This window comes from Alnus glutinosa, chromosome 14, assembly GCF_958979055.1.
Source record: "Alnus glutinosa chromosome 14, dhAlnGlut1.1, whole genome shotgun sequence".
NCBI classification, from domain to species: domain Eukaryota; kingdom Viridiplantae; phylum Streptophyta; class Magnoliopsida; order Fagales; family Betulaceae; genus Alnus; species Alnus glutinosa.
The window spans coordinates 7,497,122-7,568,552 of record NC_084899.1 but is presented as its reverse complement, the minus strand read 5'-3'; the positions used below and the strand labels follow the sequence as shown (position 1 = coordinate 7,568,552).

General features: G+C 36.9%; 6 protein-coding genes and 1 long non-coding RNA gene across 8 annotated transcripts; all 7 read right to left on the bottom strand.

Moving 5' to 3' along the window:
* Nucleotides 1–9,213: 9,213 nt before the first annotated feature.
* LOC133858019 (umecyanin-like) lies at nt 9,214–10,310 on the bottom strand. The gene is made up of 2 exons (XM_062293430.1): nt 9,825–10,310; nt 9,214–9,697 (listed from the first exon to the last, which is right to left on the bottom strand). Exons 1-2 carry the CDS (start codon nt 10,006–10,008, stop codon nt 9,351–9,353), a joined length of 531 nt encoding a protein of 176 aa, XP_062149414.1. The 5' UTR covers nt 10,009–10,310; the 3' UTR covers nt 9,214–9,350.
* A 10,190-nt stretch (nt 10,311–20,500) lies between these two features.
* Nucleotides 20,501–21,199, bottom strand: LOC133856688 (uncharacterized). The gene has a single exon (XM_062291744.1). It carries the CDS (start codon nt 21,197–21,199, stop codon nt 20,501–20,503), a length of 699 nt encoding a protein of 232 aa, XP_062147728.1.
* LOC133856686 (uncharacterized) lies at nt 20,989–23,415 on the bottom strand. The gene is made up of 4 exons (XM_062291743.1): nt 23,364–23,415; nt 22,953–23,064; nt 21,458–22,865; nt 20,989–21,365 (listed from the first exon to the last, which is right to left on the bottom strand). Exons 1-4 carry the CDS (start codon nt 23,413–23,415, stop codon nt 21,213–21,215), a joined length of 1,725 nt encoding a protein of 574 aa, XP_062147727.1. The 3' UTR covers nt 20,989–21,212.
* A 2,952-nt stretch (nt 23,416–26,367) lies between these two features.
* Nucleotides 26,368–28,414, bottom strand: LOC133856645 (umecyanin-like). Its single transcript, XM_062291705.1, has 2 exons — nt 28,136–28,414; nt 26,368–26,845 (listed from the first exon to the last, which is right to left on the bottom strand). Exons 1-2 carry the CDS (start codon nt 28,317–28,319, stop codon nt 26,502–26,504), a joined length of 528 nt encoding a protein of 175 aa, XP_062147689.1. The 5' UTR covers nt 28,320–28,414; the 3' UTR covers nt 26,368–26,501.
* A 6,210-nt stretch (nt 28,415–34,624) lies between these two features.
* LOC133856874 (uncharacterized) lies at nt 34,625–35,748 on the bottom strand. Its single transcript, XR_009898246.1, has 2 exons — nt 35,619–35,748; nt 34,625–34,775 (listed from the first exon to the last, which is right to left on the bottom strand). It is a non-coding gene; the product is annotated as an uncharacterized LOC133856874 (long non-coding RNA).
* Nucleotides 35,749–48,952: 13,204 nt separating this feature from the next.
* LOC133856519 (uncharacterized) lies at nt 48,953–51,115 on the bottom strand. 2 transcript variants are annotated; one of them, XM_062291570.1, is made up of 3 exons: nt 50,258–51,115; nt 49,765–50,018; nt 48,953–49,521 (listed from the first exon to the last, which is right to left on the bottom strand). In XM_062291570.1, the coding sequence occupies exons 2-3, from the start codon at nt 49,987–49,989 to the stop codon at nt 49,129–49,131; spliced, it is 618 nt and encodes a 205-aa protein (XP_062147554.1). In that variant the 5' UTR covers nt 49,990–50,018; nt 50,258–51,115; the 3' UTR covers nt 48,953–49,128. The 2 variants fall into 2 exon arrangements, with proteins under 2 accessions (XP_062147554.1, XP_062147553.1); XM_062291569.1 differs by lacking the exon at nt 50,258–51,115 and having other exon boundaries at nt 49,765–50,127.
* Nucleotides 51,116–51,562: 447 nt separating this feature from the next.
* Nucleotides 51,563–55,553, bottom strand: LOC133857187 (glucan endo-1,3-beta-glucosidase 14-like). The gene is made up of 3 exons (XM_062292343.1): nt 55,124–55,553; nt 52,964–54,003; nt 51,563–51,865 (listed from the first exon to the last, which is right to left on the bottom strand). The coding sequence occupies exons 1-3, from the start codon at nt 55,185–55,187 to the stop codon at nt 51,782–51,784; spliced, it is 1,188 nt and encodes a 395-aa protein (XP_062148327.1). The 5' UTR covers nt 55,188–55,553; the 3' UTR covers nt 51,563–51,781.
* Between the last annotated feature and the right edge of the window lie 15,878 nt (nt 55,554–71,431).

Sequence of the window (71,431 nt, the reverse complement as noted above, 5' to 3'; positions counted from 1 at the left end):
GTGACCAAGTAAAACTCATCAATGAAAATTTAAAAAATCCTACCCTTTTTAAGAAAAACTCTGTCATGTCTAAAAAGGAAAAGGATGTCTCACATAAACATGTTTGGGTTAAGAAAAGTGACAATCTTTGCTTAGTTGCTCATACTGCTTTAAAAGTTCTAGATACTTGCTTATGGTATTTGGATAGTGCTTGCTCCAAACATATGACAGGTGACAGGGCACTCCACAAAGATATTCAAATGGCCAGAGGAGGAAGAATTACTTTCGGAGATGGGAGCCAGGCCAAAGTGATTGGAAATGAGCAGATTGACATTCCAGGGATAGAAGTATCTCAAAAAGCCCTATATGTAGAGGGTCTCAAGGCAAATCTTCTCAGTATCAGCCAATTATGTGATGATGACCTGGTTGTCCAATTCTCTAAAAAGGAATGCAACATCTTTAACAACAATGGAATATGGCTAATGGGAGCTGAGAGGACTAGTGACAACTGTTATGGCATTCCAAATCTCTCTTCAGATTCTCAAATCATCTACAATAAAGCTACCGTTGATGAAAGTGAGCTATGGCATCAACGGTTGGGTCATTTAAACTTCACCAACATGTTCAAAATTGCAAGCAAGGAAGTTGTCAAAGATCTCCCTAAATTGAAAGATACTGGGAAAGGAGTTTGTGGTCCATGCCAACTGGGAAAACAGACTCGTATTGCTCATAAAAAGACATCAGGTATCCATACTTCCTGTAATTTAGAATTATTGCATATGGATCTCATGGGTCCCACTCGAACCTCTAGTCTCGATGGGAAGAAATATATTCTGGTTATTGTGGATGACTATTCTCAGTACACTTGGGTTCTTCTTCGGGAAAAATCTGATGCCTTTGAAGCCGCTCAGTAGTTGTTCAAAAAAATTCAGATAGAGCAAGAGTGTCCTATCATGAGGATTCGCAGTGATCATGACAGAGAATTTAAGAATGCTCGGTTTAAAGAATACTGTCACTCATATGGCATTCAGCAAGAGTTTTCTTCTCCTATTACTCCTCAACAAAATGGGGTTGTGGAGAGGAAAAACAGAGTTTTACAGGAAATGGCTCAAGTAATGATTCACTCTCAAAATCTTGCTCAACATTTTTGGGGAGAAGCTATCAACACTGCATGTCATATCATCAACAGAGTCTACCTGAGGCTAGAGACTAGCAGGACTCCATACGAGATTTGGTGAGGTAAGAAACCCAATGTTAAATATTTTCAGACTTTTGGTAGTATATGCTATATTCTACGTGACAGGAAAAATATGGGAAAGTTTGATCCCAAAAGTGATGAAGGCATATTCTTGGGATACTCCACCAACACCCGTGCCTACAAAGTCTATAACACCAGAACAGAAACAGTGATGGAGTCCATAAATGTGGTCATTGATGATGAGATTAGGGCACATAGCAAGGGGGAGAATTCTCAGTCCACCCTAGAAACTCTACCTTCTCACACAGGTAATGTAAGTGAGACTTCCTCTTCAGCAGTAGAGCCTGTATCTATCCCTCCTATCTCTCATACAGCAGCAGATGTTCTTCCTAACACAACTAATGTTCTACCTACTGAGGATACTAATCCTACATCAAACCAAGATTTAGAGCCAATAAATCCTCTAATTGAACCCGCCTCTTGGGTCAAACTCAATCATCTTTCCAGGCAGCTTCTTGGGAATCTCAATGAAGGTAGACAGTTGAGAAATAGAATAATCAACCTATCTAATGAGGTTGCTAATCAGGTAACTTACAATTGCTATCTGGCTCAATTTGAAACCAAGAAAGTGGAGGAAGCCTTACAAGATGACAGCTGAGTCACTGCTATGCATGATGAGTTGCATCAGTTCTCTCATAATAATGTTTGGACTCTAGTTTCCATACCATCTAATCAAAAATCATCGGCACAAAGTGGATTTTCAAGAACAAGTCAGACAAACATGGTACAGTGGCTTGAAATAAAGCATGACTTGTTGCTCCAGGGTAAACTCAGATTGAAGGGGTAGATTTTGACGAAACTTTTGCTCCAATTGCCCGCCTTGAATCTATCAGAATTCTGCTCTCTATATCTTGTCATCTAGGCTTTAAGATTTATCAGATGGATGTCAAGAGTGCCTTTTTGAATGGCATTTTTCAGGAAGAAGTTTATGTAGAGCAACCTAAAGTATTTCTGGATCCTCACTATCCTCAACATGTCTACAAACTGAAGAAAGCACTGTATGGTCTCAAACAAGCTCCATGAGCGTGGTATGAAAGATTAACCACTTATCTTCTAGATAAAGGGTTCACAAAAGGACAGGCAGATCGAACTCTCTTCATCAGAAATTAAGGAAATCACAAACTCATTGCATAAATCTATGTAGATGATATCATCTTCGGAGCAACCTTATATTCTCAAGCTCATGAGTTTGCTGAAGAAATGAAACAAGAATTTGAGATGAGCATGATAGGTGAGTTGACCTATTTTCTGGGAATGCAAGTCAAACAAACTTCTGAAGGAATATTTATTTCTCAAGCAAAATATGCAAAAGATCTAGTGAAACGATTCGATCTGGATGGGAAAAGCTATGCTCGTACTCCCTTGAGCACAAATGTCAAAATGAGTGCTGATCTAACAAGCAAGCAAGTAGATCCTACTCTTTACAGAAGTATGATTGGTAGTCTTCTCTATCTTAAGGCCAGCCAAACAGATATTGCCTTCAGTGTCGGAGTTTGTGCTTGATTCCAAGCTAATCCTAAGGAATCTCATCTTACTACTGTCAAGCGCATCATCAGGTACGTAAATGCCACCGTTAATTATGGTATCTGTTTTTCTAAAGAAAAAAATCTTGTGCTTGCAGGATACTCTGATGCAAATTGGGCCGGAAATGCTAATGATAGGAAAAGCACCTCTGATGGTTGTTTTTATGTTGGTACAAATCTGATAGCTTGGATAAGTCAGAAACAAGCCTCAATTTCTCTTTCCACTGCAAAAGCTGAGTATATTGTTGCTGGAAGTTGTTGTACCCAGTTATTGTGGATGAAGAAATTACTCAGTGATTATGGCTTCACTCAAGACACTATGGTCATTCACTGTGACAATACCAGTGCCATAAATATTTTAAAAAATCCAGTTCAGCATTCTCGGACCAAGCACATCAACATCCGGCATCATTTCATCTGTGACCTTGTCGAATCTAGGGAAGTAGCTCTTATGTTTATTCCCACGGAAAACCAATTGGCTGATATCCTCACAAAACCACTTGATGGAAGCAGGTTTGAATCTCTTAGAAAAGCCATTGGTATTTGTGACATGTCCTAGACATGTTTTTGATTCATGCTCGGATTAGATTTTTTTTTATCTTAGTCTTTTCCGAGGGATGCATGATTTTTTTAAATAATAATAATAAAAAAAAATTAAGGAAATTTGGTGCAAGGGTTCTGCTACAACATCCTTCAGCTATCTCATGTATCTTTATCTATGTTGCCAGTTCACTATGCTTCAATAAAATATACATTCATATGGTTAAGTCCCTAATCTAATATGAGGTGAATTTTTCCTGCTCAATCTTTACTAGATAGTTGCTTTTCTCATGCGATGAGAAATGTGCACTTTCCAAAGCTCCCCTAAGGTATTTTTTTTCTCTCCTCTGACTTTTAGCTTTTGGATTGTTTTAAATGAGAGAGATATTTTTTTTGCCAAGAAGGTCAAATTGACCAACTCGCTAGTTGAACCTAGAACCCATAAATTTTGGCATTCCTTCTAGGTTGCAGCACCAAGTGATAAAAGGCATTCAACTGAATAAAAATGGATAAATACAAAGATCCACTGCTTATGCTAAATTTGTTCTTGATTTTGTTCCTAAAGAAACAATCAGTGATCACATCATTACGGAAATAGACGGTCACTAAAGGACAATGTACAAGAAACTGTGCTGCAGCTTAGGGGGAGTGTATCAGATGAGGGTGGCTAGGCCCTAGCATTATAAGGTTTGACTTTTGACTGATCTAACATTGATTTTCTCTCTTGTTTAGAAAATTCGGGTGTTTTAAGTCATATCAGTTAACTTCTTATCTTTTTGAGAAAGCTTTCACACACACACACGCATTGCATGAGTTCAGTTGACTGTTGAAACAGTTCTGTCTGCAGAAAATTTTTGCTCATAGATTTTTTAAACTCTTTTCTATATGCATGCATATTTTTTACCAGCTCTCTAACTGTGTTCACGGGTTTAGATCCTTGTGTGCACTGATTCTCGTTGACAACCTAACCTTGTTCTTTTCTCTTGTTTTTTTGGTTATGGTTTCATTCAATACTCTGTTTACCCTTTGTCATTGTGTGACAAAAATGGGGAGTATTTTTTGGTTGTTGTTGGTGTTTAGACCGAGAATGTGTTTCCAAACCGATCAAGTGTTTTTATCCCAGAATGGCCGAAAGGGGAGTTTGTTAGTATTTTTATTGGCTACATTCTGGATAAAACAAAAACATTTTATGTAATGGTTGCGTTTTAACAGGACAGTTGGTTTTCAAATCAGAATCTTCATATATTCAGACATTTACGGTTCACAAGCTTCTAGAAGATATCCATGAAGAGTCCATTCCAAAAACCAAGACAAACCAGCTGGTTCCTATGCAACCGTCCAGACGAGCCTTTGAAGGCATCCGGATGCCCCGCAGTGTCTTACAGATAAACATTGAAGACGTCTGGACGTCAAAGTAACACCGTCCGAACGATAGGTCAATTAGTATTCAACAAGGAGTTATATTTCAGAAGTCGACACTGTTTGGGAAGTCTCTACAATCCATTCGGACGACTTGGCAACATATCCGGACGATGTCCAGTATTTGAAAGACCGTCCGGACGACTAGGAAACACGTTCGGACGATATCCAGTAATTCAGAATATTCTAGAATTCCATTCGAACGTGGAAAGGATTTTTGCGAAGATCGTTCGGACGCTCAGTCAAGCTGTCCGGACGCAAACCTGATAAAGATAGAATTACGCTATTTCTGAAAGGATATCGTAGAAAACCGTCCGAACGTGGCTAACTTCCGTCCGAACGCTCAATAGCCAGAGTCCAAATCTTAGCAGTTTTTGAGGTCTCTTGAAGCCTATAAATAGTGGGCTCTAGGATAGTGTTTTTCACAGAATTCGATAATAAATTCCATAGTGCTTTGAGATGGTGTTTAGGGAGAATCGAAGATCTGCTAGCTCTTAAGCCGTTGCCAGTGTGTGCTCAAGTGTTCGTGTGAAGTCTATCTTAGGGGTTGGCCGTGAGGTAAAGGAATCCATCAAAAACCCTTTCAGGTGGAAGATCTGATTGGAAAGTGTTCGTATTAGGTTACACGTCAGAGTTAGAGGTATTACTATTGCATAAGGGTATGTGAGTACGAGTGTCTTGTAACTAGCTTTGTTTTTGGATAGTGGATTTCCTGAGTTTGGCTGCCCCGAAGTGGTTTTTCTCTTCACAGAGTTTCCACTTCGTAACAAATATTTTGTCTTATTTAAATTCCGCATTTAAGATATTTGTTTGCACACAAACACACACACTTGATTTAAATTAGAAGTCAATAAATATTTTCAACTTGATTCTTGGCTTTCTTGGGTAGGTTTCAATTTGATTTTGGGTTCAAGGGAGTTCGATTCCACAAGTTCACATCAGATTTCATTCTTGAGTTTTTTTTAATTCACGCCATATACATCCTTTGTCCATCAAAGAGTTCATTGAAGATGTCTATAAGGAAGGGACTACAAGAAGATTGCCGAGCTTGGAAGCAAGCAAATTGCTTGTTGTCATGTAGAGTCTAGGAAGCAAGCAAATTGCTTGTTGTCATGTAGAGTCTAGGATTTACAAAGGGGGTTTTGTAAGTATTTATTGTGTCTATAATATAGATCTTCTTGGCTAGTTATTTCCCTTGTTTGACTGTCTCGAAGTGGTTTTTCCCTTTGAATTGTCCAAAGGGTTTTCCATTTCATCAACAAATTTGTGTGTTGTGATTGTGTGATTGAAATTTAGCTTTATTTCTTATGATTCTCTTATTAGATTTTTAATTAGAAATTGTTTGGGATTGTTTTATTAATTTGGGGTTATAACCCATTGGGTTCTATCAACAACTTACAAAGATTTACGTGAGTTGTATCAAGATAGAGATTTCTTACAAGAATCCACTTGCTCATGACTTATTGAGAAATGCTATAGGTACTTACACTTTTACAAAGAAAGGCTTAGAAACTGACGTAGCATCTTACATAAAGACAAAAATGCCCTTCACCAGCCCCAACAAAAATCTACAGCCCCAAGAGAAATGCCTCCAGATCCAAATCCTCTTGCTTGTCATTGAAAAAATATCTAGATCTCGTCGAATGTTCATTCCTCCAGCCACATCACCTCGGTGACCAGACCCCAACCACCGACAAGCTCCCCGACACTATCGGAAACGGGCGAGATCTCTCGGATCTCCCTTTGTCCAGAAACCCACACACACCGGTGTGGGTTTGGTGGAAGCCATAAAACTCCTAACCCCGACCACGGGCTATCCGCCCACCCCAGAGCCCCAACGGTGTCGAAAACTCCCTTGGTCGGGGTTAAGGGTTTACGCCTTGCTTTAGTCGCCTTGTGCATCCTTTGAGAGATCCAGCCGGAAACCCACACTGGTGTGCATGGGTTTGGTTGGTCCAGCCGAAAACCCACACACACCTGCGTGGGTTTGGTAGGTCGGGGTGCACAGGTTTCTAGCGGTGTCTGGAGCTTTCTGGTGGTCAAGATCAGAGTCGTGCTCGGTCAGCATACTGGGTTTCCAGCGTGCTAGGTACAACAAGAGATGAGAAGGGCATTTTTGTCTCTATGTACTAAAATTTGTTTTAATTATTTGACCATTAAATAGACTTGGAACCTCATGTAAGGCTCCACGTTTGTTTGTAAGCATCCTTTTGTAAAAGTATAGGTACCTCTAGCATTTTTCTAACTTATCTAAGCTTGTTGAGGGCTATTCTTGGACCCAAAGAGGACGGTCCACATTCTATTCAAAATCGAGAGAGGAGCCAATGAAAAGGGGGCCTACCAAGACTATTTTCGATAAATAAAATCGTTGAGAGGTTGCTACTATACAGGCATAAGGACATTGAACAACTGTAATCTCACAAAAACATTTTGACAAAGATCTAGGGGGTTGGTACCTCCTCAGATTTGGGGTCCGAATCTTGGGTCTTACAAGCCCGATATGTCTTCCTTTGTCGGCCTTCACCCCCAATGCACCTCTCTGTCACCTCCCTCCGTGCCCTCCCATGTCCCTTATGTGCCCGCAAGTCCCCCAATGTGCCTACACGTGGCCCTCACACAACTGAGCATGCCCCCACATTCCAACCTGTTGTTGACCAATGCTTTTGTTTCTTGGCCTTTTGTCTGAAGTGCTGGTTATGACTTTTCTATTTTTTTAGATCCATATTTGTGTTTTCCCTTCAACAACTTCCTTTCAGTGGTTGTTATTATTTCCTTGTGCGGGTTCGGGAAGGATTGAGGTACATTCCAAGGTTCGTGCCCCTTCATATGCCTCATAGTTGTGCTGTCCCTGATACACCATGTCAAACCACCTTAACTAGCGGCCAATTTTCTTGGTGTTCGTGTAAGAATTTATAGGGTTGTATAATTCATTTGACACATTTCCTTTTAACTTTGTGTACCCGCTCTGATCTTATTGAATTGAGACTTTTATGATGGGTTGTCCAACCCATTTTCTATATATTTTTTTTTTTGGAAAATTACAGTTTAGCCCCTCCAAATTACCACCAGTTTTGTGTAACCCCACAAACTGCCAACACTCCGACTCCGGCCCCCCAAACTACCAAAAACCTTTGAAAAAGTCTCATTTGGTGAAATATCCCCATATTACCTCTGTCACGTGTATTTTTTCAATTAAAAAATATTTTTTTAAAAAAAAAAAATAAAGAAGTAAAATAATAAAAAAAAGTAAACTAAAAAAAATTGATTTTTTTTTTTTTGAAAAAAAAAAAAAGGAAAGGAAAATGGGGTGGCCACGCACCACCCCCCGACCCCCTGGGGGTGGCTTTCGGGGTGACCTGAAAGCCACCCTTAGGGCTCGGGGATGGCGCGCGGCTACCCTTGGGGCCAAGGGTGGCCGTGTGGCTACCCCCAATGACTTAGGGGGTGGCTTTCGGGCCACTCCAAAATTCGGGGGGTGGCACGCGGCCACCCCTGCGGGCGGGGTGGCTACACGGCTACCTCCAGTGGCCTAGGGGTAAGGTGGCAGCCACCCCCAAAACACCATATTTTCTATTTTTTTAAAAAAATAAAATTAAATAAAATTTTAGTTTTGTTAGTTTTTCATTTTTTAATTCTTTTTTTAGTTTTTTTTTTAATTATTTTTTAATTGAAAAATGACACGTGGGAAGAATAATATGGGGATATTTCGTCAAATGGGACATTTTTCAAACGTTTTCGTAGTTTGGGGGCAAGAGTGGGAGTGTTGGTAGTTTGTGGGACTAAACGCAAAACGAGTGGTAATTTGATGGGTTAAAATGATATTTTCTTTTCTTTTCTTTTCGGTTTTTTTGGTGTAATCGTCATTTTCCTCTCTCTTCATGTTGTTAATTATTAAAATAAATAAAGTATTCTACAAATATTTTTAGACTTACAGCAGTACTTGCAAGTAAATCTGGATATGCATGCTTTTGGGTCTGCATTATTTTTTGGTACCGGAGGCCACGTTCTACCCAACCGAAGGACTTAATATCATGCCATTAATGGAGGGCCCATTGAACGGATATTTTCTTCATAATTGGATAAGTTTCTTTAAATCACTTGAAGCTAAGCCACAGACGCGCGCTGCTTGACAAGGATGACTCATGGGTCTACACTCTTGTAACAAGTGGTTGTCTTTTTTCTTCTCACAGCAATAGAGTTTCGCAATGATAAAGGAGAACAGAGACCTAGTTGTGGTCCTGGGGATAAGGTTATCTTTTCTGATCGAGTCAGGATGCATGATCCAAAAGCAAAACTATTCATTTTTATTACCGACAGATCAAAATTAAATCTTCAAGATAATAATATATTAAGCCCTCAACCTCATCAATCCCATTATGTAATTTTCAAAGAATAAAGTGGAAACCTCATCTTCTAGATTTGTTAAACGACACCGACAGATCTATCCCAAAAAACATAAAAATAAAAGAGACAATCAAACACGAGTCGGCTTGCTCATGTAAAATATTTAATTTATTCATACACAAATAATATCAGCAAATATTGCGAATTGTGCATACATGAAATAACAAAACCCCACATATATAATTAAGCTCCGTGTATACATGAGATAGACTAGAAATTAAACGAAACTAAAATAGACAAAAGATAGTCGAGGCAATGGTCATGAGAATAAAAGAGAAAGTAGCAGCAAGAGATGAGGCTGATGAGGGCGCACTTGGAGGAGGCGGCGGGGGACTAGGTACTCCGGGTGGAGTTGGAGTGCCGGACGAAGCAGCCGTGACATTAATAACGGCTAACTTTTGTCCACCGGCGCAGTGCTGTCCGATGGTACAGATGAAGTAGTGGTTTCCGCTGGTGAGGGTGATATTGGCTGGTCCAGTGCTTGTAATGCTGAGAGGATTGCTTTTCTCGCACGCACCAAAAGCGGTTTCGTTAACTGTCGCAACGTCATGTACATTAGGGGCGAAGTTGAAGACTGCAAAAACAGCAAAATCATCACCAAATATATTAAATTTTGAACTGCTCAGCTTGTTTTCCATGCATAATTAATTCAACAAATAGAGAGACCATAGAAAATGCTGGAATTTAGGTTTCTAGCTCACCCAGAATATCACCGGCAGAAAAGTTCTTGCCGGTAGCCCAGTCGGAGTAAAAGTTAGCGCTGCTAGGAATAGTCCAACCAGTGGCATCTCCTACCACATATTCAGCAGCTTGTGTTCCAGGTAGCACTGTTGCTGCTGCAATCAGAGCTACAACAAGAAGTGTCACGTTCATTGTTGAAGCCATCTGTGTGTGTTCTCTCACCAAGCAGTGATCAGGTCGCCCCTGTACTCTCTTTTGTGTCTTGGCTTTCTGGGTCTGAGAGATGGTGAGGCTTGGAAGGCCTTCTGCTAATCTTGGGGATATATATATAAAGGGAGTCCTAACATATGGTTCAAGAAGTTGATCAAGTAGTAAAGTCACTGCTTGAACGGGTCAAAAGAAGTCGGTGGAGAAAAGGGACTAGAAAGTACGAAAAATAGGAAACATTAAAGAAAAAGAAGAAAACTCTCTCTTTCTCAATAGCGACTTCCATGACTCATGAGCCTCTCCGCCATCACTTACCCTGTGTGGTCTCTCCACCCTAGCTAGTATCCCATTCTTCTCCTTGTCCCTTTGTTTCTCTTGGCCCCTTCTTCGTTTGTCCATTTTCTAACGCGACTTTTCTGTCACGAAAATTTATATTCACAGCATCTTTTTTAACTATTTTTCTTAAATATAAAAAAATAAAACTACTTTTTAGTTTCTTATAAAAAAATAAAAAAAAAAAAAAAAAAAAAACCACACAATAACTACAATTTATCTTTTTCTATATCAATTAAATATTATTATTTTACTTTTTATTTATAATTTTTATTTCTTTAATATTTTATCAATACCTTTCAAGTCTCACTCTCCCACTCCTGGCCCACTCATGGCCCACTCTTTGTGTGTCTCAAGTCTGAAACATGGAAACCCACTGTTGTAATTGCGACGCTAAGCCACTTGCGATGGAAACCTAAGAAGAGCCACAGCCACCAAAAGAGCCTCCCAGAATCCACCGCCTGTACGAGTCCATGACCTTTTCTATGCCGTTTAAAGGGGAAATTTTTGAGGCATTGGACAATTTTGGGGCTACAAAGGCCCCTGGGCCGGATGCTTCTTCATTTTCCGTCCATTTCGAACGTTCGTCGATCATTTGCCAATCCTACGACCCTTTCTTGCACCACTTCTCGAGTGACAGCAGGCGATGCACTGCTCGATTCAACGTCGGATCCACCATATCCACCGAGTCGAGCAGTACAGAAAGGGCCAACATTGGGATGACGCTGTGCGGAAATGCATGAAAGTAGAGAGATCTAGTTTTTTTTTTTTTTTTTTTTTTTTTATGATTATAATAAGTTATGTGAGTGCATTGGTAAGCACCGTAGCATTTCTAAATAATAGAAAAATATAAAAAAGGTGCGGTGAGTAACTTTCTTGAAATTTCTTTTAAAATTTAGGGAACATAACACCTATATGGAGACTGCAATGAATGCTCTAAGTTCATAATATAGAAGGTTGAAACACTACTCAACCTAAAAACTTAATTTTATGAGTTTGGGTAAAATTAATATCTTATATTAATGAGATATGATACATTTACAACTTTTATACAATTTTAACAATTTTTTTAAAACCAATTATCAGAACGTTTAAGAAAAAGAAATTTAATAGTTAGTTTGAAGAAAAAAAAATTATTAGAGTTATATAAAAGTTATAAACATATAATCCCTCAATTTAATAATGAGAATAGATCATTGAATGATTTGAAAAAAAAAAAAATGTATTTCAAAAGACTTTCAGAAAACGACATACATGTCACATGAGTCAATGGTCTATTAATTATACGTTATATTGACCACGAGTTCTAACCACCATGGTTGGTTTTATTTATTTATTTAAAAAAAAAAAAAAAAAAAAAAAAAGTCCCTAGTCGGCTAGTCTCACGCGTGGAAAATGCTCCTCACTATCTCTCTTTTCCTATCCTACCCTTCTCTCCCTTGTTTTTTTTCTCTTCATAAATCATAATATAAAAGAAAAAGATAAAAACCTAATAGCATCTTCAACGGACTTTCAACTTTAAAAATTTTACTAAATTTTGGTGAAAATTATCAGAACATTTCATGCAACAAATTCTTTAAAGTTTTTCTAAAGTGGTAAATGACGAAAATTTTCTTTTTATTTAACCTCTCAAATCCTTTTTCTATTTATTTTTTTAATTATTTTCTTTCAGTTACTCACAAAATCCTTACAAGAAGAATCGATTCCTTTCAATATTTTATATTTAAATAGTTAAAATAGCTACTCCAACACTCATAAAAAATGATATTTAATTAAAATAAAGAAATGTTTAAAAAGTTTGACTAGGAAGCTTTTAAAAATGATAGTTAAATACAAAAAAAAAAGTGAATTATTTCATTAAAATTTAGTAAAAATTTTAAAAGTCCATTAAATATGCATTAGTGACTTGTGTGATGTGTCAGCCTCCTCAAGAGTACCAAGGTGGCAACTGGCAAGAAGGGAATCGGTACCATGGTCTTTTTATTTTTTTATTTTTTTATTTATTTTTTTCTCTTTTAGCGATACTTCCTTTGAATAACACGTGTAGGTTCCCAACCTTTTTTTCTTTCTTTCTTTATATGTTGCCATGTTGGAAAGTTGATGTTTTTCACCCCATGATTTACAGTTTTTGTCTGATTGCTACATGTGACGGGCAGGTTTTTTATTTTATTTTGTTTTTTTGTTTTTTGGGAACACTATGCATCCATGTTTTAACGTTTCTAAAGACCCAGTTGGCTTAAATTTTTTGGTTAAATTTGAAAACTGGATCTGGTGGTTTAATAATTTTGTTTTTACTTGTTTAGGTTTCTATTTGTATGGTAGATAGTAATTTATTGGTATTTTTGTCTAACTTTCATTTATAAATCGACGAAAGTCTACTTGAATGTCTTTAAAAAACAAACACGTATCCCTATGTCTCAGTAAAAAAAATAAAAAATCTATAAAACTAAAAATACTAAAACTGTTAAAAGCATTAAAAGAAAATTGAAAGAAATAAAATGGGTGGATCGAGTCACTCCTTTAGGCAAAATAGAGGTGGTTCGGCCATCCCCACAAGGCCTAAAAAAAATAAAAAATAAATAAAAAAATTATTAAATCACAAGAGACAAAAAAGATACTTAACCCTAAATTTCTTAAAACACTCACGCCCATGGCTTTGGACATGATTTAATTTGGCTGGTCTCTTCGGGATCGATACTGTCATTTTTTTATTTTTTTATTTTTTTTATTTTTTGTGACAACAATTATTATGTGAGTATTGAAAGCAATATCAGATCACCACTACAAGAAACTTGGTCTTTAGCAACGACAATTTGTCGTTGCTAATTAATAGTGTACATGTTGTCGCTAATCACTTTTAGCGACGACACATCGTTGCCAATAAGTCCTTACAAAAAGATGGACCTTGTTGCTCATCCGCGACGACTTTGCGTTGTCGCTGATAACGCCTTATCAGCATTGACAAAAGTCATCGCTAATAAGCTTGGTGCCGTCGCTCCTCCCTTCAAAACGAAAATGGAACACAAAATGGGTGTCATTGCTGATAGTGTGCTCTTATCAGCAACGACTTGAATGTCGTTGCGAATAGTGGCTTAATAGCAACAACCTTTAGTCATTGCTGATAGTAGATTATCAGCCACGACATTTATGTCGTTGCTGATAGTGGGTTATCAACAACGACACTTATGTGGTTGCTGTTAGTGGGGATTATTAGCCACGAAATTTATGTTGTTGCTGATAAATAGTGGGTTATCAGCACTATTTATCAGCAACGACATAAAAGTCGTTGCAGATCGCTTATCAGGAACAACTTTCAAAAGTCACTAAAAAAAATTTACCCATTAGCGTCGACTCTTAGTGGACGCTAAAAGTCCAAAAGTTGACGTTAATGAGTATTAGCATCAACTTTTGGACGCTAATAAGTCGACGCTAAAAGCCCGATGCTAATGCTCATCAGCATCGACTCAAGGGTCAACGCTAATGCTATATGCGGTCAACACTAAAACTTATACCACATACACTATAAGTCGCCGGTGATACACAAAAAATAAAATATAAAAAAAATTTATTAATAGGTCATTAGCGTCGACATAGTCGATGCTAATGCCTTTTAAAAAAAAAAATAGTTTATTAGCGTCGACAATGTCGACGCTAATACCCTTAAAATTAAAAAAAATAAAAATAAAAATAAAAATAAAATAAAAAAATTAAATTAATACGCCATTAGTATACTTCCTATGCTCAAGCACAGGAATTGATCCTTCTATGAAAAGGGAACAAAGGCTAATGACAACTTCTAATTAAGCAGCTAGCCATGATATCGACCCCTTAATGCCCCAGTAATCAAAAACATCAATTAATGGAAAATTCTGTGGTACAACCATCATATGTAGTCAATATCTTACATCGATCTGTCGGGTAACAGGGGTTAAATTTTTAATTTATACACATGATTTACAAATGCTTGCTAACTTGGCATGCTAAACTCTTGGCTTCTAGGTTCCCAGCACACAGTTACTTTAAGTGAGAATGGAGTGGAGAAAATAATGATTAAGCATTGCATATCGAGGCTTCCAATTGTGATGGTTCAATTATGAAGCAGGTATTGGTGAAGTACTTCCCACCTTGTTAATAAACATAAATTGAATTAATACAAGGACAAAAAAACACAACACCATATAGTGGTAGATATGTTACACAAGAAATGATAACATTATTATATTGACTTGAGGCATAGGAGAGCCATTATCAGTATTAAGTAGCATCCCAAACTCAGGTTCAACTTGAAATAAATTTACCCGATTGTCCTCATGGAAGAAGCCTGACTTCGTACTATATGGATAACCACATCTTCGAGGTTATAAGTGAAAGTACTAAGCACTAAACAAAACTATATATGTTAACATAAAATTTTAACAAATAAAAACCACTCTCAATTAACTCTCCTCAAATGAGCAACGTCTATTATGTTGATAGCTTTAACTACAAGTTAAAAGCTTGAAGTAACTACGCTACTCAGTATCTTCTTTCATTTACCCATTTTGGCTTGACGAACAGTAATTGCCCAAGTACTAATGTCTCTTACATTTCACTATATGGTTGTAAACACTAATTCTAATTCAAGAGCTGGTGGGACCTAAAGAAATATACACACAAGCTTCCCTAGTTCATAGAAACTAATTAACGCATTGATTTAGAGTTACCTAAATGTGAAATCTGTCATTTACATCAAACTTTGACTCCAACCATTTTACAAATATATCATAAAATCAAAGGCACCAGCAGTTACAACATAGATAGGCAAAATAGAATTTCACTTACAACCATTGAGAAGAAAAAAATGTGCAATTATATAGAAGATAGTCCATCAAATCTTTGAGTACATAACAAAATAAAAAGAGACATTGACAGGACCCAAAATAATTACCCGGTGAATGGAAATGTCATTGTCACTCTTAAGTTCTTCAATTACTCTGTCCAAGGTACATTCAAAGCCAAACGCACCCATTGGGTGTAACTTTTTATCAAAACAAACAACGTCCTCATCACTATAAAACATACCAGATCAGAAGCTAGATTAGAGATAAACACAATATTTAAATGATCTAAAGTAAATAAATGAATATATAGAACTCCAAAATCGTAAAATGCAGAACCTTACGAAACTGAACAAAATAGTTGGACACTTGATGTCGAGGAAGAACTCCAAAAATATTAAGTGAGTTTATTTGTTAGAACCCAATTTTCGCTTAGATGATTAATAAGAAATACCATATCCAAAACTATATAAAGCATCAATCATATCCACTTTAGGTGATTGCGTTCTTGCAAATGCCCAGTACCTTGAAATTAGTGGCCAACATCAAGAGCCAACAACCTAAAGATTCCAACATATTGAAGAAAAGTAACAGCATGATAAGCAGCAACCAGACAGATTGGTCAAATATGTTACAAAGAAAACACAAGGGAATTTGATGGCCTAAAACAAACTGAGAGGCAGAAGCATTGAAGAATGGCTCCAGAGCTGCAGGAAAAACATTGAGACTAGTTAAGAACTAAAAACTATCATAAACTTGATTGTCTCTCAACTTTACCAAACACATTGAGATATCATTGATCAAAGAGGCATGCACACAACATATACATCAAATAAATTTAACAGATTTAAAAGAAAGTACAAATTTTACTAACAAATTAAAAATAAAAGGCAATGCAAAAATTGTCAATAGTTATATCTACTTGCAATTCCTTTTCCTAAACTTATGCAGGAATATGTTTCATGATACCACACAAATATAATGATAGATCACACACCAATGAATATCAACAAAATCAACTCACCATCACCATCATCTAGCCCAAGCAGGAGGTTTACAAGCACAACAAGGTTTTAATTTCTGGGTTGAGTGGGATAGTCCCCAACTCTAGGACATCAAAGTCAGTAATATGAAAATGGGACAACATCCTTTCAAGTTGGACATATGATGTCGGCAACTGACACTAAAAAATGTAGACAGACACATGTATGCTACATTCAGAGATATGTCCAAGGAATTTCATACAGACCAACAGACAGAAAATATCAATGAGATTATCATAAGAAACATTTGCAAGCCATAATGCAAGCCATAAAAAACATGTCCAAGGAATGTCATTAGTGCAAGCCATAATGCATGTACCTGGAGTAGAGAAGTTAGTACATGAAGAAATTGAAACATACAACACGTTTTGATAGACCAATAGCCCAAGAAACAAGACAGTACACTCCAACTAGGAGATATACAACAGAAACAAAGCTGCAAAGATATAAAAGATTTTCAAATTGTTGCAAGCGGTGAAATTTTTCAAACACCACAATAATTGTTGAGAAATTTTAGTGTTGTCAAAGAAGCATTCTATGGATATGAGAAATAATTATAGACTTTAATTATGACAAGCGCAAATTAACAGTTTAATCATAGAGATAATATATGTTTGCAATGAGAGAAGAAAAAAAACAACTATCTGCTCTCAACTAACAGTTTATATTCTCATGCCTAGTGTCTTAATTTATAATTTAATTGGAACTCAATAGAATCATTGATGTTCTCTAAAATGTTAGGTAACTATAATTATATACTTCATATAATTAAAACATATAACAAAAATTATATATATTCATAAACAATTAATTTAAAAAAGAGCAATTTAAATATAAAAGCTTAATTAAAGTAAAAGTTTGATTACATACCTCTCACTTCTCAGGTTCTATTAAAAAAAAAAAAAAAAAAAACTGAGCAATTAATTTGAATTGTTTAAGGCATTGAAGTAATTAAGAAGAAATTATGTAAGAAAAAATTCAAAATCACAAATTGTTGAATTGTTGAAAGGCTTCTTATTTATCTAAAGAAAGATAATTTGACAAATTGTAAATACCCAAATAGCATTAAGTTTTAGTGTTTCACACATCAAGGTTTTAACTTTTAAATATATACCTCAATTTGACAAATCGAAGTATGTGTCAAGAGTTAGAAAAAAGCAAAAAGAAAAATTCATGCATGTGCACTTCGCTCTTAACTCAAACGTTTTCGGCCACTACAACCAGCCGCACCAGCGTTTATAACTTTAGTTTTTTTTTTTTTTTTTTTTTTTTTTTTTTTTTTTTTTTTTTTAGGGGTTTATAACTTGAGTTAAAACACAACGTTTGTCTCTTATTAAAACGCAAAGATTCTACTTAAGTTAGACGCATCGTTTTGGTAGGAGACTTGAGTTGTCTTCTTCCTTCGTCCTCTAGCCCTAAACTTCTGAACACATGTTTCCCCAAAACCTCTGAAATTTCTACAATTCGCCACAATTTTGACTTAAATCTTCGAATGGGCATTCAAAGAAAGCTTACCAATTCATCATTATCAACGAACACTGAAATTTGAACCCCAATAGGAAAAGAAAGCAAGATTTGAGGGAGAAAGAGAGAGAGAGAGAGAGAGAGAGGATTACCTCAAGTAGTTGCCCAATCAAAAAGACCCGTTATACTCGAACTCAAAACACACTCTTCTTCCCTCCCAACGCAACACAGTAGCCGAACTAGAGAGATCGGGCTCTCAAACATTTTCGTCCAACAACATCGTGAAAAGGTGAGTTTTTATTATTGGCCATTATCCTCCTAAACTTCACTCCTATTTTCGTTCATGAAGGAGACGGGTTTTTATTCTTGGCCATTTGTGCAGTTACGGCGCCGGGGTGAAATGGAGCCTATGTCCGACAGTGAGTCGACAGAGTCCAGATCAAACGGTCCAGTATGCAAATGTGGAAAGACATCATCATCTTGGACGTCGTTCACCCTAAGTAATTTTGGTAGGAGGTTTTTTTCATGTGTAGATTACAATGTAAGAGATTTTCCCCAAAGTTTTTCCTTTTCGTTTTCCCCAAAGTTTTTCCTTTTGATTTTCCCCAAAGTTTTTCCTTTTAATTTTCTCCAAATTTTTTCCTTTAGGGTTCTATCTCTGACTTACCGTGAAATGGGTTGATTTGATTTTATTTCCGATTATTCAGAAACCAGAGGTGAGATGTGATTATTTTAAATGGCGTGATCTTGAAATCTGTGTCTACGGTCAGAGAGTTGTGTCGAGATTGAGAGATTGGCACGAGAATCTGAAGGCACTGAAGGCCGAACATGAACTGAGTCGAATAAATAGGTTGGATGAAGTTGGAAAATACAAGAATGAAGTTGAGAAATGCAGAGCTGAAGTTGAGAAATGCAGGGCTGAAGTTGAGAAATACAAGTTCAAACTACAGAGACAAAAGGATAAGTTTCGGTCAGTAGAGAGGAAGTACCAAATTGCATTGATCTGTTCATGGGTGATGTTGATGTGGTTGCTGGTATATCCTTCGTACAGCAGAGAGTTTCTTCCATTAAGAATGATGTTGCAGTCAAACAATTGATCAATTGTAGGATGATCAATTGATCAATTTTGTTGTTGATCAGATGCTAATGTTGTAGTTGTAGTATTTTGTAATGTTATTGTTAATATTGATGTTGTTGACATTGTATGGTGCTTGGTATGGTAATTCATTATGCACAATTCAATTATGAGCAATGGTTGCAAGTGGGCAGCAAATGGGCATAAGCAAATATGGTACCAAATTTTGTAGCATCTTTGGCCACAACTTTGGTACCAAATTTGACCACAATCCTCATATGCTTGAGCATTAACATTATGCACTTCTCTTTTCCTTTTGTACCAAATTTTGGTACCAAATCTGCAAAAGGGCAGTAAATAAGTACCAAACTTTGTTGCAAATTTGGTACCAAATTTACAAAATAGACAGTAAATCCACCACAATGATACCATAACCTGCACAAATCCACTTGATATCATAACCTGCCTAATCAATTTACAACAATGGTTGCAAGTGGGCAACATAACCAAATTTGGTACCAAGTTATGCAGTAAATACTTGGTACCAAATTTTGTTCCAAATTTTACCACAATCCTGCACAACCAAATACTTCCATACCATAATCTGCATAACCAATTACTTTAACATAAATCATCACACTTTAACTTCATTATTGATAATAAACCATGTTCATCACACTTTAACATAACATAACTAGCAAACTTGTTCATCAAACTTTAACATAACATAACATAACTATCATCACACTTTAACATATGTCAACATAATAATAAACCATGTTCAAACTCTCCACATCTTTTTCTTCCCTTTGTCATTCTTCTTTGCAACTCCTTGTACTTCTGGTTGAGGAATGACAGTGGATGCAGCAACCAAATTGTGCATGTCGAAATCAGGGGGAGCAACTCTAAAAGTGATACCAGCTGCACTTCTGGGAGGACCCCATGAGCATGCTGGTCCACCCCCTGGAACTTTCGATGGTCCAGCAGGGTTTCCAGTGAGATCGACAAGGAGTTTTCCTTTGCTCTTGTGCATTCCTGTTTGTAAAACAGAAGTTCTCAACCTGCCAGATATTCTTGTCCTGGTGGCCAACCGAGATTGCTCTTTTGCCCCCTACCTTGTGCAGTAGCAATGCCTTCACCCTGACTGCTTGCACCTCTTCCTCTTGTGCTCCTTTGACCTCGACCTTGTGCAGTAGTTGTACTGCTTTCACCCTTTCCTGTTGTCGTATTTTACCCTCTACCTTGTGCAGTTGCAATGCCTTCACCCTGACCTTGTCCTTCCCCTTCATTGCTTGCACCCCTTCCTCTTGTGCTCCTTTGACCTCGACTTTGTGTAGATGCATTGCTTGCACCCCTTCCCTGACCTTGTCCAGACGCACTGCTTGAACCATCTTCTCTTCTCCTCTTTTGCCCCCTACTTCCTGTTGGGTGAGTAGGATTACCAACACATGGGGCGCTGGATGTGGCACTGGATGGGGCACTTGGCATTGATGCAGTAGATTGGGCCACAGATGGGGCACTGGATGAACCATCCAACTACAAACAAAATCAAATAAACTAGTTAGTAAACAACATTGAATAACATACAAGTTTGCAATCATAAATATAACACAGGAAACACTTACCCTGTCAAGATTGTAGTCAAGATCTGCTGCATGTTTTCTATAGAAATTCCGCCTACGTTCTTGTCTTTCATCATGTCGCATCCTCGCAGTGCATGTTCTAGTATTGTGACCATATTTTTTGCACATCCTACATTAGTTCTTCGTACCACCCTTTCTAACTGTGTAGGGATTTAAGGTCTCATCAGCCCCTCTGTTCCTCAGTTTTTTAGGTCTTCCCGAAGATGCCCTTGCCTTAGGTGGTTCAATGATGGGTTGATTTGTCCTAGTCCACTGCTCCTCACTGGGTACAGGGTAGATAATGGGTGTGTATGCCTTTAGGTACATCTCCTTGCCAAAGTATGGGCTCAGATAATCCTCAGGGTTGCCTCCACTGTGCCATATTGATGAGATGGCATGAGCACATGGGATACCAGAAACATCCCACTTTCTGCACCCATATGTCTTGGCAGGTAAATTCACAGCATACCTTCTACCCCTGCACTCGACCTCAAATAAACCATCACCAGCAAATGTTGGTGTACAATGTCCGGCCTCATCTTCTTCTATCTCCAACTTCTCCTTAATTTTTGGCCCAACATTGCCTTCCATCGCAGCTATAATTTCCCTTTTCCGCTGGTACCTTCTCATCAAACTTGTCCTAATGCCTTCCAACATTACCAGTATGGTCTTATCTCTGAACTTGGTGATCCAAGAATTGAAGCACTCGGCCAAATTGTTGTGTAAGAGGTCACACTTTGCATATGTGTTGAACCATCCCCTACACCAAGTTGCAGGGTCAACCTTCGAAAGGTACTCATAGGCTGGCAAATTAAGGCCCTTAAGCTCTTCCATTACAGCATAGAACTCATTCTGTGTGTAAGATGCAGCAGCTCTCCACAGCAAGTCCTTTAGTAACACCCCCTCGGTGACCGTCGTTCCGAAAATTGGCGTACAAGTGCCGCACACATATCCGATGCTCAGCGTTAGGGCACACCTCCATAAGACTTGGTACAAGACCCTACACACATGAAAAGCAAGTCAAACACATAGAAAAATACCACATAATCTGGAATGAAATGTCCAACATAAAAAGCATAAGTGGAAAGATACCTTTTGTCTATCTGAAATAAAAGTCCATCTACGTACACCACTGGGGCCAAGATCAGCCAATAGTGCCTCAAGAAACCATGACCAACTATCCTTGGTCTCTGCCTCTACAACTGCCATGGATATTGGATACATGTTATTATTGGCATCCCTTCCAATAGCTGCCATTAACTGCCCCTTGTAAACCCCCTTCAAGAAACACGCATCAAGGCCTATCACAGGCCTACACCAATCCTTGAAGCCATTTTTCATTGCTGCCAAGGATATGTACATCCTTTGGAATCTACATGGCATTTCAGGCATAGGTCTCTCAACCATCAAAATAACACAACTCCCCACATTTGTGCTTCTGATTGTCGTGCAACAGTCCCATAGACGATGGTACTGCTCACCCAACTTCCCATAAATCACCTCTTGTGCCCTCTTCCTAGCCCTATATAGGGTACTAGGATGGATTTCAACATTCCATTTCTTCTTCACCTTCTTCTTCAGGACTTCTATAGGCATGTTCGGTTGATCTCTAAAACTGTCCAAGCACCACTCAGCAATCCACTTGGAAGTAATCAAATGATTCTTGTATTTCCGAGCACATGTATGTTTGGGCCTAAGTGAAATCAACATGAATGTGGCCTCACCCTTCAACTGTCTTCCATAAACCCTATATTTACAATTCTTCTCTCTACACACTGCAATTACTTTTGATTTAGAATTCTTTTGGTAAACTAAGTCCTTCCCCTTCAATATATTGGCCTGTTTAATAGCTTTTCTGAAATCATACACACTATCAAAAGTATTACCTTTATGCAGAGTCGGCTTCTCAAAATCAGATTTTGAAAATGGCACCCTCTTGGTGACACACGGCCTTTTTGAAGAATCCGGCTCATCATCTCCACTAGTATTATCGGGAGTGATCAATATACCACTCCGAGACACATCGGAAACAGGCTCATCCTCACCCTCAACCACACCCTTACCCTTACCCACACCTTGTGCAAACTCATCTTCAGCTGCAGCTAAAGCTACTGCTACTTCTGCTTCCAAATCTTCTTCTACTACGTGTGATGGTTCTCCTACAAACTCTTGATCTACTCCTATATCTTCTCCTTCGACAGAAGCTCCTGCCTCTCCATACCCCGTATCAGCATTTACTTCTAAGGCGTCCAAGTCATCACTTAGAATCTCATTCCAAAATGGATCTCTCCTATATACAGTATTTCTCTCATATTCTTCTTCATATTCCTCATCAACACTTTCCTCTCCTCTAGGTAAATCTACAGGTACATCATACAAAATAAACCCAACCACATATAACTCTGCTACTCCATGACCATTGTGGTGCCCCACTATTTCAATGACATCATGGTCAGAAGACAGAAGCCGTAGCCCTTCATCTAGACTCTTGTTAGGTATTCTGTAATAAATTAGATCACCGGGACTATACCCATATCACTTAACTACAGTCTCCACCTCAAAAAAAGACAGCTCATCTTTGTCATACAGGTCAGGGTAATTTGTTACATCCCCACCAACATAGGCTACCCCATTTTCCCTATTAAACCGACCTCCGTGGTGCACCTCAAACATAAGACATTCATTAAACATTATGTGTCCTACAAATTGACCAAAAAAAAACTAAAAATGAACAAGTTTGAAAATTCAATGAGCAGACAAAAAGAAACGAATAAGACACTACAATATTGCAGTCACTAGATAAAGTCATTGGGACCACTTCATCACAGACAAAAACAAACCAGCACATTGTACAGTCATCAAAAAGACCCACGGGACCACAAGAGTATACAAAATTCAAAGCAGCACATTGCACAGTCTTACCGACCCAGCACCAATCACAACACACCCCAAACAAGATACTCACAACATGAGGGACCATAAAACGTAAAAAATATACCTTTTTCACTAACATAAAAACACAACCAGATGTTGACAGTAGCGCTAAACATGGTACCCAAACAAAATCAACTAGATGTGAAAACCCCCTCAACTACAAACATGATGTTATTATTAACATACAAAAATCACATAACTGAACCGGATTTCACTAACCCATTAACAAAATAGTAAACTTTGACAGATTACAGTTACATAAATAAACTAAAATATAAGTTAGGGTTTAGGGTTACCTTTCTCAACCCTTTGTGTATTTCACTTCTGTATACAGCCGAAAGCCGAATCGATTTAGAACGAAATGCACCAGATTAGGGTTCTGAGTCGCAAGAAGGAAGTGGGTGAGTTGTGTTCGAGGGAGTAGTTGCTTCAAGTTGTGAAATTTTTTCGGCCGATTATTCTTAAGTTTAAAAAATCCGAACGTTTAGATGAGGAGCAAAAGTGGTAGTTCGAGGCTAAAATATCACGTGAAACGCACGTGTTTTGGCCTCCGTCATCGATTTAGAACGGAGGGTGAAGGAATACCCTACATTGAACGGTTTTGATAACTTCATACACTCGATTGAACGTTTTGCTACATTGGTACCCTTAAGTGAAAAAGCGGTATAGTTGGGTACCCTTTTGTGAAGTTATCCCTAATTATTATCTTTGAGAAGTTCCCAAATCGAAAAAGGCACTACTTGTAGAAAGCGAGAAATATGAGAAGTAGAAAGACATAAAACCCTCATACATATTGCCCCAAAGATATCAATTAAGAAAAACAAAAAGAGATGAGAAATGTTTTATAAGATGAGGGTACGTATGTGGAGAAGATAGTTTTGGCCTAAAAAGTTTAAGAAGAAAGCGTTTGATACCATTGTTATGATGGGGCACAACCATTGAAGGAGGTTCTGCCAAACATTTAAATTTCTGACTTGGCGTTTCAGCAACAAGTGATTTAAATTTTTATTTGAAATGTAACTATTTCTCTCATGCATTTATTACTACTATACCTTTAGTTAATTGTTCTAGCAAGTCTTATAAATCTTTGTGCCTTTAAGAGAGGAAGTTGACAAACCTAACCCTAGTGGACTTGGGATGCTACAGAGTTGCATTGGATGATTGGTCCTCAAATTTTGAAGAAGCTTCTACCATTGTGGTGAAAAGCTAAACCCAATCTCTAAGTTTGTTTTTAAGCATAATTTTTACTCTGTATACTGTATTTTAATATGCTTAGCTACTTTTTATAATTTCATGATGTTAAAGTAATAACTTTGGGAGTGCTATAGATAACCTGAGATCCGATGTGAACAGTCAGTCGAAGGAGCAAAGCATAGAGCCTAAATTTAATATTTATTATACTAGTAAAGAGAGTATACCTATGCATAAAAGTTATCGATTTAAAAATTTGATTTTTTGTTAATAAAGAAACCATATAAAAACACATCAAACTACATTTTAATGCACTTTTCTCGGATCATTAGCAAATAATTAAGATTTGCAAGATATGGGTTAGAATACTTATTTCTTTTATCGATACTTGTCACGTATGCTTGTGTTTAACGCTTTATAACTTGATGAATGATTATTGTTGGATCTTCTAGGATTGTAATCAATTGTCTTAAAGGTTTGCGATTAGGTTGAAGGGCAGGGTTTTGGTTTTGTACATATTAGAGAGTGTCGAACGTTTGACCATTGAACAATCAACATTGGCAGAAACTTGTAATTAGGGTTTTTAAATGTTAGATTCGAGTTTACATAACTTCAGTAGGATTCCATGTGTAAGCTTAAGGTTTCCAGTATTGTATACGCCTAATATTAGAATGTGATTTGTTGTGTAGTGAAGTTAGGATGTCTGAGATTGAGAATGATTGACGAAGGTAAGTAAATGCTAACAGAACGGATAAATGTTTTACCATACGATATGTTTATTTAAAATTGCACTTTTATTAAGTAATTATGTTACGAACCTAATGTTTTTAACAAATGTTTATTAGTGGTCACTATACACGGACATTATTAGTAGCATGGACCACTCAGGGTCAGACCTAGTCAACCTACTAGTAATGTATGATATGAGTGCTTCATTGGGGCACCGATGTTAAACTATACATCTCTCGCGACAGCACCAACCTTATCGAGAACGGGTTAAATGCTCGAACAGACCATATAGAGGAAAGTTATGACTATGTATAAGATTTCCATTATCATGATTTCATTTTAATGCGAATTGTCTTTGGGATATGCATACACTGTTTCAAAATAAACTAATTTTTCGTAGGGGCATAATAACAAAAGCAACTTGGTAATTTTGTAAAACCCTTATCATCTTCAATTACCAAAGTTCAAGAGATATATTTTGTCAATTGAGCCTCATTGCATATCAAGTTTTGTGATAATTTAATTACTAAGTCGTTGATTTACCCAATTATTTTTCCACTTGTAAAAAATCTTGGTTCTTTGCATATTAGTAGGTATGTTAGATTGTTGAGTTAAGTATTTACTAGGATGAAGATGCGGGGTAAATGGTCTATATCGTCAAGTTTACATAGATTAGTTAGAAGTTGTTAAATAATGTAGTATTAATTTCTCTTTGGAAGCTCTAAGTTTGTATCGATGATATTTAATGACATTTCGGAAGATATTTTAGTTTGTCTCAGATCATTATTTTCCGCTTTACTGATCCACGATTAAGGGTTCATTTGGTTAAAAAATAATAACAATAATTTTTTTAGTTAAAAAATGTTCAAAATTGGATTTTAGAGAAAGCTTGAAAATGAAACTTTTAGAAGACTTTCGTTTTTTTATTTTTTTTATAGGTTAAAATTCTATTTTCCAATGCAATGCCAAATGCATTCTAAAGGGCTTTAGTTGCTGATCGACGCTCTAAATTAAGGCAAAAGGTTTTTTTTTTTTTTTTTCCTCTAGATCGAAGTCAAACAGTTTCGATCAAACACGAGTCAATCGTCTTGCATGTATTAAGAAGTTATTTAATTACATATCGAAAAGATTCATTCATACACAAATAATATCATCAAATGGAAATTGTGTATATATGAAGTGACAAAACCCACATAAGCTCACTTAAAAAAAAAAAAAAAAAACAAACAAACAAACAAACAAAACTATGAGATAGACAAGAAAAAAAAAAGAAAAAAAGAAACTAAAATAGATAAAAGATAGGTAAGGCAATGGTCATGAGAATAAGAAGGAAAGTAGAAGCTTGAGATGAGGCAGATGAAGCACTCGGTGGAGGCGGAGGTGCTGATGTAACTCCGGTTGGAGGTGGTAGAGTGCCGGAGGAAGCCTTGACAGTAATGGCTAACTTTTGTCCCTTGGAGCAGTGCTGTGGGAAGGTACAGATGAAGTAGTAGCTTACGTTGGAATTGAGGGTGAAATTGGCTGGTCCAGTGGTTATACGGGTGATAGTAGTGTTTGTGTTGCAGGCATTAAAAGCGACTTGGCTAACTGTCGCAAGATCATGTACTCCAGTGGTGAAGTTGAAGACTGCAAAAATAGCAAAATTATCACCAAATATATTAAATTTCCTATTGATTTTGGAATAGCAAAAGCATCAAAGACTATATTTAGAAGACTCCAAAGTAAAGTTAAAACCAATAAAATTTTGGACTGTTCAGCTTGTTTTCCATGCATATATTATACATAATTGGGAAAAATCATATATATATATATATATAGTGATGCAAGGGGATCCGAGTCAGAAGATGCTGAGTTGTCAGATTGCACATTGATGGCGTTGGATTACCTGGAGCAGGCAGATTAGCGCAAGATTGGCAATAAATCGTGATCTAGCCTAATTGGGGCAATTTCCGAGTGCGCTGCAATATTTTTGGCATAACTTTGGCTACGAGTATCCGATTCGCGCATATGACTCAATTCGGAAAGCTATTTTCGGCCCGCACGTCGTGGCCACCCAGCTATGCTCGGTGCGCCTCGTTTCGAGCCCAAAATCCACTGTTTTCCCTTTAAAAACCCTAATTTTAGATTTTTTTTTTCCTTTTATGGTAACTTTTCGTTTATTGTTTAGGAGGTGATTCTGAGTCTGATTTGGTTCAGATTTTTGGCAACCAACTTATTTTGTTCTATATTTTGTTTTATTAAGGTTTGTAGGGTTTTGCTATTTTTGGCAATTTTCAACTATATTAGATCGGCTTGTGGGCGTTTTGAAACAAATGATTGAATATTGATATTTTTCTCAGAGTTTGTCTCTGTATTTTGAGGATAATTATTCTATTTTCTTCCTTGCAAACTGTCCATTGAATAGTCTGTATCTAATGGTGCCATATGTCACATGTATCTCAATTGACACGCTAGCATCTATATCATTACCTAATATCACTGCCATATCATTAAACGACAAGTCATCCATAGAAAAAACAAAACAAAACAAAAAACAAAATACCCAACTCCAAAAACAAAAAACAATCTCCTTCGTCATCCTAATGTTCTAGATTTGTAGTACTATTAGAGGAAATCTGTTATCTTTGATGTTGACATTGATTTTGGGTGCTGGCATGGACCTTGACGTGTGAAATGAAATACACGTGACAGATGAAAAACCGTTAACTTTGACAGTAAAGCCATAGAGGGATCAATTTAAAATTTGGACAAAATTTAAAGACCTTATTCTTGAAATTGAAAACTCAAGAACTAAATCCAAATCGTATGGAAACTTTAGGGCTAAATATAATTTTTCCGTACATAATTCAGCAAATAGAGAGGCCATAGAAAAATGATGGAATATAGGTTTCTGTATGTGTAGAGGAGCTAGCTCACCCAGAATATCACCAACTGAAAAGTTATGCTTGGCAGCCCAGGAGGTGTAAAAGGTGGCGCCGCCGGAAGGATTCCAACCAGTGGTATCTCCTACAACATATTGGGCAGCTTGTGTTCTAGGTAGCACAGTTGCTGCTGCAATCAGAGCTACAACAAGAAGTGTCAGGTTCATTGTTGCAGCCATCTGTCTGTTTTCTCACCAAGTCAGGTCGCCCCTATACACTCTTTTGTGTCTTGGCTTTCTGGGTCTGAGAGACGGTGAGGCTTGGAAGGCCTTCTGTTCCTCTTGGATATATATAATAAAGTACGAAAGTCAATGCTTGAACCGGTATTCATCCAAGAAATAAAAAATAAAAAATAAAAATGCTTGAACCAGTAGTACCATCAGAGTCATCAAAAGAAGCCAATGGAGAGAAGGGATCAGCAAATTCGAAACATTGAAAAATTAAAAAATCCCTATCAATCTCTCCATGTATCCTTGTCCGTGCATGCGACACTCCATACCACACATTATCATTAGTTTTTATGCTACTTGTTAGTGCGATTGATATTTTGAGAAGTCTTTTAATAAACTCATAATATAACATGTTGAGACACGACCCAACCCAAAAGCTTAATCCTATAGGTTTAGGCTCAACTATGATATATTAATCACTCACATTTTGGCCCAACCGTCCTCTTTCCCCGATTAAGTTAATGTGAGTTGCAACTTAATTAAAGAAACTAGACCTGTAAAATCACCAATTATTTTAAAAGTTAAACTAGTAAGTAATAATGAATTTAATCATTTAATTAATTCTTGAACACTCCCCCTCACTTGTGAAGTTTTGGTTAGCCGTTGCTATACCAAACGTTGGGACATACCTCGTTTTTTAGTAGGGTTTGCTCGAAACCTAACAATTGAAGATGTTGAAGACAACGCTTCTCTAATAATTTTCTTAAGGAGCAATGATCGGGATCGAGTCCTTAATTAGGCTAAGCGCATGGAATATCAGTGGTTGTCACTTTGGGAATGTTTAGCATGTAGAATGGTCATTCCATTGAAAAATGAAATAGCTATTACTAAAAATGAAAGAAGTTAGAATGTAATAGCTATTCATATTCATTAATTTGTTTTAACAATGGAATAGAATTCTGAATATGCATTCCACTCTTTGGTTTGATGCAATACGATGGGGAATACAATCATATTGTAATCAAAATTCTTAAAACGCCCTTAGAATATAATTATCATTTACATTTTTCAAGAAAGTTCTGGACGTGAGAAAATGAAGGATCGAGCAAAGATACGTCTGTATATGTAAAGCATGTTTTGTTTTAAGTATGTTGCTTACTATTATAATCTGCTAGAAAATGTATTGTATGGTAACAGTATGTAAATATAGCTGGTTTAATATTTGAGGATGATAGTAGAAAAGGCCAGTAACATGTTCAATTTCATTATTTCAGGTAAAGCAGAAAATTAAAAGTCTCTCTCATTTTGATTCCAGGAAATGTATTTTACATTGGAGTTTACCTCAAACGCTTTTATTGTTTTCAGAAATTGAGCATCTATGTTAAGGAAGTTATTTAAGTCAATTTTGTATTTGTTGTTTTCAGTAAATTAAAACAAAAGAGAAAGAAATTTTATAAGAACACAAGGCCTCATGTCACATGCACTGACAGTTTGATTAGAAGTTTTTATTTACGTACTGAGCTGTGGACTTATAGCTTCATCTATAAAATTATTATAGATATAGCCGCATTCGATGCATGCAGATGTGCCCGAGTGGAACGTGCGACATGACTGGATGGCCAGGCTTGTAATTTGTGTATATAATTGTTGGAGATGCCAAACTTATATGTCCGCCTTTATATGATATATTCTTTTGGCCTTCCCGTACTCGTAGACTTGGGACCCGATTATTTAACGCTACATGTTATGTTAAATTAACTTTCTTTCCTTTCTGTCATGTCTTTCTTAACTTTAATTTTATTAATGCCTTTCTTGAATGATCTCGACTTAAATCCTGAATTAAGTAAAAAAAAAAAAAAATCCTGAATTGAGATTTCGTATGTTTGGCAAAAGGGCACATTAACAGAAATGGAAAAATGTATTAATGTCTTTGATTTGAAATAAGAGATCAGTTTCACTTGAGCAAGGAAATAGATATGCATGCTCTCCCCTTAAAAAAAAATATCAAAAAAAAAATAATGAAATATAATAGAGAAAAAGAAAAAGCCATATATTTAAGCATATATTATTGCTTTTAACTTGAGAAGTAATGGATACAAATAATAATTGGCATCACATGAATCGGTTTAGATGAAATCACAAGAGTTTGGTCAAATCAGGCATATCTAAACAACTCCCATTAGGCCATTAGTCAGAAGAATGAAAATGATATAATATACACGTGAAGCCCATGAATATCACATCAATTCAATAGCGTGTCCCAGCATGCTATGGATCATCCTACCTCCACTAGTAGTCCCACCCACATGTTATTCTTCTTTTTCTCTTTATGAAGAAGCATGAACCTGCAAACTTCTTTTCTGAGTTTTTTTAATCTTTTCATCTGTGACTCTTGAACATTTCTAGCAGCTAGTCTTGAATCATTCTCTGAAAACAAAGCTTTGATGACTTTGTTCGATCTTTAATATATATGGTTGCTTTAATATATTGCTTGGCCTTCCTAACATTCTTTTGCAACTAGCAGTCCTTTTGGCCCTAATATGCACGTTGTCTTACCAAAAAAATTCAAAAATATCCTATCTTCAACCCTACCTTCAGGATGTAAATAAATAAAGTAGAACAGATTTTGATGCAGAAACTGAGGCGAAACCAGGACCATATCTAAGTCTTTCAGTTTGACTTTTCAACAATATACTGGTTGGGAAGAAGAGATAGCCTCTTGCAAGTTTGCATAAAATACTTAATAATATTGCCAGGGTTACTGTCAGTAAGAATTGAATATGATCGAGAAGTTTGCTTTGAAGAAAATTTTCTTTTATTTTTTTTGGGAAAGTAAAGAAACTTTATTTTAGATTGTAGTGGGACCCGGCCCTCAAGGTTCCCGACATGGGAAGCTACATGAATTCACAAGATAAATTAAAGAATGATATTAGTCCCAGAACTGTGCCTTAATTACCTAATAAGGCGTTGCTGATCAGTTACACCTGTACCAAGTAGCTAAATACAAAATTCAAAATGAAGATGGGAGGCTTTTGTATGTTCTGGAAAAGGCAGATGAAGTAGGTCCAAGTTCAACAGGTTGCTGGCTTGGGCAAGAAATTTCTTTTCTTTTTCTTGTCCTATTCAATTGTGGAGAAGGTGAAAGGGAAAGGGAAGATTATGAAATACAAATAAAGACCGGATAACCCAAACAAGAACCCCCAGAATAGCAAGGAATTAATCAGTGCGAATAAACCTAAAACTATTGAAAATTGGTCAAATAAATGACCAGGCATGTTGGGCGAACTGGAAGCAACAAATGGCGGTTTGCAGAGGCAATGAGGTTGTTTGGCAAAGACAGGTACAGAACAGAGTAGTAGGGTTGTTAATTTTAAAATTAATAAAAAATGATGATGTGATATAAAGTAAAAAGAAATTTGTATAGAAAAGTGAAAAAATTTTGTATTTTAGTAAATTATTTATTTGAATAGTAATAAAAAAATTATTGATGTGATATAAAAAGTGAAAAAAAAATGAAAATGTTTTAACGTGGATTGTTGGAAAAAATGAAAAAGTGAGAAAAAGTGTAGTGAATAGTGTCGAGCACTATCGTGTACCGTTTCGGTGCTTAGCAAACAAGACCAATGTTGCAGAAGCAGAACAACCTACACAACGACTGTAGCAACACTGCAAAAATTCATATATTTCTGATCGGTTTAAAACCGTCCAGAACAAGTGAAAAACCATCAGGAATCAATTCTTTACGGTTTATTCAGGACGGTTTCAAACCGTCCGAATTATAGTATCAGGAAAATTAATTCTTGACTGTTTGGACAAAACCTTTCTAAATTAATTCTGGCCGGTTTTGCCCAAACTGTCCATAATCATTAATTTTTTTTATTTTTTTTTAATCCTTTTTTTTTAATCCATGCGTGAGTTTGAATATGAAATTATTATTATTATTATTATTATTTGCCCTGCAGTCATAGCTTCTAGGTTCTCCCGGAAATCCACCGAAAATCACTGGGTTCATCTCCCTCGATCATTTGCAAATCTAAATATTTCCACTTGATCTTGCTGGCACCTCCAAGAGACAAATAAAACCTGGCACCGAAAATCACTGAAAATCACTGGGTTCATCTCCCGAGTCTTTAAAAAAATTCTTCACAAATCAAACCCAAAAATTTTCACAACCCCTTTTTTCAGCCGTGAATCATCACAATCTAAACCCAAAACAAACACAAAATGTAAATCAAACCTAAGAATTTCACTTACCCAAAAAAAAAGGGGATTTCTTGTTTTGGTACCGATAAAACGCCGGAATCCAAGCTTCCTGGCTTCACCAGTGCCGGGCTGTGACCCACTGGCCCAGGCACTGTCCAAAGCCCCAAACGTTGACGGAGCCATAGTTGCTGGTGGCCCGTCCGGTGGTTTGGAAGAGAGTGGTGACGAGGAGGCCGGAGGGGGGGATCTGGTGGAGCTCAAACCAGGAGAGGCAACGCAGGAGGACATGGTAGCTGAAGACGTGGTCGAGGGAGCTGTAGGAGAGGCCATGCGTGAGGAGGTCAGAGGAGGAGAGGTAAGGGTTGGGGACGACGAGGAGCGTGAGGGAGGTGCGGTGATGAGGGAAAGAAGAAGAAAAAAAAGCAGAAGAGAAAAGGAGAGAAAGAAGAGGAAATGAAGAAAAGGGGGGAGGCGTCACATGAATTCTGCAGGCACAATAATGACCCATTGACAGGTACGATAACTATTCCGCCATGTGAATTCGTGAAATTTGTTGACGGATCTAATTTGTCTGAAAATTTACCTTTCCAAACAGTTTAGTCCAATCCGTTTGAAAATTTACATTTTCAGACGGTTTGTCACAAACCGTCAACATGCGAATTTCATGACGATTTTAAAAGAAATTATCGTGATTTCTTTTTTTACTAACCTTTTTAGAAAACCGTCTGTAAATTTTTTAATTCTTGACGTTTTTCAGAAAAGCGTCATTCAAAATTTAACTCTAGACAATTTTTAAAACCGTCTAGAATTACTCCTTTTGTAGTGCAAGCAAAAGGACGCTCCACGGTAAGGAAAATAGAACTAATGATGGTTGGATCTGAGTCGCCGAATAGAAGCTTCACCACGATGTCCAATATTAAGGGTATTACTTGGCAAAGAAAGTTTGGTGGAGACCAAAACGCCAATTGCAACTAGTTCTGGGGCCCTCTAGAGGCAAAAATAAGGTATCAACTTTTGAGATCCAATGAGGAAATACAGGGGAAGCCATTGATTTGACGCTTGGATCAAAAAGAGTTAGTTAAAGTGGCAGCACTTGCTACATGAGCGCGCTAGGGTGGTGCATGTGATACACGCGCTGGAGCGGGCAATGTCGGCATGAGATGCAGACGCCAATGGTGCTAGAAGAGAGGCATGTGGGCAATGCGTTTTCTGTCGAGACATAAGTCAACAAAACGCATTTACCTCTTCCTCACTAAAGGCACCAATATGAACAAAAATAGAACTAGAATCAGGTGCGGAAATGGTCGCCTCTATCGTAGAAGTATGATTGGTAAAAAGCTTGGTTACACCTCACGAACAACCTCCTCTACCTCTCGTAAGACAACCATGAAGTCTATAACAAGTCTTACGAGTATGTCAGGACCTATTATAGTGGTCACAAATTAAAATAATTTGTCTTTGTTTTAAGATTTCATTGAGATGCACTAACTAGGACTGATTGTTCCTATGAAATGGAATAGAGTAAACTGATACGACGACTCTCCTCATTTTAGACATGACAATGTCTCCCTCGATGAAGGAAGAGATTCCTTTCTCGAAATATGGACACGAACTAGATCATACTTTGAGTTCAAACCAACCAAGAAACCCGTAAATGATCCACTGTTCAATCACTCATAATCTTTTGCTGCATGTGTGGCACACTCAATCTAAATATTTTGATAATGATCCAATTCCTACCGCAAAGCAGAGAGTTAATGAAAATAGGTAGCTACATACCATTGGCCTTGGATTGTCCCATGTATTCACTATTTCAATTCATAAATTTGTATTGCAACATTCCTCATTTTCGAATATGTCTAAGTTGTTGCATTCCAAATCTCCTTTATCGTGCAAAAAAATAAGTATCATCGACTAATCTGATAGCATAGAGTGCAATAACCAAGACGTAATTTTTGAATTTTTTACTTTCCACTTATCATAAGTAGGATTGTAACGCCCCCAAACTGCTATGGGTTAGGTTCGTCACTTTTCTCTTTAAACTGCAAAGATTCGTAAGGTCTGCCAAATATCTTAACTAATATGCTGATTTAAATAAATAAAAATAATAATGGTTTCAAAATCTCAGAGTTTTTAATAAATGCGGAAACGGTCATTTAATTGTAAAAATACAATAACTGAAAATTATGGGGTAATATAAATGAAATGTCCTAATGCATTCCTAGATCCCATCCCGGCCACCTACGTCTCTCTGTTCATATCCTGAAAACAAAAACAAAATAAGGGGTGAGCACAAAAAAACATGCTCAGTAAGGAATCCTCAACCATAAAACAGTTGAGTTAAATTCTTTTGAAAATCTTCAAACAATTGTCAAAAAAAAACTTCTTTTAAATATCTCCAAAACATTTGTCAAAAACTCCCTTTTTATACACAAGATAATATATATATATATATATATATATATATATATATATATATTTGAAATAATCATTACTCATAGTATGCCCAATACACTATTACGCCCTGTGTACGTAGGGTTGCGCGGTCGTTGCTGTGACCTTGGGTGAGTAACGCGGTTTACCTGTGGCCACAGGCCCCACCCCCGTCAGCTAATTAATTGAAGTGCACTTAGACTGACATAGAGACAGATACCGCTGTCACTAAGCGAACCAGCGGGTGCGCTTCCATCTCGAGCTACGGTACCGAGCTAAATCTTGAAGGGTCTCGAATCTCTGCGGGTCTAGGGCCCAAATAATAGTCTCCTCCACACACGTACCCTTTTCAAAAATATTTCTCCTTTATATATAACTCAAAGAGTTTTCTCCCAAAACTTTCTCATTCTTTTCTTGTATAACTTCTCACAAAATTTCTCATTCTTTATTAGTATATATAGGGCAACGTGTTGGAGGGTTTTTTACTCAAAATCACGATTTCAAGAATATCATTTTTATACTCAAAACTTTCATATCAAAACCAACAAATCCTTTATATAAATAAAATAATTTGAAATACCGAATCAAAATAATCAAATTCGAAATTTTGCAAACAAAGGAATATAATTAAAGTAATATAATAATTTGAGAAGGGGTAAAGGGTTCCCTTACTTGGACTTTCCCTTAGCATCGGGATCGAGCTTTTACCAAAATACTTCCTAGCTCACACTTCAAGCCTTAAACCACACAAAACTACACAAATCTCACAATTTTCTCTCTTGGCCTTAGGTGTGTGTGTGAGTGAAGCTTGATGGGTATTGTGTTCCATTTTGGGTTCTATTTATAAGAGAATAAATGGTTAGGATCAAGTAGACACATTTTGATCCAATGGATGGGAATTAACCTTACCTACCTCAATGCACTCAAAAATGCACTCAAAATTACCTACCACAATGCACTCAAAAATGCACTCAAAAATGCACTCAAACTTACCTACCACAATGCACTCAAAAATGCACTCAAACTTACCTACCATAATGCACTCAACCTTACCTACCACAATGCACTCAAATTTACCTATCACAATGCACTCAACTTTAATATATTATTCTAACATTATTATTATTATTATTATTTAACCATTCTCATTGCTAGACCAATTTACTATGCCTAGTTTCTCACTCAAGGAAATTACTATTATCTCAAAGATGGGTTGGGTTTGTAGATAGCAAATGAAATGGGTTGGGTTAAGTTCAAAGATGGCCCAATAATGAATAATGTGAATTTAACATGTGAAATGTGGGTTGGGTTTGTAGATAGCAATTGGAATGGGTTGGGTTAAGTCCAAAGATAGCCCATTAAAGAATAATATGAATTTCCGTCCAGAACAGGGGTCCTATTTTTCACGGATGCTTTCGGGTACCAAATAAAGTCCAAAAATTATGAAATTTGGAGGGTAGCTAGAGGACTTTAAGACGAGCGTCCAGAATTTTGAATCGACCAAAACGGAGTTCGTTTGACCCTGTTTTCGTTATTCCAAAGTTTAAGGTCTGTTTTAAGTTTTTATCAAATTGCAAACAAAATACATATTTATTTTCATAAATAATCGTAGTTATTCTTTCTCCTTATAAAAATGTTTTAAAATTAATTTAAACCATTATAATTTATGTCCTAAAAATTTGGGGCGCTACATTCTTCCCCCCTTAACAGAATTTCGTCCCCGAAATTCGTAAACTATAAAGTTTTCTCCAAACAAAGAAACTAATGCATATTTTATACTATCTTGTCATAACTATGACTTCCAATGTAACCATCACTATCCACATCGCTTCCATTTCCATTAGAAAATCCTTAAACGTTATTTCTAAATTCAACTGTTCCTATCCTCAAGTAAGACAGTCTTAATTCTTCAAACCTCAAAAACATAGATCATATCCTAGACACGTAAATCAAATCAATCATAACTATCCTTAATATCATGACAAAGGTATAAAGGCTTAAGATCAGGTCCTACAATATAATCTTTATTTCCTTTATCAACAAAAGTGTGTAAGATAATAACATTCCAAATCTTGTCTCTAATCATAGGTAAACCTCAAATTATAATCAGGCAATATCCTTGCATTCCATTGCAAGATTTAACCTCGAAGTATACATCATTTAATCATCAACGGTATACTTAATATCTATTAATGATGCAGAAATTCTAAGATCATCAAGTATGAACATCAAGTCTGTAAATCAGCAAATTTCAAATTCAAGACTTAAACCTCAAATAACATAATCATTTTCCTTAATCATATCAACTGATATATAATTGATTCCATTTACCGCCATGTAGTATTTCTCACTTTCCAAAAATCAACTAAGCATCAATATCAGAAATGTATCGAAACCTAGTCTCCACAGTATTATCCCATAAAAATTATTCTGGTCCAAATAAACCTCAAAATAGGATTTAATCATAACATGTTGTTTTCCAACAATAATTGTGCAAATCATATTTCTATAACACCAAAAATTCCTCCAATAACAAAATCATATATTTCTAGTTCCGTAAATTCAGAATTGCCTTAACCTATCATCAAAATCCGTAATCACTGGCTACTATCATAGAATTGACATTAATCTTTTAAACCTCAAACTCATCCCATATAAATCAGATTGGAAATCTTTCTTTAGAATCCCGACAGTTCATCAAAATTTCAATATACTCAAAAGTACTCGAATCAGCCAAAACATATCATATTCATACTTCAAAACATCATCATAATTGAAAATCTAAACTTCATTTAAGAAATCCTCATTACAGGAAAAATTTCTTGTATAACATTTCCTTTGTGCAGATGTTTCCAGATAGTCTTGGTGGAAAGCTTGCTAAATGGAAACATGGAATCCAGGAAGGAAAGTCAAGTCAAGGCAAGCAATCCGGAAAGGATATGAGTGTGGTACTCATATCGTAGTGCTCTCTCTCTTCTGTCATAGATCGCCATCACCGGATTGAAAGTAGATGCCAGAAATGTTTATGGTGATGCGAAGGAAGAGAAAGATACTTCATCTCAGAAGCGTGATCAAGGATAATCTTGCTTCTGGATGATATGATCAAAAATAATCTTGCTTCGATGTTTGTGAATCTGGTTGTGATGCTGCATTTTTCTAACTTTAGGTTTGGAAATTTGGTTATGAAATTTTCATCTTCCCTCTCAGGAAGCGATGAAAGCTCAGACCATAAGAAAAATTTTGGCTCTCAAAGTATGAAGGGTTGAGAGTTCAGAGGTGTGCTTTGCAATGGAGAAGATGAGCGAATTTATAGAGAAAATTTGAGAAGGGTCGATGCAAGTGGTATCGACAGTGGATCGAAAAATCTTCCTACCTTTCTCGAAACGCTCATCCAGCTCATTCTCGAGATGCTCTTCCACGTCTGCTAGGCACGAAAAGTGCGGCGCGAAATCCGGAAAAGTCTTGGTGAATTCGGAATTCGAGAAGGTGAAAATGGTGAAAGTTGAAAAAGAAAGAAGTCTCGTGATTCGAGAGCTGTCTGCTAGTGGTAGTGGCAGCTACGCTCAGAATGACGTTTGATTAGATTGTGTCTCGTTCACTGATTAAGTCCTCTTTTCTTCAGATCTTTTCCAATAACCGCTTCATTTCTATCTTTTCTCCTTCAGGTTCTTTGAGGAGTATCATCATTTCCTTAGTTTCTAAAAATGGCTTCCTCATCCTCTCAAAATAATTTTGATCTAAATGATGCGCCTGTAGTACCAGAAATTTGGCGTCCCTTGTTCCTATCTCAGAGAGGTCCTCTTCTGACAAATGATTCGGTGATGCTGAATGATGCAGTAGCTGCATCCGTAGCTCAAGGCATCATGACTCCTCGAGATGAAAAGTTGTTGGCGGATAGGACTGATGCTCAAGCCATCAATGACTCTTTGGCTTTCAGTATTCAGGGCGCTTCCTCTGTTGCAAATATGGCTCGACGTCTCCAAGTCCGGGGAAATGAAATTCAAGTGCTGAAAGCTCAACGTTCGACTTTGCAGGGAATGTATATGGACTTTAGGCGAAGAAATCGGGTTCTCCAACAAGAGAATAAAAAACTGAAGAAGGTGGTAGATTCGTATGCGAAAGATTTGGAAAAGAGGTATGCTGACTTGGAGCAAAATACCAAACGTCTCCAAGAACAACACCAGGATCTCTTGCGTGCAGTCCAAGAGCTTAGGGTTTTCCGCTCTGAGGCTTAGCCAGGTATTCTATTTGATCTAGCATTTCTTTACTAACAAAAATAAATAACTAACTGCAGTACTTATGAAATACTCGCAGGTATAAGCATACCTAACTCTCCGGGAATGATGCAGAAACGGTCCGATTTGCAAGTCTATGGTTTTTCTTTAAATCCAAAGTGGTTCATCTTATAAGACAATTATTATTCTCTATGTACTATTCTTATCATCTAATATGTCTGTAATCCTTTGAACTATGATCTTAAACTCGGGTATAATCCTTATGGTACTATGTTCTTCTTTCTATTTCTGCATAATTACTATCATCCTCAAATTGCAATAGATTAAAATCTTAGTATTACTCCAACTTAGTTATGCAGTTAATCAATACTTAGATCTGCTAATGATAAACTTATCTGCCAAGCAAGGATATCTAAGAAAATCAATGAATCACTTAATCAAAATTTTATTTAACTTAAGCTCTAGAAAGACCTCAAATATATTCTCCAAAGTTCGTCAGATGAAAATAATCTCTCCAAAAATCATTAAATCATTTGATCAACTAATTTCCTCATATAAATCAGTAATCTCCAAAAATCAATGTGTTATCAACATCTAATAATCAATTATCATATTCCTGTAGCCTGATTTAGGAACAACTTCCTTTTGTCCTTCACATAGCATTACTCACTTTTCTAAAATTCAACTAGGCATCAATATAAGTGGTATATCATAACCTATTCTCCATATATGTTCATCAATAGGGGTTGAAGTTTCCTTCCATTAGGAAATTCTTTAACATAAGTCTAAGTCTAACCATTCTTATCTTCAAGTAGACGATAGTCGTTTATTCCTTAGACCTCAAACACGTAAATCACATCAGGAAAATCACACTAAGCATCACTATAAATCAAGATATGGTTTACCTCAATCATCCTCAAATGTGATAATTAGAGCATTCCTCAAACTTAAGATCTTCCGAAAGATTCATCTTATCATGTGGATTATCTTATCCTCTAGAAAACTTCAATAATTCCTTAACTTTACTAAAGTTATCTGATCACAAAAATATAATTGCTTCAAATATCCTCAATTTACTCGATCAACTTATTCTCTTATATGTCCTTAAAACACATGAATCAGTATCTATAGATTAAGTGTCCATCTCTAAAAGGATACTATATTCCAGATCATAAATATCTTTGTTTACATCCTATAGTAAATCAAGAAATCTCTAAACTTCAATATAATCACTAAGCACATAAAATATCTACGTGATGCTTAATATATTTATTGACTTAATATCCATAAATCTGCCAAGTTATTAAGCATCCGAATTTCTATAATCTTTATCTCTAAAAGCATTTCATAAATCATGACTATACCTCAAAATATTGTGGTCATCAATACCTAATCATCCATAACAAGTTGGTTTATAACCGATGAAATTTGCTATTCCTCGAGAAAGATTGTACAACTTAACACTTAGTTAAACAGGTCTTAAAAACCTATCATACTTTGATACTGATCATAACTTACTCCTTAGTATTGATTCCAACTTAGAGACTTCAACCTTAATAAGATCAATCCTAGGCTTCACAAAGTCAAACTGCTATGATGCAATTCCCTACGGGGTAGCTACTGCTAGGTCTACATCTAACTACTCAGACATCAAGTTATAGTCTCGTGAAAAAGAGTATGACATAATTGAATGCGTTGTACCAGAGTCAAAGAGCACAGTAATCTGGTGGAATGAAATCAAAAGTGTGCCCGTCACTACTTCGTTTGACGCGGCTACATCATCTGGAGTTAGGGTATATACATGTGCAGGCGTAGTATTCCGTTGTTCCCCTGCAATCCTTAGCGAGGTGTTAAAAAAAAAAAAAAATAGGGAATGATTCCCTAGCACTGAATACAAAACTAGAAAGAACGGACTCTGCTAGGCCGGAATGTGATTCCCCATTACCCCACTAAGTCTATCTTAATGATCTAGCTCCTAAAGTCTACAGAACCTTATAACCTTTGCTCTGATACCAAAACTGTAACGCCCCCAAACCGCTATGGGTTAGGTTCGTCACTTTTCTCTTTAAACTGCAAAGATTCGTAAGGTCTGCCAAATATCTTAACTAATATGCTGATTTAAATAAATAAAAATAATAATGGTTTCAAAATCTCAGAGTTTTTAATAAATGCGGAAACGGTCATTTAATTGTAAAAATACAATAACTGAAAATTATGGGGTAATATAAATGAAATGTCCTAATGCATTCCTAAATCCCATCCCGGCCACCTACGTCTCTCTGTTCATATCCTGAAAACAAAAACAAAATAAGGGGTGAGCACAAAAAAAACATGCTCAGTAAGGAATCCTCAACCATAAAACAGTTGAGTTAAATTCTTTTGAAAATCTTCAAACAATTGTCAAAAAAAAACTTCTTTTAAATATCTCCAAAACATTTGTCAAAAACTCCCTTTTATAAATCTCCAAAACATTTGTCAAAAACTCCCTTTTTATACACAAGATAATATATATATATATATATATATATATATATATATATATATATATATATATATATATATATATATATATATATATATTTGAAATAATCATTACTCATAGTATGCCCAATACACTATTACGCCCTGTGTACGTAGGGTTGCGCATTCGTTGCTGTGACCTTGGGTGAGTAACGCGGTTTACCTGTGGCCACAGGCCCCACCCCCGTCAGCTAATTAATTGAAGTGCACTTAGACTGACATAGAGACAGATACCGCTGTCACTAAGCGAACCAGCGGGTGCGCTTCCATCTCGAGCTACGGTACCGAGCTAAATCTTGAAGGGTCTCGAATCTCTGCGGGTCTAGGGCCCAAATAATAGTCTCCTCCACACACGTGCCCTTTTCAAAAATATTTCTCCTTTATATATAACTCAAAGAGTTTTCTCCCAAAACTTTCTCATTCTTTTCTTGTATAACTTCTCATTCTTTATTAGTATATATAGGGCAACGTGTTGGAGGGTTTTTTACTCAAAATCACGATTTCAAGAATATCATTTTTATACTCAAAACTTTCATATCAAAACCAACAAATCATTTATATAAATAAAATAATTTGAAATACCGAATCAAAATAATCAAATTCAAAATTTTACAAACAAAGGAATATAATTAAAGTAATATAATAATTTGAGAAGGGGTAAAGGGTTCCCTTACTTGGACTTTCCCTTAGCATCGGGATCGAGCTTTTACCAAAATACTTCCTAGCTCACACTTCAAGCCTTAAACCACACAAAACTACACAAATCTCACAATTTTCTCTCTTGGCCTTAGGTGTGTGTGTGAGTGAAGCTTGATGGGTATTGTGTTCCATTTTGGGTTCTATTTATAAGAGAATAAATGGTTAGGATCAAGTAGACACATTTTGATCCAATGGATGGGAATTAACCTTACCTACCTCAATGCACTCAAAAATGCACTCAAAATTACCTACCACAATGCACTCAAAAATGCACTCAAAAATGCACTCAAACTTACCTACCACAATGCACTCAAAAATGCACTCAAACTTACCTACCATAATGCACTCAACCTTACCTACCACAATGCACTCAAATTTACCTATCACAATGCACTCAACTTTAATATATTATTCTAACATTATTATTATTATTATTATTTAACCATTCTCATTGCTAGACCAATTTACTATGCCTAGTTTCTCACTCAAGGAAATTACTATTATCTCAAAGATGGGTTGGGTTTGTAGATAGCAAATGAAATGGGTTGGGTTAAGTTCAAAGATGGCCCAATAATGAATAATGTGAATTTAACATGTGAAATGTGGGTTGGGTTTGTAGATAGCAATTGGAATGGGTTGGGTTAAGTCCAAAGATAGCCCATTAAAAAATAATATGAATTTCCGTCCAGAACAGGGGTCCTATTTTTCACGGATGCTTTCGGGTATCAAATAAAGTCCAAAAATTATGAAATTTGGAGGGTAGCTAGAGGACTTTAAGACGAGCGTCCAGAATTTTGAATCGACCAAAACGGAGTTCGTTTGACCCTGTTTTCGTTATTCCAAAGTTTAAGGTCTGTTTTAAGTTTTTATCAAATTGCAAACAAAATACATATTTATTTTCATAAATAATCGTAGTTATTCTTTCTCCTTATAAAAATGTTTTAAAATTAATTTAAACCATTATAATTTATGTCCTAAAAATTTGGGGCGCTACAAGGATCATCTAACGTAGGATTGAACATTTTACTATTCAAATATCTCGTTTTTCCTCTACTCTTTATATATAACACGGGCGACTAAGGTAATTAAGCCCATGAAACTTCCAAAGTTCACAGTTATGATTGAAGAGTTAGATTTTCACTATGGTAAGTCACTTGACATTATTCATTTGTATGATTTTCTGAAATCTGACTCGTTTCTGACCTCTTGAGTTCCAACATCCAACCATATAGTTCCAATCCACAACACTCGATCTCAAGAAATAAATAATGCAGCAATCAAAACTAGAATCCATATATCAAAACATCACATTCAACTAACAAGCAACATCTCCTTTTTTTCTTTTCTTTTTCTTTTTTCTTTTTTAACAGCTGCTAAACGATCTGTCATTTAGATGTTGTATCCATTGTTTGACCCGCTGTTGAAAGACTTCTCGTTTTGCTCAATGCTATACGGCATGTATTTTTGGCCATGCTTACAATCTTTCGTTTTCCATCAACACCTAAAACGACCTGTCATTTTTCTCCCCAATTAGAACTACTATCCGTACAGTTGACTTCAGTGGCCATACAGTATTGTGTTTCCTAATTATTTTTTTGAGTAATTTTCTAGAATTCAATTGGAAATAATAAACCAAGAAAAGAGGGAAAAATAATACAGAACATAAAAGAGTTTGAAAAGAGAACACCAAAAAATTAGAGTTCTCATCCTATTCATGTAGTATTATAATAGCCTCACATGGTACAAATACATAAATACCTTCCAATATTATAATAATAAGGTAACTTAAAAATAACACATCAACACAAACCACCTCAAATCAATTTCTTTCTCTCTTTGCTTCCCTCTTTTCATATTTTATATTTGGAAAAACTGCAATTTACCCCCCTGATGTTTACACGAATTTGCAATCTTGGTACCAATGTTTAGATTGCTTTAATTGCACCCAAGAAAGTTGAAACAATTTTCAATCCACCCTATTTCCGTCCAATTGTTCCGTCTGATGAGACGGAAATGGACCCATGTGCGCGGCATGTGACTTATATGCAGATAACCGGACGAAAATACCCTCCAAAAAATTGAGTCGTTGTTTTCAAAATTAAAAAAGACCAGTCCTTGTGTCCGCTTAAAAGCTTAAAAGCTTAAAAACTCAGAAACCACTTTCAAATGCAAAGTAAAAACCCGAAAAACATCCTGGGAGACGGAAGAAGGAACCAACAACAAATTTTTGATTTAGGATTCCTTTGCGGATTATCATCAACACACAGATTTAAGCCAAAATCGACTTTGGGCTAAGGGGTGTCGTGATTAAACCGACCGAAGTGGGTGTTCAATCAAGGTATGTTCAAATAAAAAGACTCCTCTTTTAAATTTAGGGTTTTGTGCAAAAGTAAGTTACGTCGTTTTTGTGTTATGAAATCTTTTAAATTCATTCGATAATTCTTTTATTTTGTCTTGAATGAAGCGAAAGAACCGAACTAAAATGTGCTTAGGGTTCCGTCGTTTTTTGGGTTATGAAATCTTTGTTTTATTCAGAAGATGATTTCAATGATTGGCTTTGTATATTTTTTATTGAAAAGTTGCTTTCACTTACTGGGTCCGTGTGTTTTGTTGAATTTCAATTACCTTTTGTGGCTTTGTATGATGATGGGACCATGTGCTTTGCTTTTACATGTGCATGATGTGCTGCTTTGTGTTGATTTGGTGTTTAAAAAACATTAGTTGTCCCCATCAAGAGAAAATGGTACATGATTATGTCTGTGTGTGTAGTTAGTTGGTGTATTGTCTGTTTAAAAAACAACAGTGGTCAGATGAGAAAAATGGTGCCCATGTGTGAAGTTAGTTGCTATATTGTGTGTTCAAAAAAAAGTAGTGGTCCCCAGATGAGAAGTTGTGGTTGTGTATACAACTTGCTGTGTTGTGGTCCCCATATGTCACTTAATGTGTTGTTAGCCTTTATTTCATTTTACAACATGTCACTTACTATGTTTTATTAAATTTACCTCGTAGGATGGCACACAATAAACTAGTGGTTGAGGTCCATTTTGGGGGTAGGTTTGACCGGAGTTTTGGGTGTGAGTATACGGGTGGTGAAGTTGAACTGCACAAAGATAGTGTTGACCTTGATAAACTATCTTTCTTTGAAATTGAAGATATATGTAAAGAATATGGATATAAGTTAGGGGATTTAATGTATTTTAAAGACCCCGTGAAGAGTCTTGTTGATGGGTTGCATTTAATTACTTCAGACCATGATGTGCTTTTCCTGTCTGCTTGCCATGATGGGCATGCCATTTTGCAATTATATATTGTGTCTTTTGAGGATGGAGGAGGTGATGAAGAGGATAGTCAAGATGATAATGAATATGGAGGTAGGGTTGATTTGGATGATCCTTGGTGGGATGATAAGCTTACTGATACTGAAGACGTATTTGATGTTGGTGTTGATAGTGCTAGACCCTTTAATGTACAACCTGATAATCCTAGGGTTGAACAAGGTAATGTAGAGGATAATGAAGGGGGTAATGATGAGAATAGTGAAGAGGGTGGTAATGATGATAATGAAGATGATGTAGACCACATTGAAGTTGGTCATGATGACGATGACAATAACTCTGATATGGCTAGAAGTGACATACTTGTCTCACCAGTAGTTAGTGATGAAGAAGTTGAAAATTCTGAGTCAAGAGGGTCTGAGTTCCATGCAGTTGACCTTGGGGATCCAAGTTTGGAAGTTAAGATGAGATTCCCAGATATACAGACATTTAGGGAGGCTGTTAGGGTGTTCAATCTGAACAGGGGGAAGGACATTACCTTTACAAAAAATGAGAGAAAAAAGTATATTGTTGTATGTAAAGAACCAAAGTGTAATTATAGAGTGTATGCTAGATAGGTGGATGATGAAGCTCCATTCCAGATAATCAGCCTTCAAGGTAGACATGTGTGCGACAGGCAATTTAGGAACTCAATTGTAAACTCTACATGGTTAGCCGATAAACTGATTGATAAGTTTAGAGTTCAGCTCGACATGCCATTACATGTGATACAGAATGAAGTGAAAGAAAGATGGAGGATAGATGTGAATCCGAGCATGATGTATAGGGCAAGAATCAAGGCTAATAAAAAATATATGGCAAGCATGGGGGTCAGTATGCGACCTTGTGGGACTATTGTGAGACCTTAAGAGCAACCAACACAGGAAGTTGTGTTGTGATGAAAGTGGATAGGACAGTACCTGAGGTGAATCCAAGGTTTCAAAGACTATATTGTTCTTTGGCAGCCATGAAGAAGGGCTTTTTGGAAGGTTGCAGGCCTGTGATAGGGGTGGATGGGTGTTTCCTTAAAGGACCATTTAAGGGGCAACTTCTAGCTGCAGTTGGACGCAATGGCAATGATAACATGTATCCGATTGCATATGCCGTAGTTGAAGCTGAGACTAAGGACAGCTGGATCTGGTTTTTGGAAACCCTAGTGTCCGATCTTGGGAACCATGAGCGGCATGGCAGGCCAACATTTATTTCAGATCGACAGAAGGTAAGTCATGGTTAGTGCCCCGTGTGATTTCATTTTATTTTAAAATGTTTAACATTCTTAATCTAATGTTGTGGTTTTTTGATTGTAGGGTCTAATGCCAGCCTTTGATTATGTCATGCCAACTGTCGATCACAGGATTTGTGTAAGACATCTTTATGCGAACTATAGGGACATTGGGGGGCATAGAGGAATTGCCCGAAAGGAGAAGTTATGGGCTACAGCTTCTGCATACACTGAAGGGGATTTTCTAAGGGTAATGGGTGAGCTGAAGAGAATGAAGAGTGATGCCCATGAGTACTTGGCCAAAATTGATCCTAGTACATGGTCAAGAGCATGGTTTGCTACAGATTCAAGGTGTGACCTTCTGTAGAATAATATATGTGAGTGTTTTAACTCATACATTCTAAAGGCTCGCAATAAGCATATCTTGACCATGCTGGAGCAGATACGAAAAAAGTTGATGAGGAGATACCAGGCTAAGAGGGATGGCATTTAAAGTTTGATAGGGAAGTTAACTCCTAAAATCCAAAATAAGTTGGATGCAATACGGAATGAATCAATGGACTGTGTTGCCCTATATGCTGGTGATGACATGTTTGAAGTGACTGGTCCAGATGGTAGACAATTTGTAGTCAACATGAGGAGAAAAAGTTGTGGTTGTAGAGTGTGGGAAATGTCTGAAATCCCTTATGTGCATGCATGTGCTGCTATTCGACATAGTTGTAAGAATGCAGAGGATTATGTTGATGAGTACTTCACTGTGGAGATGTACAAGAAAGCATATGAGCCAGTTTATACCCAATGCTTAGTCAGGAGCAGTGGATACCAACCCCGCATGACAAGTTGGAACCCCCAGTATCAAGAGTGGCCCCAGGTAGACCAAAGAAGGTAAGAAAAAGGCAAGTTGATGAACGTAGAGATCCGAAAAATCCAAACAGAATGAGAAAATTTGGTGCAAGGAAGAAATGTTCCATGTGTAAGGGCAGAGGGCACAATAAAAGGGCATGTCCAATGAGAAGTACCCAAGCAAGTGTTGTGTTGCCTACCCCACCTACAGCCAGTGTGAGTTTATTAATCTTTATTATCCTTTATTTTTTATTATGTACTATATGCATACTAATTGTCTCACACCTTATTTGACTCATTTGGAACAGACACAAAGTACCACCTCAAGAACTCCTACACAGGCTACAAGAACAAATCCAGTCCCACCGCCTCCACTAGCAAGAACAAATCCGGTCCCACCTCCTCCAAGGAGACAGAAGACACAAAGGGCCGCGGCTATTTTTGGGAAGTCCAAACCGGGTCCCACCATACCTATTGATCTAACTGAGGGTGATGGTGATGAACGAGGTGGCCCTGCAATCCAAGGGGGCCATGCAATTCGAGGTGGCAGTGCGGGAACCAGTGGGACAGCAGCTAATCCGGCATCCAAAAGCAAGGGCAAACGTGTGGTGGCCACTGTTAAAAAGGCAATTGAGATTGCTGAAGCGAAGAGGAAGAGAATGAGGCCAGAATGGAAGCGTTAATTAAATATGTGCATGTATTTAATACACATGTGCATAATCTATGTGTTTGACAGTTGGTAGTTATGTGTTGGCAATTGGTAGTTGTGTGTTTGACAGTTGGTAGTTGTGTGTTTGATATAGTACTAGAAATGCAGGATTGGTGGTTGTGTGTTTGATAGACAGTACTAGTAATGCAGAATTGCTTATTTTGTGTAATGATTACAATGTATTTTATGATGTTAGAATGCATTGCAGGTTTTGATATTTGTGTGGTTTTGGAATGCATTGCAAGTTTTGATATTTGTGTGGTTTTGGAATGCCATTGCAATAATGTAATTTTTGGTTGGACAAAGAAAGAGTACAATATTTATTTGAAGGGAACCTGTTGATGTGATACATAATATTGTCTTGAGTTGTTTCTGAGGTATCCAATTTTAAGCAGGTCCATATCATCGGATTGTGGATCAATTTTTTTTTTTTTTTGAATTCAATGACAGTGTGAAAAATAGAATGGGATAAATTTCTGTTACTTTATAAATACAAGCAGCTCCAACTACAAACAATCCCACTTAAATACATGCAACAGGGCAACCAAAATACCACAACACAACTTAGTGCACAAAAAATGGTTCACTTCTAGCTTTTATGGCCCCATAGAAGTGCACAAAAAATGTCTAACAATACAACTCAAGGCAACCTCAAATAACCAACCCTATTGTCCTGCTGGTTTTTGGCTGCATGTCTGAAGCAGAAACACAGTGCAAATAAAATCCACGAACACACAAGCATGATGTGGTAATTCTTCTTCACTGCTTCAAATTTGATCCCCCAAATCTCAATTTCTTTACGGTATTGTGCAATTTCTGCGTTCCTCTCATTGTCAACTTCGGCCTTCACCTTCTCAATCTCTTTCTCCATCTCGGCCTTCACTTTCCCAACTTCTACTTCAACCATGGTTTCACATCGTTTAGTTTCTGCCACCAAACTTTCGTGCCATTCAACCAATCGACCAACAACCCTCTGACCATGTGCACACATTTTGGGATCAGCCCACTCAAAGAAACCACAATCTTTGTGGATCTGCAAAACACAACAAATAATGAAATTTAGCATGATGGCCAATTAAACAAACAAAAAAATTGCAACTTGTCCAACTTGTTTGGAATGCATTCCAGATTTTGCCACTTTTTAGCACCAACAATCCAACATCGAATGGCATATATGCAAAAAAGCCAAATTCCAAAAGCCAACTAGAAAATTGCAAATTTGAACCCCCAAATACAAAATTAAACCCTAAAATCGATCAGAATAAGTACTACTTGCCTTCCAATTTTCACACCCCATAAACCTTCTTCCGAAATTTTTGCTCGTGTGCGCCGTTTTCACATTCATCGGCCGCTCGCAGTAGCATACTCGTTGCCGTGAAAAAGTGGCAACACTCTGTGGGGACTCCGACCTTGCTTCCATCCTCTCCTTCGAGTGCCCAATCGATTGCCCAGAACAGACGGGTATCTGGTCAGGGGTCGAGTCCTGTGTCGAGGCGTCCATCGTCTCTGTCAGCCTTCAAATTCGAAACCCTTGTTTTTAAAAATATACAAAGCCAATCATTGAAAGCATCTTCTGAATAAAACAAAGATTTCATAACCCAAAAACGACGGAACCCTAAGCACATTTTAGTTCGGTTCTTTCGCTTCATTCAATACAAAATAAAGGAATTATCGAATGAATTTAAAAGATTTCATAACACAAAAACGACGTAACCTACTTTTGCACAAAACCCTAAATTTAAAAGAGGAGTCTTTTTATTTGAACATACCTTGATCGAACACCCACTTCGGTCGGTTTAATCACGACAACCCTTAGCCCAAAGTCGATTTCGGCTGAAATCTGTGTGTTGATGATAATCCGCAAAGGAATCCTAAATCAAAAATTTGTTGTTGGTTCCTTCTTCGGTCTCCCAGAATGTTTTTCGGGTTTTTACTTTGCATTTGAAAGTGGTTTCTAGTTTTTAAGCTTTTAAGCGAACACAAGGACCGGTCTTTTTTAATTTAGAAAACAACGGCTCAATTTTTTGGAGGGTATTTTCATCCGGTTATCTGCATATAAGTCACATGTCGCTCACGTGGGTCAATTTCCATCTCATCAGACGGAGCAATTGGACGGAAGGGGGTGGATTGAAAAAAATTTCAACTTTCTTAGGTGCAATTGAAGCAATCTAAACATTGGTACCAAGATTGCAAATTCGTGTAAACATCAGGGGGGTAAATTGTAGTTTTCCCTTTATATTTTATTCAACACTATAAATACAAAGGCACAACTGGATTCCACTTGCCCAAAATCTGTGTCCTAGATCCACCACAGAACCCACAGGCCACAGCCAATACCATCCCCCAAGGCCTTCTCCATTTCTTCAATTGTGTTCAAACAAATCTTGGGTTTCAATGAGACCTCAAAGTCAAGGGTGGCAATTTGGATTTATATTAACCTGTTTGACTCATTAATCTACTAAGGGTCAATTGACACGACTTATTTAGTTAAACGAGTCAAACTCTTTAACTTTGACACAACTCATTTAAATAAGCAAGTGACACGATACGGCCCTTTGACACTTTGGATAAACAGGTCGTGTTGGGTTAACCCAAACACAACTCATTATTTGAAAACTAATTCAAATAAATGAATAACTCGATTGACCCACCAACCCATTAGGGGTTTTTTTTTTTAATTGTAAAAGAAAAAAAAAATCTTATTTTATAATTATACAGGTCAAAAGGATCATCAATGGGTTAATTCGAGTTGCCCCCCCCTCCCCCCCCCCGCCCCGGGGCGGCGACTATTAAACAGTTTAATCCAGGCCAACTAGAACTGACCAAAACCCAATTATACCAAATTCTAACCCACTAGAGGTAAATTTTCTCAGTCTAATTGACTTGTTGAAAAGATTAGACATTATTTGTCTTTTGGGTGCTCTAAGGGCATAAATAACCCCCACAAAGCTAGACTCTTCAAAATCCACCATAAATGGATGGAACCAAGTGATCCATATGACATGATAATAGAGATCAAAAGGTCCAGAAAAGCATTGAACCGATTAAAGCCAAACCAGATGATGCTAAATATATTAGAAAATAAGAGGTTTTTTATAAGGCCAAAAACCAATATACATTTGCTGAGACAAAAATAATCAGTAATTTATAGTAACTATGGAGACAAGAATCAATGGTGTAGTACTGTTTAATGTTCATGCTCTGGTGTGTTACATGATATGGTACCAAATCATGTTCTTTTCAATTCCTGGTGCTGGTTTCACCGGCCGGCCTGGACAGTTTTCATTTATTCATTATCTTAAGAAAATAAGCAGTGCCAATGCAGAGATTGCTGATACCACGGAGTGGGACCTGGACCAACCACAAGCTCCAATATCCTGTGTACCATTTACAGAGAAGAAACAAACACCATTTACAGAGTCCAATGAGATATTCTTCAAGAAAACGATGTGAAAGAATACATTGTTCATATGGAAATAACATTTACAATCAAAATGCTTTTCTGTTGATTGAGGCAATTCTTGATGCAGAACGATCGCTCATCAATTTTATAAAAACAGTAAAATGAGATGCACGGTGACTAGGTGAGAATTATAATCAGACTCAAAGAAGGCATACGACCATGTTAGAGTTTGAAATTGAAGAAGAAAGTGGCAATTTGCTTGGACTTCTTTCAGTCCACCCAGGTGATGGCCAATAAAACCTGTTGTAGTCTCTTACAAGGATCTAAGGCAGAAAGGTCTCTTTAATTATTTTTCTAGCCACTTATTTAAGGCAAAAACATAGGTATAATTGCAAATGTGGCACACGCTGAAAGAATTACAAGACAAATTCTTTGCATTGAAAGAAATGGTGCTCCTCAGCTAGTAATTTCTCATAACTCAACTTACAATTGAAGATAATTGTTAGTTAATCAAGAAGAGAAGAAGAAGCATAGGAGGAGCAGGGTAGCGAATGACTATCCTTTGATAATAACCGGATAGGTGTACTTTTAATGATCCCAAACTGTAATCTCCTAAAATAAAGGTTATTTGTAATGGTTAATCTCTTCTGAGTCTTTATTTGCCGTGTTAATAATAATTAACAAAAAAAATTAAAATTTTTTAAAAAAGTTACATCCTGATTTTACCGATTCTTTTACCGCTTGTCTAAGATGCAAATTCAAATTCACCTTATATGCTTCCCATATATTTACCCCTTCTTTTCACCCCAAGAAAAAAATTCTTCATATGGATTTCCACCCAAAAAAAAAATAGAAAAACAGGTCAGCAAGTTAAAACAAAGAAATATAAAAAGATTTTATATTTTAGGTAGATTTTCCATAGAATTTTCTCCTAAAAATTCCAGTCCTTTTATAAAGAGAGACTTCAAAAATAAAAATAAAAAATAAAAAGATTTCAAACTGAGCAAACCTAATCCCTAAGATATTAGCATTTAAACATATCTATTTCATCAGATTTTAAGAAACTTCGTACCTTCAAAGAGAAAGACAACGTATCTGCAGCTGAAGATTTAAGTCCATGAAACCCAATATCATATGAGATGTTCCCATCAGCCTTAAACAGTCCAAAATTTCTCTCAGAAGTTGGCCCAGGCTTCAAATTTTCATTAAATATTGCGAAAATGTATGCCTTCACCACTCTTTTTGGCCTAAGAGGGGTTCCTTTCTTCTTTGCAAGCCTTTTCCGCAGATTATAGTTATAAATCCTTGCATTATTTGTTGTGGCTGCAGCTTCATTGGTGTCTCCATTTGAAGCCCATCCAGTCTCCGTAATTATGACTTCCATCTTTGGAAATCCAGCATTTTCCAAAGCTGCATATCCCGCATCAATAATTGCATCAAGCATGTTATCATAATGCAGATCGGTTTTTGAATCGTAAATTCCCTGGTTTGACTGAAAAAGAGCATAATTAATATCTATATTCTCTGGATCACCGATATAGACCAGGAATGGGTAAGCATTTAAACAGAAAGGAGAACCAATTTGTGAGAAGAACTCCAGGAGTGGCTGCATATATTGAACAATATTATCTTTGAATATACAAGAAGAAGGCGGGTAGGAATTATCAAAAACAGCCGCTGAATGTGCCGTGGTAATTTGAACCACATCAGTTAGATGAAGCTTGTCTATGGCAGAGTAAATATTTTTCACTGCACCCAAAAGAGCTGCCCACAACTCAGAATCAGTCCCTCCTAAAACTTCATTGCCCACAGCAATGCCACGAATGTTTGTCTCAGGAAGGAATGACTGCACATTATCCTTAACCCAGCTCATTGCATGATCCTCATTGGCACTCATGTCTTTCAAGAATCCATTTGGAAGTCCAACCACTAATTCAAGCCCACTTCCGCTGAAGGCCTTTAAGACACTGTGATCAGCATCGTAAATTCTTACATTTTTTATTTTTGCTGCTCTGAGAAGAGTAACAACTTCATCAGGTGAAGGGATGTTGTCTGCAATTCTCCCATAATTTATTCCATAGGTTCCAGTAAATCCTTGCACCGTATGAGAGGCTGGAAAAAAAATTAAAAATGGAAAGAGCTCCATTACCACTTTGTCATGTAGTTCAAAAGTGAATGAAAACCAACTAAGCCGACATATATTGCATGTAAAGTCAGTAGAAACATGTCAAAAGAAATTGGTCATAAGAGAGACAGCAGCAACAATTTCATTGGCTAACAAGGGACACTTGGTGTTCTACTTTCCTTTTCTTTTCTCCTTTTTTTCTTCCTCTTTTATTGTTTGGTAAGAGGTTCAGATTTCTTCTACTCATTTTTCAATGAACCTTCTATGAATATTAATTTAGTATATTCAGGAAATTTTGACATAAACCTTAATCACAGATCACATACGATTTTTTCTTCTCAAAAATTTGATAGAGATTGAAACCAAGATTAGCATCCATTTATGACAAAATTCATTGAATTTGATAGAAAATTGGCATTAACAAAACAGATGGAAAAGTATAGTAGTACAAATTTTTTTGATAGGTAATTGCAATTTTATTAAAAAACAGTGTAAGGTGCCCCTAGTACACACGGAGTATACAAATTAGAGAGAGTATTGACACTAATCCCCCCAAATCATCATCAAAAAAAGAGTACTTCAATCATTAACCAGAAAAGGTATCATTCAAAACGTATTATAATAAAACATAAACTAGACATTTAATTAGGGCTAAATAATCCTCAAGGCATAGTGGTGGCATAAAAACAACAATAACAAGTCACTAAGACCCATAACAACCTGAGAGAACCATTTAATAATATTCTAAATTAATGTAATTTCAAAATAAGAACCAATCTTTTACTAAATATAATAAAATTTCAAATGATCGATCTAAGATAGGGAGCCAAGAAGATAATACTTGGATAAAAACTAAAGGCCAATTTTCAAGATAGACCAATCACTCCCAAGAGGAAAACAATTAACACAAAATCTGAATTTATCATAATACAACGGAAGCCCAAAATAAAATAAAGTAAAATAGAAAGCCCAAAAACCCATCAAACAAAATAAGCAAAAATCTCTACTACAACCAATCATAACAGATAGCAACAAAGCCTTAGAGTAGAGCCTCATAAATCAGTTAAAGTAAAAAATCCCAAAGAACAAAGAAGGACCAGAAAGTACCAATTGGAAAGAAGAAGAGCAAGAACATGGTAGGGAACCGGAGAAAGACCCACAAGCGTTTCATTTCCTCGGAGATAAAATCAGAAACAAAGGATTCAGTTTTTGATAAAGATCTCCAAGTGGGTTGGTGGGGTGCACCAAGAAAAGGGCAGAATCGTCAATCGGGAGGCCTTCAATGAAGTACTTCTTCTTCCTCAGGCATGCCATAAGACAAAGATTCCCTCTTCCTTTATCTCAGCAAATTACACCTTTTCCATCCCCCATCCCCCTCTAAAGTCTCTCCTGAAAACTTCTCTCTTGCTTTCTCTTTCCTTCTGTATGCAGGGGACTGAAGAAGCAGAGATAGGAACAAGAAAGCGTGGGCGGTGTTGGCTGTCGTTTTCAGTGGAACTCGGAGGGAGAGAGAGAGAGAGAGAGAGGGGGGGGTGTGTTCATCGGAGTGGAGTTATATAGCGTGTAGTCGTAGTGTTACTGGGAAGACTACTTTCAATGCGTTTAATTGGACAACGTGTCAGAATGTAGAACTTGGTGCTTAAGTTTCATTTTTGCGACGTCAAAAACTTATGATTTAAGTTGCGTTTCAAAATTGCCATTTTGTAGATAAAATATGTGATTTCAAATCAAATTGTATAAAATGATTCATTTGAAATTGCATTTTTCAAATCGCATACAATAGAATAAATTTTTGAAAACACATAATTTTAAAGGTTAAACTGTCATTTTTCTAAAACGCTTAACTGTGTTTTTAAAAATCACGTTTCAAATTGCACATTTTAAAATCGCGAATCCAAACAGTAAATATAATTTTATTAAATAAAATTAAACGTATGAAAAAATCATGATTTGGCATTTAAAATTGTAATTTCATTATATTCTAACCGTCTTTTAAATTGGGCGTTTTTTAAAATGCACTCTTTTCACATTGTGTCATACATCTCTCATCTATATTTTATTCAAATCAATAATTGAATATGTAGGATATGGATCTTACAGATTCAATGTCCCCCAAATTTTTAAAATTTCCTTTAAAATTTATGATTTTTTTTTATGAAATGTACCTCTAAAACTAAAATTTTACCTCCAAACTTTTATTTTTAAAATTTTGTCCCCCTACCTTTAAATTTGTTCTGCCCCATATTGAGATGTACCACAAAAGATAAAATAGCATACTTCTAAGTATTTACTCTCAAGTATTCACTATAGAATGAAGCAGTAAAAATTACCACTAAATTTTGGATTAAATATTATTTAATTTTGGATCCAGTGATAAGTTTTATTATCATTATCACGTAAGAGAGTAAGCACTTAAAAGTGAACACTCAAAAATATGTACAGCATTTATCTTTTTAAAAATGCATCCTCAGTCTATTTTTTAATTCTTAAAATTTATAAATAAATAAATAAATGAAGACGCAACATTTGACTAAGAATCTTAAAATAGATAAGTTCTAAATACACAAGTAGCATGTATATATTGTATGCTGCAGGTGAAAAAAACCATTTAATAATATATTCAAATAAGTTGATTATTTTTTCAAAAGAAAAGAAAAAGATGTCTGGTTGACATGGATATGATATGGGACAAAATTCGTATCATTTATGTCCAATCATTTTGTAAATATAATAATTCATTTATTTTGCCATATTATAAATATTCAAAAGAAAAGGCCAACTAGGTTTTGCTCAGTGTCACCATTGTATTTGTTTACTTATATATTTATTTTGAATTAAAAAAAAGGAAGGAAACTAGCAATTGATCAACGGGGACGATTAAGACGTCCACCCTACCACACAATATGAGAACCTCTTGGAAGTCCAAAATCCTATAATGAAACTCAGCCGTCCACGTACAATGCTCTTTTGCCTCTCTACTCACCAACGCGTTTCCTCAATTTGTTAAATAATTGTGACCGTGAATTTAACCAGTTTATAGTGAGAAATTAATGCTATTTTTCTTTTTCTTTTTTAATCGTATTTTTGTCTAGTTTTATTCGTGTATTTTTTAAATTTACCATTATGGGTCATACAGATCTAATGAAAGATTTTAAAAAGAGTTGGAAGAATAAGAGTTCTCTTTTATTTTATACGAAGAAAACATTAAAAAATAAAAAATGAGATTTTTCATTCTCCGCTTCAACTCCATTCATTTTTTTTTTTTTTTTTTTTTAAATATGCCATTGAATCTGGGTTTTATAGATTCAATAGTGAATTTGAAAAAATATTGGACAAGAGTTGGAAGAATCGCATGTCTTAAAAACGCAACACAAAATGACATATTTTGGTACAGTTTCCAATTTAGTGACGTATCGCCTTTTGATTCGCCTTCTCTTATATCTATAAAATAATAAACAACTTGTCAGGGTCGATCGAACCCACTCTGATGCTTAAGTCAGATTCTGTAGACAATTTTAGGGAGTAACGAGAGCAAAGTAAAATCAAAGAGATTAACCTTTTTTCGTACCTGGGGTAGCAGCCTATTTATAAGCACACAATTCTGAGATAGTTGGAGTGCTCTGATACAATTCAAGTAGAAGTCCGATCCCTAGATCGCATGGGATCAGACTTACCTTCTTGGGAGTCCAATTCGGGTAGGACACTTCATGTCAGCTGATTTCATATAGGTATCAGGTGCTTTATCCCATATTTTATGGGATAAGAGTCTATCCCAAGAAACTCAAGATAGAGTCCTTCTATGGGTTGCCAGGGATTTATGAGATCAAACCTTATCCCATAAATCCTGGTCGTAATCTTCAAACAATCTAGCCTGATTCATCCATATCGCTTTGTTGTGATCCCGAGAAAGTCGTTCCCTGGATCAACTAGATATGGGCCTTCGGTATGTTCTTCTAGCTTATCCGAGACGATGACATTCCTGAGACGATTCAGCCTTAAGTTCTGCAATGGGTATCCAAGGCCCTGGTGTGATAATTTCTCCAATAGTTACCCCCCAATTCTCTTATTTGAATTTTGAATATTGGAGAATTAATTACCAGAATCTTTTGAATTTTGATTTCTCGGAATTTGCGTCTGACACCTACTGCCTTTTTCAAAAACAATATGACGAGTGGCGCCTCGAGTCCGGATTTGGGAATTCGGGGTACGGCTTTGATGACGGATCGGATCTTGAGTTTCGGGCAGGCCGCTGACTTGATGGGCGCCGATCGAATTCTCAAGTACACATGACAGCTAGCAAATTGATGAGTGTCGCTTTGGCTCTTGGAAAGGCGTGACTGGCTAGCGGATTAATTACTCCTCCTCTATATATTTCTTTCATCTCCACTCTTCACTTCATGAGCTCAATTTTTATTTTTATTTTTGAGCCATTTCTTTGCTCTCACTTATGCTCTTGAATCATTTTGCTCTCTGTATCTAGAAACAATTCCCCTGTCAATTTTCATCCTGAGCTTCAAGAGGAGCATATTCAGGCTGAGGAAGCTTGGGCCGAAGGAGATTTGGCAATGGAGCATCTTGGTAACCGTCGGACAACGGTCTTATCTGCAGAGAACGAGCGCGCTTTCCGCCAGAACTACGATGTTCCAATGCCCGCGAAGTTTCTCTTTCGCAGACCGGGTGAGACTGTCTTCTTAGAGCCTGGGTCTGGGGGTATCAGCCTTAACAGGAGTAACTCCTTTAATCTTTTAATCTTGATCAAATTCTCAACAACTAAAAGAGGACGTAGAATCCTTCCAGCGTCAAAAAATATGCATACTTCTAAATTTTTCATCTCTTTTGATTTCCAAACTGATGTGACAATTGCTTCTTCCGGGTACAAGGTAGCTCCCGAGCCTTAATTGTGTACTAGGCTACTCCCGAGACTTAATTGTGTACTGTTGTCTTTGTATTGTCATTTTTTTGAATTTTTTGTAATGAAAATTACTCTTTAATAACGCTTCTTGATTTTGATGTTGTTGATGTTTGTTTCTGTTGGGACTTATGATGGTTACCGAGCTACCCCTTAATAAGTTAGATAAATAATAATTCATCTAAGTTATTTCCGAGAGAGAGTTGTAACCGGGCAAATCATAACTTAACAAATTATAACCGATCTACCCCCAAATAACTTAGGCAAATTTTAAGGTTTGTCTAGGTTATTTTTTAGGGAAGTAAGTCTCTTTTTTTTTTTTTTAGCTACTCCCCTATAACTTAGACAATATATATGATTAAGTTATAATCGAGGAGGGAAGAAGGATAAATTTTTCCAAGCTACCCCCCTATAACTTAGACAATATATATGATTGTGTAAGTTATGACCGAGAAGGGAAGAATGATCATTTTTTCTAAGCTACCCCTATAACTTAGACAATATATATGATTGTGTAAGTTATGACCGAGAAGGGAAGAAGGATCGGTTTTTCTAAGCTACCCCCCTATAACTTAGACAATATATAGGATTGTGTAAGTTATAACTGATGAGGGAATAAGGATCAGTTTTTTCTTGCTACCCCCTATAACTTAGACAATATATATATGATTGTGTAAGTTATAACCGAGGAGGAAAGAAGGATCAATTTTTCTGAGCTACCCATATAAGTTAGACAATATATATGATTGTGTAAGTTATGACTGAGGAGGGAAGACGGATCAGTTTTTCTGAGCTACCCCCTATAACTTAGACAATATATATGATTGTGTAAGTTATGACCGATGAGGGAAGATGGAGCATTTTTTTCGAAGCTAGAATCATATTTCGAGCTACTTCTTTGTTTCGATGGAGTGGGTACCAAACAATTAATTGATGAATAGATGCTTTTATTGATTATAATCAGAGAAATTGGAATTACATAGAAATCACATGTAATATTTCTTCAAATGCTCGGCATTCCATGGTCTCAGTAATGGTTTGCCATCAACTGATATCAAATGATAAGCTCCCTTCTCGTGACACTTGACTGCCCAGTAAAGACCTTCCTATTTGGGTGTGAGCTTTCCTTTTGTCGGGTCTTTTGTCATCAGACTCACTTTTCTTAGAACCCAATCTCCAAGTTGGAAATTTCTGGGGTTCACTGTTTTGTTGAAGTATTGAGCTTTTCGGTTTTGATAGGGAGTCCATGTGATATGTACTTCGTCTCTTATTTCCTGCAAGAGGTCAAGATGCAAGCTGATCCTTTCATCATTGAGTCCCGGATTGTAGTGAGATACCCTGAAGCTTGGAGAACCCACTTTGGTTGGGATAACCACCTCAGTCCCATAAGTTAGGGAAAAAGGGGTTTCCCCGATTAGGGTTTGAATAGTTTTTCGGTATGACCATAGAACTTCCAAGATAAACTCTATCCAAGCACGCTTCTTTCGGTTGAGCGTCTTCTTTAAAGTTCTAAGTAAGTTCTTGTTTATTGCTTCAACCTGCCCATTAGCTGAAGGATAGATCGAAGTTGAGTAATAATTCCGGATGCAAAGCTTGGCACACCATTTTCTAAACGGTCCACAGTCAAACTTTTTTCCGTTGTCAGTATCGAATGCATGAGGTATTCCAAACCAGTATACGGCTAACTTCCATAGGAAATTCATTACATTCTCAATAGTGATAGTTGCAAGTGCTTATGCTTCTGCCCATTTGGTGAAGTAATATACAGCAACAACTAGGAACTTCCTACTTCCTTTTCCTAGAGGCATTGGTCCGACTATATCAACGCCCCATTTCACAAATGGCCATGGTGAAGAGATGGGAATCAGCTTCTCAGGAGGATTTTTCATGACTCGGGCGAATATCTGACATTTATCACAATGCTTAACTAGTTCGGCAGAATCTTTGCTCATTTTTCAGCCAATAGTAACCAGCTCACATTGCTTTGTGTGCCAACATTCGAACCCTCGAATGATTTCCACATACTCTTTCGTGAATCTCTTTCATCACATAGTTAACTTCAGAGCTCGGGAGACACTTGAGAAGAGGCTGGGTGTATCCCCTTCTATATAATATCCCTCCGATCATAGTGTATTGGGCTGACTAGAGCTTTATTTTTCGAGAGTGTGCTTTGTCCTTAGGCAATAGCTCATTCTTCAAGTATTGGATGCATCTGTGGCCCATTTAGGATCAGTTGGAGCTTCATCCACTTGCATCACATCTGGTTTTGGTGCAAGCGAAGGCTCGGTTAGGATAATAACTTCCTGTGTTGAGGCTTCAATATCCTTTTCAGTCCCGGATCCTAGTCGGGATAATGCATCAACTCGGACATTGGCTTTTCGAGGAATCTTGGTCAATACTACCCTACCAAAGTAAGACTGACATTTGCGCACCTAGTCGAGGTATTTTATCATTTTGTCCCCTTGAGCTTCAAATTCTCCCTGGATATGACCCACCACCACTTAGGAATCACTCCGAACTTCGACATTCATAGCACCCATCTCTCGAGCTATGGACAGTCTGGCTAGGACAGCTTTATATTTTGTCTTGTTGTTTGTGGTGATGAAATCCAGCTTAACTATATACTGAAACTCTTCTCCTTTAGGGCTAGTGAGAGTGATTCTTGAGCCACTTCTTTTATTTGTCGAAGACCCATCAACATAGACCACCCAAGTAGATTCTTTGGGGAGTTCTTCACTCTCTGGAGTGTTGCAAAATTCTACTAGAAATTCAGCTACAGTGTGACCTTTGATTGCTGTTCGGGGATGAAACTTAATGTCGAACTACCTAAGCTCAATTGCCCAGTTCACGAGTCTTCTCGAGAGGTCTAGTTTCTACAACACTTTCTTCATGGGGTACTCGGTCAATACCCGTATGGTATGAGCTTGAAAGTACGGTCTTATCCTCCGAGCTGAGATGACTAGAGCAAAGGGTAATTTTTCAATCCAGGGGTACCTTTCCTCTGCTCCATGAAGTGATTTGTTGGTGAAGTAGACTGGTTTTTAAACCCCCGCCTCTTCTCTGATTAGTGCCGAGCTTATAGCCGAGGGAGATACAGCCAAGTAGAGATAAAGTATCTCCCCCTCCGTAGGCCTACTTAGTAATGGCGGGTTCATCAAATACTCATTCAGTTTGTTGAAGGCCTTTTCACATTCTTTACTCCAGGTGAATGCCTTTCTCTAGATTTTGAAAAAAGGCAGACATTTATCAGTAGACCGGAAGATAAATCGGTTTAAAGCAACTATCCTTCCAGTCAGTTGTTGCAGCTGCTTGATAGTCCTGGGCAGTTGCATCTCTAAAACCGCTTTGACCTTCTCAGGATTGGCCTCAATGCCTCTCTGTGACACCATGAATCCCAAGAACTTCTCGGATGAGACTCAGAAGGCGCACTTAGCCGGATTCAGCTTCATTTTGTATTGCCTTAGTGTATGGAAGGTCTCTCTCAGATCTGCTGCATGGCTGGCTGCTTGTATGCTTTTTACCAGCATATCATCGACTTAAACTTCAACATTCCTGCCAATTTGATCTCGAAACATCTTGTTTACTAACCTTTGATATGTGGCTCTAGCGTTCTTCAAGCCGAACAGCATCATTTTGTAGCAGTATAATCCCCGGTCAATGATGAAGGATGTTTTCTCCTAGTTAGCCACATCCATGTTTATCTAGTTGTATCCTGAGAAGGCATCCATGAAACCGAGGAGTTCTGGTTGTATCCCGACCCCTTCATCGGTCGGGAACTTCATGCTCAAGTGAGGTGTTGACGTTATGGCTTTGAGCTCGTTTAATGCCGTTCTTCCGAATATGGCGCTGTAAGCCGAAGGTCTATCTACCAACAGGAATTTCACCATTATAATATGTTGTCTCGAATATGTTCCTACAATGACCGAGAGTTTGATAGAACCCATCGGTAACACTTTTTCACCTGAAAAACCCACCAAGTGGTATCTGGTCGGGACAACTTTGTCCCTGGGAATCTTCATATGAGATATCCGCCAAACTTCTTGTATCAATCAAAACCCGATGTATTTCGTAGTTGGCTTGCTAAGGTGACCACCAATGCATCAGTATGAGGGAGTGACACTCTTGCATAATTGTCATCCGAGAACCTTACTTCCAGTGTTTCACATCTTTGTGATTTAGGAGGTTTATGAATTGAGTAAACCTCGAAGTCTTTCAACTGCCTTTCATAGGCCTTTCGGGCAGAGTTGGATTCTCCTCCTCCGCCAAATCCACCAGAAAAAGTGCGGATCACGGGAAGGTTGTCGTGTCCTCCTTGTCTTGCTCGGCTTCTACTTCTCTCACGCCTCTCCCGGTCGACTGCTAGGGGAGTAGGCTCACTGGCTCTTTCACAAGTCCTTTCTCGACTCTTTTCTCGGCATCTAGGTTCTCAGTCTCAATCCCTTCTAGGCTGCTGGGTCCGATCTTGATCCTATTGATTCCTCTAAGTGACAAGGACCTGAACAAGCTTCCCATTTTCAATAAATTTCTCAATCAAGAACCTCAAGGATATACATCCCTTAGTGATGTGACCATTACAGTCATGGAAAGCACAATACTTGTCTGCAAGCCGAGCGGGTGGCTTCCCGAGTATCTGTCTCGGCTTCTGGTATGAGGGATCTCTCTTCACCTCCATAAGGACCTCCCTGATCGGGGCATTGAGGGGAGTCAAGTTGTAGTCTTTAAAGGATATTTTAGGCTTTTTGAAGTTGGTAGAGCTCTCTTCCCAGTCAACTTTCTTTTTCTTCTTGAGCATATCGAAAGCTGATGCCTGGGATTGATTTGGTCCTAGAAGAGTTCAAAGTGTCTCTTCCTGGTTTATGAACTCTTCTGCTTTGTCTATAAACCCGTGTAGATCCTACGACAGTTTCCGAGCTAGATCTGCCATCATGGGCCCATCTTTCTTGATTCCTTGAAATAGGGCACCGTAGATGAAATCGTTTGTGGCACCCTCGGTGCCAAGCTTCTCCTGGTTGAATCTTTTGAAGTAGTCCTTCAACGACTCACGGGGCCTTGATGTAAGGACATCAGGGATTCAGCAGGCTTTCTTCTTACTCTTTTAGCCAGGAACTAGGTCAGGAACATCTTTCTGAGACCATCAAAGTCATTGATAGACTTTGGGGGAAGCTTCTTGAACCATTCCTGGGCATTCCTTGACAAAGTAAGAGGAAAGGCCTAGCATGCCACTTTGTCAGGTGTTGTATGGAGATCTGTGTGAGCTCAAAATTTTTCCAAATGCTCAATCGAATCTTCAAGTCCGGTGTAGATCGGAACATCCGGGACTTTGAACTTCTCAGGAAGGAGGAAAATGGCCACCTCATCGATGAATGGTGAGCCTTTCCCTTGTCCACCAGGGAAGCCTTTCCCTTGTCATGTCGTTGGACCATCTTAGATAACAGATCACATCTCTGCTCTAGCTTGGTGATCATGTATGTCATCTTCTTCTCGGCCTCAATCTGGGGAGGATTCTCGGGAATGGGCTCCTGATGAATAGTCCTCTCACCAGATCCTTCTTCCTGGTTGAGCAGATTTCCTCATTCTCTTCATCGAGCATAGGTATGGCTATTTTCTTCTATGTTCTCAAGATTCACAATGGGGGGAACAATCATTGGTGTATGAGATTGTTCCGGATTACGGAGAGGCGGCTCTGGATATTGGAAAGGCCACTCCGGATTGCGAGCAACTTGTAACACAACATTCTATGCTATCAAGTCTTCCACGCTCTTTTACGTCTGGGCAAGTCCCTTGTTCAAGGTGGCTATTGTGAATTCAGGGTTTGAAGATTGCTCGTCCTCATGAGTATTACAGCTAGTATTTTTTGTAGCCACCATCGTGGATTTTTATGTGAAAAACGATGATAATCGAGTTCCCACTGATGGCAGCAAATTATTGGTACAGTTTCTAGTTTGGTGACGTGTAGCCTTCTCCTAGATTTGCAAAATAGTAAACAACTTGTCGAGGGTGCCGCCCAAACAGTAATGAGAGCAAAGTAAAATCAAAGAGATTAACCTTTTTTCGTACCTAGGGTAGCAGCCTATTTCTAGGCACAAGGTTCTTAGATAGTTTGGGTGCTCTGATACAATTCAAGTAGAAGTCTGATCCCTAGATCGCATGGGATCAAACTTACCTTCCTAGGAGTTCAGTTCGGGTAGGACACTTCCTATCAGTTGATTTCATATAGGTATTAGGTGTTTTATCCCATATTTTATGGATAAGAGTTGATGAGTGTCAAATATTGTATATTTGGACCCCTTAATTCACATTTGCTAAACCTTTAGCTTTGTTATTTTTTAATGTTTTTGGTTAGTTTTTCTATTTTGGTATTTTGCAGATCATAGAGAGAAAACGGTAGTTTTAAAGTGAAAAATGCAAATTTTGGAAATCAAAATCGGATTGAATTAAATTTCAGGTTCCGTATAAGTCATAGTATTTTGACCATAACTTTCAGCTCAAGTATCAGATTAAAGTGAAATTGGCGGCGTTAGAAAACTAATTCAAAATTATAGAAATCATTGTGAAATAGAATTTTCCTAATTCGAATGTCTTCTATGTCATAAATGCCCCGCAATATAAGAACGCGAATTTCCTTGTTCTTGGCGGTTGCAAACACTCCAAACCCTAACATTCTTTTATCTTATTAGGGTTTTTGAGGGGTAGAGGTGCCATTTTGAAAAAATGGCCCGAAACCCTAGCGTTCTTTTCTCCTATTAGGGTTTAGAAGGGTAGATGTGTCATTTTGTAAAAATTTGGGTTTAACCTAATTTTCTGCTATAAATACCACATGCTATGCATCACTTAGAATACAAATCCCAACATTGTACATAGCAGCAGCTGGGTTCTTTGGCTTTTATTCTTTGTAAGTTTTTATTTTTATGTTCTTAATAAAATTTAGTATTTTCTTCTTAGTGACGAGTATCTAATTTTTTTCAACTAAGGTTGACGATGAAATCCCACATTTGAAGAGCAACAATATTTTCATGAGAGTTTATACTATCCGATTTTATTTGGTTTAATATTTTCAACGTTTTACTACTTTTCAATTATTGAGATGATTTCTTGGATATCTATTGCGATTTTCGGATACATGTGATAATTTGAGATAATCTTATTTAATTGATTGCTTGGACTTTTCATTTATAAAAAACATTGGATATTCATTGTATTTCGTTCTACGGATACATTTGATGATTTTGTTTAAACCGGATATCTTTTGTGATTTGTGCAAAGAACGGATTCATTGAATGATTTAATTAATTTTTGAAGCATAGTAGAACATATATAGGATTTGTACGGTGAGAACTTCGGATATGTATTAACAAATATGAGAATATGTTGCTGTGATTCGGTGGGTGTGGATTCTAAAAACTTGATGTGTAAAAACTTCAGACCATTCCGCACATTGCCCCTGGTCGATCACATTTTGCTCATTTCCTAATCACCAATTTTACTTCTTATTTCTTTTTTTATTAAATATATCAATTTTATTATTTACGGCTTGGTATTTTCATTTTTGCACCTGCTTTTGGCATGCGTGAAAAGTAGGATCACGTGCTTCCCACAATAGCCCACCCAGCAAAAATACCTTATCATTAGAGTTTCTTTATTGAAAAAATTAAAAAAACACTAGTTATTAATTAATTAATTTTGAGTCGATTCTGTTATCTTACATTGAACAATCAATATCTTACCTATTATTGAGAATAAAGAACCAGACCAGAGGCTATTTTGCATTGCAAGCAACGAGGAAGTATATAAAATATTATTATTCACGCATCTGGTTGAATTTAATCTTTTTGATACAATGATTGTGTATTTTTTTTTTGTTGGAAAAAATATATTGGGGTTGATCCTATAGATTCAGCTCCATTTGACGAGGTGTGAGCTCTCTTGAAGAATTTGATAGATGTGTTTTTTAATGTTCGCTTTATAATTGGCCGCGCTAGCAAGAGGTTTGGACGCCTATAGTTGATAAATGATAAGTATTAAAAACAAATTATCCTATTTAATTTAGATTCATGAAGATAATTACAACATGAACATATGAAATGAAGAAAGGAGTGAGTGAGCAAGGGCAGAACTGAAATTTTAGGTGGGGGAAAATAAAAAGACTTGTTTTAGGGTAAAAAGATTAATTTTATAGGGTCTAAAGATAAGCATTTATATAATTTTGGAGGAAATTTTATTTTTGCCAAAATGGTCAAATTGACCAACCCGCTAGTTGAACCTAGAACCCATAAATCCTGGCATTCTTTCTAGGTTGCAGCATAAACAATAATTAAAAGCATTAAATTCTCAGAAAATCTGGATTCAAAAGATCTATTGTTGAATGTACTGTTAAGTAAATTCTTGCACTTGTCCCTATAGAAAGAGTCAATGACCAAACCATATATTACAGAAATAGACGGTCACTAACGGACTAAGTAAAAGAAAAAGTGCTGTTTCTTAGGGGGAGTGTATTAGATGATGGTGGCTGGGCTCTAATAAGATAATGTTTGACTTTTGACTGATCTAATTTTGAATTTCTCTCTCTTTTAGAAAATTAATTGTCTTTAAATCATATCAGCAAACATCATACCTTACCGAGAAAGCTTTTAGACACACGCATAGCATGAGTTGAGTAAACTGTTTAAAATTTCTTTTTGCAAAGAAATTTATGCTCATTGATTACTTGACTCTCAATCATATGTTTGCCAATTGTTGATGTGCTATTTGACTATGTTATCAGTTTTTAATACATGCGTGTTTGAAGCTAACATTGATGTGGTCTTTTGTTTACCAAAATATATCAATAATAAAATTACCACTCGCAATAGTACGAATCCTTGTAGGATAAGGCTATATAGAGGGTGTCGAACCTCAAGGACTGCGTATGTATTATTATCAAGCTTTTCGAGATTAAATATAACTTAATTAAAAAGATGTTTGATTTGGTTTTTGTTTTATAAAAAAGAAATACATAAAAGTAAAAGACATAAATTTAAAGATAGTAGGGATGAGATAAAGAATAGGGGATTGATTTCACCACTCACCGCATAACAATGGTCAATCATAAATTAACAAGGAAAATTCATACTATGCATGATATAGGACTCGTCTCACTCGAGTAGTCAAGAAATTACCTCTAAAGAATAAGTATAATCCATCTTCGGTTGGCACGAACCGTCCACCTAACCACTAAGATGCGGTACGACCCATCTTCCTTAGGCATGGACTAGCTACGTCTTTAATAGGATACACATAATCAATGGAATAGTATAACCCATCTTCGGTTGGCACGGACTGTCTACCTAAATTACACTAAACTAGGGTGTAGTACAATCCGTCTTTCCTAGGCATGGTCTATCTAATTCTCTTGATCATATGTCAATTAAACCCGTTGTATAATCATCATTCTCATAATCACAGAAAATAAGAATGATTTGAGTTCAATAAAGGTAAAAAGCTTTCTAAGACAAGAGAAGAATTCTACCAATATTGATTATGAATTGAAGAACAATTGCATTAAAAGATGAAGAACAATATCAAATTGTAGCAATTCTCATAATTATACAACCAACATGCATAAACTAAAATTCTCTAAATTAAAATACAATCAAACCATTGTGCGTGGATAGGGCTACATCAATACCCTACAAAGGTTTTTAGCCGCTCATGAAGTTGCTGCAATGGCCTCTTGCCATGATTACTTCTCTTCAACTCTTCAAGCCTTCAAGAAGTTTTTCTCTGAATTTTTCTCTAGGTAGCAGTGTCTTTTCTCAATGTTTTGAGGCCTAGAAGCTCTTGCCATTCCAGAAAAATCGTCTCTTGAGTCTTCTTGTCCAAGTAGGAGATTGAAACTTCAATCCAAGTAGGAAAAGGATTCCAAATTCGGCCAGAATTGTGGTCCTTTATTGCGAGGCGATTTTGATATAGTAAACGTCCGAATTTAGGAAAAGCTATTTCTGACATATTTGTTGGAATTTTTATTAGCTTTCCAACGCCACCAATTTTATTACAATCCAATATCTGACGAAAAAGTTATGATTCAAACACTGAGACATATGCAGAATCCAAATTTGAATCCAATCCGATTTTTGACTCTTAGTAGAGAAATTCCGATTTAATCCTTCACTTGATTTGATTAAACTTAACCACATCATATAGGTATTCTATTATGATTGGTTAAGCTTAAACATATCTTCTAGGTCTTCTCAAAGTGTACTTTAAGCCCAAAAAGCATGGAATTAATTGCATCTTTATTTAAAACCTGAAAACAATAAAACAACACAAAATCAAACAAATAACAATGCTAAGGAATTAACATATATAAGTTAAGGGGCTTGAATGTGTAACATTCAACGCTTATCACACCCCCAAACTTACATATTGCTAGTCCCTTAGCAATACAAAACAAGAAATAAAACTGAAAAACAACGGAATAAATCCTTCTTTCGTGGGATGTACGATTGCATTTAGCGTATGCAACAAGCCTTTTAAACCTCTAGGACTCCCTAGTGGACGAGTGAAGTCTCGTGAGGGTTTGCCAGAAATGATACCCACAAACATTGTTCCTACCATGTTATCCCCAAGAATGCAGCATCATAAAAATAATGGTTCTCATTCATTAGCAAGCTTAACAAAATAAACTCCATCTTCACAATTTCAGGGAACAAAAAATTAAGCTACTAACATGGCATTATGAGATATCACAAGATTCAACTAGTGTAAAGTGAACTTAACACATAGTCATGAGGTTTCAAAACTAATCTCAATCATGAATGGTTCAACACTCAAAATTCGTTGGACTCCCCATTAGATAAAACAACCAAGGCATATATATATTTTATTATTTTTATATATGCAGGCTGTGCAATGCTTAGCTCCCTTAAGCTTTCTAATTGACCCATGTAACGAGTGTTAGGTCAATGACTCCCAAACCAGATGGTTTTAGGGCACTAGGTGTAAAACACCCTAAAGACTTACTAACTCGAGTCAAAAAGGCTACGAAGCTAAACTTAGCCATTTATCAATCAAGGTAAACTTCCACCTTTTGACGCGAATACTCAATGCTTAATGAGGCAAGAGATCCGGTTACTCAGTGAAAAGCTCAAAGTAATCAATATTATTATTCTTTTATTTCTTTCTTTCTTTCTTTTTATTTTATTTTATTTTATTTTATTTTTTTTATGCCAAGGTTATTCCTCCAATAAGTTACCCAGCTGCATCTAAGATATTGATAACAGACATAACTGATTTCAAATTTCATACCCCACAGACTACATGCTAGTGTGCTTGTGAGAATCAAATTGAAACAAGTAATATCTCATGCTGCCAAAGAAATTAACAAAACTTCTTAATTCCCTAGTCAAGTGATCATGTGTTCATCATGTTAAGCTCACCAATGAAATACGAATCAAAATTCAAAATTCAACCAAATTCTTAGAAATAACATGATCAGGCAGTCACAATATCTACAAGAGGACAACAAAATGTTTTCTCACCCCCAAACTTAAACGATACATTGTCCCCAATGTATAGATAGAGATACAATACCGGGTGGAAGGAAAAAAATAAATGGGACTGGTTGTACTCCCCCAATCTTCAATGCAAGAATGCCTATCCTAAAAAAAAAAAAAACAAAGCACTACTCCAGCTTTATAATAAGAATCAAGAAAATCAACAAGAGAAGTGTTAGTAAAGTGGGTTGCCTCCCATTAGCGCTAAGTTTAACGTCTTCAGCCAGACAAACTAGATCCACAAACAAATCAAAAATAAAAATGAGGAAGGGTAAGAAAAACTCCTCTAATCCAAGTAGATGGGATCCGTCAAGTGGATGGAAGCAGCATTTTCATTCTGTGCAACGCCCTCTATGTAGGGCTTCAATCTTTGGCCGTTGACTTTGAACAAAGTGCCATCCTTTGGGTCCTGTAATTCGATGGCGCCATGTGGAGACACTGACGTGACTATGAAAGGGCCATCCCATCTGGAGCGAAGCTTCCCAGGAAAGAGCCGGAGTTTGGAATTGAAAAGCCATACCTTTTGTTCTGGCACAAAGGATTTGGGCAGAATATGTCGGTCATGAAATGCCTTTGTCTTTTCCTTGTAAATGCGAGCACTGTCATATGCATCATTGCGCAGCTCCTCCAATTCTGTCAACTGAAGTTTCCGGTGAGAGCCAGCTTCTTTCATGTCAAAATTGAACTGCTTGATTGCCCACAGAGCTTTGTGCTCTAGCTCCACAGGAAGGTGGCATGCCTTACCATAAACAATCCGATATGGAGACATACCGATTGGTGTCTTGTAAGCTGTGCGATAGGCCCATAGTGCATCATGGAGGCGCAAGGACCAATCCTTACGATCTGGCCTAACTGTCTTCTCTAGAATGTGCTTCATCTCCCTGTTGGAAACTTCCACTTGGCCACTAGTTTGAGGATGGTAGGGAGTGGCTACTTTGTGTGTGACGGAATATTTAAGGAGCAAGGTCTTGAGAA

What these genes read in the sequence shown, in the direction of transcription:
- LOC133857187 (XM_062292343.1), bottom strand. Translation starts at nt 55,187, where the DNA reads ATGAAACGCTTGTGGGTCTTTCTCCGGTTCCCTACCATGTTCTTGCTC. An exon ending in GCTCTTCTTCTTTCCAATTG is followed by an intron (nt 54,004 to 55,123) that starts GTACTTTCTGGT and finishes TTTTTTTTCCAG; the next exon opens with CCTCTCATACGGTGCAAGGA. An exon ending in CGTTGTCTTTCTCTTTGAAG is followed by an intron (nt 51,866 to 52,963) that starts GTACGAAGTTTC and finishes AATGGTACACAG; the next exon opens with GATATTGGAGCTTGTGGTTG.
- LOC133858019 (XM_062293430.1), bottom strand. Translation starts at nt 10,008, where the DNA reads ATGGCTTCAACAATGAACGTGACACTTCTTGTTGTAGCTCTGATTGCA. An exon ending in TTCTGCCGGTGATATTCTGG is followed by an intron (nt 9,698 to 9,824) that starts GTGAGCTAGAAA and finishes CTGTTTTTGCAG; the next exon opens with TCTTCAACTTCGCCCCTAAT.
- LOC133856688 (XM_062291744.1), bottom strand. Translation starts at nt 21,199, where the DNA reads ATGGAAGAGCTTAAGGGCCTTAATTTGCCAGCCTATGAGTACCTTTCG.
- LOC133856645 (XM_062291705.1), bottom strand. Translation starts at nt 28,319, where the DNA reads ATGGCTGCAACAATGAACCTGACACTTCTTGTTGTAGCTCTGATTGCA. An exon ending in TTCAGTTGGTGATATTCTGG is followed by an intron (nt 26,846 to 28,135) that starts GTGAGCTAGCTC and finishes CTATTTTTGCAG; the next exon opens with TCTTCAACTTCACCACTGGA.
- LOC133856519 (XM_062291570.1), bottom strand. Translation starts at nt 49,989, where the DNA reads ATGGACGCCTCGACACAGGACTCGACCCCTGACCAGATACCCGTCTGT. An exon ending in TGGGGTGTGAAAATTGGAAG is followed by an intron (nt 49,522 to 49,764) that starts GCAAGTAGTACT and finishes TGTGTTTTGCAG; the next exon opens with ATCCACAAAGATTGTGGTTT.
- LOC133856686 (XM_062291743.1), bottom strand. Translation starts at nt 23,415, where the DNA reads ATGTTTAGCGCTACTGTCAACATCTGGTTGTGTTTTTATGTTAGTGAA. An exon ending in TTTTTATGTTAGTGAAAAAG is followed by an intron (nt 23,065 to 23,363) that starts GTATATTTTTTA and finishes GTCAATTTGTAG; the next exon opens with GACACATAATGTTTAATGAA. An exon ending in TTATTTCAGATAGACAAAAG is followed by an intron (nt 21,366 to 21,457) that starts GTATCTTTCCAC and finishes TCATGTGTGTAG; the next exon opens with GGTCTTGTACCAAGTCTTAT.